At 43.8% G+C, this 64,968-nt stretch overlaps 3 protein-coding genes and 1 long non-coding RNA gene across 6 annotated transcripts in view; 1 reads left to right on the forward strand and 3 right to left on the reverse strand.

The window, feature by feature from the left end:
- The window catches only part of LOC135258199 (pentraxin-related protein PTX3-like), a 6,407-nt gene extending 4,872 nt beyond the window's left edge, over nucleotides 1-1,535 (reverse strand). Inside the window, exon 1 of the mRNA XM_064341500.1 lies at nucleotides 1,109-1,535. Within this exon, the coding sequence (XP_064197570.1) occupies nucleotides 1,109-1,244 (136 nt within the window). The 5' untranslated portion in view covers nucleotides 1,245-1,535. The remainder of the gene's footprint in view (nucleotides 1-1,108) is intronic.
- Nucleotides 1,536-26,527: 24,992 nt separating this feature from the next.
- On the forward strand, nucleotides 26,528-52,070 carry LOC135258200 (uncharacterized). Of its 2 annotated transcripts, XM_064341501.1 has the most exons (25): nucleotides 26,528-26,694; nucleotides 27,153-27,282; nucleotides 27,927-28,067; nucleotides 31,767-31,904; nucleotides 32,360-32,511; nucleotides 32,870-32,973; nucleotides 33,156-33,348; nucleotides 33,693-33,824; nucleotides 35,683-35,826; nucleotides 37,782-37,914; nucleotides 38,276-38,417; nucleotides 38,948-39,084; nucleotides 40,104-40,215; nucleotides 41,075-41,138; nucleotides 44,168-44,362; nucleotides 44,655-44,800; nucleotides 45,486-45,604; nucleotides 46,271-46,395; nucleotides 46,610-46,707; nucleotides 47,604-47,740; nucleotides 47,915-48,039; nucleotides 48,816-48,961; nucleotides 49,646-49,748; nucleotides 50,099-50,241; nucleotides 50,360-52,070. In XM_064341501.1, exons 1-25 carry the CDS (start codon nucleotides 26,686-26,688, stop codon nucleotides 50,475-50,477), a joined length of 3,186 nt encoding a protein of 1,061 aa, XP_064197571.1. In that variant the 5' UTR covers nucleotides 26,528-26,685; the 3' UTR covers nucleotides 50,478-52,070. The 2 variants fall into 2 exon arrangements, with proteins under 2 accessions (XP_064197571.1, XP_064197572.1); XM_064341502.1 differs by lacking the exons at nucleotides 26,528-26,694; nucleotides 27,153-27,282; nucleotides 27,927-28,067; ... (6 more) ...; nucleotides 37,782-37,914; nucleotides 38,276-38,417 and having other exon boundaries at nucleotides 38,589-39,084.
- LOC135258202 (uncharacterized) lies at nucleotides 51,424-59,274 on the reverse strand. The gene is made up of 2 exons (XR_010330902.1): nucleotides 59,114-59,274; nucleotides 51,424-53,214 (listed from the first exon to the last, which is right to left on the reverse strand). It is a non-coding gene; the product is annotated as an uncharacterized LOC135258202 (long non-coding RNA).
- A 4,857-nt stretch (nucleotides 59,275-64,131) lies between these two features.
- Nucleotides 64,132-64,968, reverse strand: part of LOC135258203 (protein mono-ADP-ribosyltransferase TIPARP-like) — an 11,316-nt gene continuing 10,479 nt past the window's right edge. For both annotated transcript variants that reach the window (XM_064341504.1, XM_064341503.1), the window contains exon 6: nucleotides 64,132-64,968. This exon is cut by the window's right edge and continues 303 nt beyond it. In XM_064341504.1, coding sequence (XP_064197574.1) covers nucleotides 64,824-64,968 — 145 coding nt within the window. In that variant the 3' untranslated portion in view covers nucleotides 64,132-64,823.

A 64,968-nucleotide genomic window follows, 5' to 3' on the forward strand; every position in this document is an offset into this window, starting at 1 on the left:
GTAATCGAACCTGTGACCTTTATGTTACGATACCAACTCCTTACCCATTATACTACGCTGCCGCCACCGACGAGGAAAATGCAGTAAAAAAGGGAAGGCAATGTGGGATGAGCAGAGGAGAAGAAGATTTTTAAAAAGTCTGTTTCTCCTCAAACAAAGAAAAGACCCTCCTGTCAGGAGTCTGGTTTTCCCCAGACGCAAAGCTTAAAAAAAAAGACCCGTTCTCAGACCTTTGGAGCAGCACCGAATTTTACCTCCGGGCGTTACTCTTCCCTCCGTGTGTCCCAGGACCCCCCTCCCCAACCCGCTTGGGGTTGTTAGTTTGGGTTTCTCCTGGCAGACCCCCCCTCCCCCTGTGCCTCCCCTGCCGTTCCCACTGTCCCACGCTGGGGTTATTTTTTTTGTGTGTGTTTTTTTTTTTTTTGGAGGAGGCTCCCGCACGCATTTCGCCTAATGGCGTGATGTAAGCGGGTCAACGTCCAGGCCCTCGCAGTTATGCACAGTTATAATTACTCAGCGTGCCATGCAGAATTACTGTGAATGCACCTCCAATTAAGCTCGCCCACGTTCCTCGTTAGATTTCCGATTGCTTGGTCGCCACGGGCAACCCCCAGCGACACCTAGCTCCTTTCTCCCATTACATTACATCACATTACATTACAGGCATTTGGCAGACGCTCTTATCCAGAGCGACGTACAACAAAGTGTATAACCAAGACCAGGAACAAGCATGTTGAAAACCCTAGAGGGAAGTACAGTTCCAAGTGCAGGGAACGACAGCATAGTTTAACTTGGACCCTGTAGGTTAATCTGATGAACACAGATGAACAGAAACAGCAACAAAGCAGTCTATGCAAATAAAACAAGCAATAGTTGAGTACGAACACGCGCAATAACTAAGTCAACTAAGATAAACAGCTTACCTAGCTACAACCCTAAGATTACAGAGTCAATTAGAGACTACGGGGAGGTAGGGAGGGATGGGGAGAGGTGCAGCCTAAAGAGGTGAGTCTCCCCTTTCTGGGTGATGAACGGGGAAGGGAGGGGGGTGGGTGAGGTTAGGTTTCGGAACAAAAAAATAAAAATAAAAACGGGCAAGAGCGCTCACCTTCCCGCTCCCCGTCCACCGGGATCTCGTTGAAGTAGGAGTCGTCGTAGGCCACCTCGTAGTCCTCCTCGTACCCGAGCCCAACCCGGCAGCACAGGAGGAGACAGCCGGCCAGGAGGACCCTCGGCAGGGCCATGCTGGGTGTGCGTGTGTGCGTGTGTGTGTGTGCGTGTGTGCGCGTCTGTGTGAGAGAGAAAGAGAGAGAGAGAGAGAAAGAGGGAGCGCAAGCTTGCCCTCCAGGCTACCTACGAGACCGCTGATTTTGGCTCTCTGCTGCCCCGCCCCCTCTCCTTTGCAGACGAGCGGTGTCGATCGTGCTCGGCGAGCTCCTGACAGGGCGAGCGCTGGCTGCGTACTGAGCGCGCTCAGTGGTCCGCGCGGTCTATATAAGCGCGGTGCTCCGAGCAGCCAGCGGTGAGAGACGCTCTGCTGGAGGTAAGGCGTGTTGTAATCAAATATTACAAGGGGGGCGGGGGGGGGGGGCTGCTCCTGGCCGGTCGGTGGTGGTGGGAGGGGACGTGGGGGCAGGGAGGCGTGGGGTGGGGAGGGGTGGGGGGGTTCAGAGAGGAGGAGAAAGAGAGAGAGAGAGAGAGTGGGGGAGGGGAGGGGAGGGGGGGGGGTCAGCCTGGGTTTCCTAACCTCCTCTCCCCACAACCAAGCCCCCACCCCCACCACTCCCCTGAGTATCCTGGTGTGTTCCCCCCCCCTTCTTTTTTTCTGACAGATAGAAAAACAGTAATGACTTCCTCATGAGACTGCCCCCCCTCCCCCCTCCCTGTTCTCCTTCACTCTCTGGCTGCTCTGCTCACAGAGTGAGGATGATGATGGCCTGGCTAGCTGCCACAGAGAGGAGGTATGGGGCGGTGGGGGGGGGAGGGGCGGGTGGGTAGGGGGTGTTAGGGGTAAAGAGTTGTCACACATGTCCCAGGACGACATTGTCTGAACCCGAAGGCCTTTTCAGAATGTCCCCTCCCCCCCTCCCCCTTTAGGGGTAAAAATAAACTCAGTGGGAACAGGTAAGGGGAGAAACAGAGCACCCTGCCGATCAGAGCTACAGACCTACGAGAGCTTTGTCTGTGGCTTCGGGTTCCCGCCCCCGAAAGCAAATCCCCATTCAGCATCGATTCCTCTGCAATTCAGTCAGCTCTGGAAATGAATCCTCACGGAATGTGGTGACAGTTTTGAAACGTGAGAACGAAATTTTGACTAATTTCCCGAATTGAAAGTTAAGTTGAAATGGAACCGACCTCGGACCCCAGGACAGCGTCACTGCTTCTGCTTTCGCTCTTTCTAGCCTGCATTACATTATGTTAACTTCCATTACATTACATTACATTACATTACGGTACTTTATGTTACATTACATTACATCGTGAGACATTACAACGTTACATTATGTTACATTGAATTACGTTACATTGTGTTACCTTATGTCATGTTACATTACATTGTTACATTATGTTACATTGAATTACGTTACATTGTGCTACCTTATGTCATGTCACATTACATTGTTACATCACATTTACGGTTACATTACATCGCGTGATGTTACAGGCCATTACATTACCATCAACGTCAGTCTCAGGAGCACAGGCGAGACATCACCAAGAAGGCGCAGACAAACCACTTATAACCAACAAGTGTTCACTAAACAAACCAACGATAAGTACTGTAAACAAGGGCGAGTGTGAATACACAGCAAACCTCTCTTTATGAATACGCAGCTATTCTCTCATTATGAATACACAGTTCCCTCGCATTATTGACGTGAAGGGAAATCGGAAAAGAAAGAATGAGGGCATGGCGGTGGTCAGGAGAGCCACGGGACGGTCTGAGGAGGAGGGGGGTTTCGGTCGAGGCGAGACAGGCGGGGGCGGGGGGGTGGGGGGTGGCGACGCGTGGAGACGACCGCACGGCAGGGTCAGGCCCGGCGGCTCGGCGGCACGGTGGGGGGTGGGACGGACGGAGGAGACGCGATACGCGTCTGTCTGGGACATCAAAGCAGTGGGGGGGGGGGGGGTGCAGACGCCGCGGACACGCCGGACTGCGAGGGGAACCCCCCCCCCCTTGGCCGGAGAGGGTCAGACGCATGCCTGTCACTCCTGCAGATGGGGGGCCAGCGGGGGTGGGGGACAAGAAAGGGCAGCGTCCAGCTGTGCTGGCCTTCCTCTGACGGGACTTGTCCCGACGAGAAGCGTTCCGAAAATTTGCCCCCGGCCCGTGACCCGCGCACGAGGGGTTCCCACGGCCGGAGGGTCTCCGGGTTTCCCCCCCGATCTCCTTTCAGTCCGCGGCCACACTGCACGGAGGCTGCGGGTTTGAATCCCGGCCGGGGCCATTCTGTGCACAGTTGCATGATGTCCGCGTGAGTTTTCTCCAGGTACTCCGGTTTCCTCCCACAGTTTAAAGCCGTGCGGGTTAAGCTAACTGGGGAGTGTAAATTGCCCAAAAGGTAAGGGCGTGAGAGTGAACGGTGTGTGTGTGTGTGTGTGTGCCCTGCGATGGACTGGCGACATGTCCAGGGTGTATTCCTGTCTCTCGCCCAATGCCTGCTGGGAAAGCCTTGAGCACCCCCGCGACTCTGACCAAGAATAAGCGGGTTAGATAATGGATGGATATGGATGGATGAATGGATATGGATGGATGGATGGATGGATGGATATGGATAGATGGATGGATGGATGGATGGATGGATGGCTGGATGGCTGGATGGATGGATGGATGGATGAATGGAACTCACCAGTGTCAGACACTGTGGCATTCCAGGATCTGAGATTTTGAGATCCCTGCTGAAATGGAGGAGGCATGAACAATTTTGCACGGAAAATGCTCAGGTCTGGTTGACGGGCATCTCTTCAGCCAAAAACACGTCAAATATGAAACGCATCAATGTCCCCGCCCCCCCCCCCCCCCCAAACTCCCTGCAGAACACGCGAGATCCTTTGGGGGGACATTTCCCACGCAAACGAGTCGTGCCGGACGGGAGCGGGGGCGATTTTCCAGTTTTCTTTTCTGGACCCGGGGAGTCGCGCCGCGAGATCTACGAGCGCCCTGGGGGGCTCGGCGGCCTGAGCGCCGTGCTCCGAAACCGGCGAGTTGCGGGTTTGAATCCCGACGGGGCACAGCTGCGTAAGCCCCCCGGTGGATTAAGATCGGGTCTATAACCGCGGCCCCCTTCGTGTGAAACTCCAGATGTCTGCGTTTGGGGGGTGGGGGGGGGACTGGGCATGTGCGAAATGCAAAAACTCCTGACGTTCTATGGTCCCCCAGTGCCCGCATCTGCTGAGCGAATGAATTATTAGGAGTCGCACAAATTCAAAGAAGTCATTCGTAACTGCGGCTCTTAAACTATGTCCCCCAGCGTACCCGTGGTGTGTGTGTGTGTGTGTGTGTGTGAGAGAGAGAAAGAGAGAGAGAGGAAAAAAGAACAAGAGAGGAAAAGAAAGATGTTGATACATTTTACGGTTTATAGTTTACATTTAAGTCTCGAAAAGTCGACATCAATCATTGTGTTGTGCCTGAAGATCTCGTCATTGTGGTTACAACGTAATAAAATCTGTTTCTCAGTCCAACTCTCTCAACTCTGTCTCCAAGACCCTAGCGAAAAGGATTGAGACTGAAAGATTTAGTGTCCTGGACCAGAAAAACCTATAATCACGGCACGAAAGTCACATGTCACTGTTATGAAGCATTCGATTCAATAGGCAGATTAACATCTAGTCATCTGGTTGTGGACAGTGGCCATTTTTGTCATGGCAGTGACACTTTGGTGTCAGTGTAATTGTGGCCGCACCATTTCAGAGTTATTTTACCATCAGATTCACATTTTCAGTTTTATTTCGGTACCAATGTGACGGCACCATTTCTGCACCCATGTTTCAGGGGGGCTCTTGTGGGGTCTGGCATTTCGGTGTCCGTGTCAAAGGAGGGTGGAGGAGCACTGCTCCGCAGAATACGCATCGCAGACCACGGACGCGCCATCGGGACGCCCTTACCTGAACATGCTAATGTAACAGTCGCTAACGGCAAGCGGAAGCGATGAAGTTCTAGAACTCTGAGAACTTTTTGGAATTTTTGGGGAGAGAAAAAAAAAACACGCTCCCAAAAAAATCTACTTTTCAAAAGGTTTCAGCGCAAGGGGGCGGAGCTCATCACACATTACATTACATTACATTACAGGCATTTGGCAGACGCTCTTATCCAGAGCGACGTACAACAAAGTGTATAACCATAACCAGGAACAAGTATGACGAAACCTAGAGAGAAGTACCGTCCAAGTACAGGAACAACCGCATAGTCAACCTGGACCTGGGGTAAACTGATTAACACTAACAACGAGAACGGCAACAACGCAATCTATGGAAAAATAAAAATAAATAAAAATACAAGTAGTCATTAAGACTGGCGCATCAACTATTAAACAACTGCCTAGTTACACTCCCCACACGGATGCAGGGAGGGCGCGGTCTCCGCGGAGACGTGCGTACGGCGCGCACTTTCAGTTCCTGTATCTGGGGAGCGTACGCAGCGCCGTTTCCCCCCAAAACCGCAGTAAAGCGTTTCTCTCTCTCTCTGTTTCCGACGGGCGGGGTCCGTCTCTCATTAAACACCCCCGCGGCCGCCTCAGACCTCTCGCCCACGTCTGGGGGGTCCGGCGTGACTATCCCGGTCAGAACAACCGAAGTTGCTCAGCTCGAGAGCAGAGTATATTGGACAGGTAACGGCACTGAAAGGATGTGTCTTCCTGTTTACTGCGTGCTCGGCGGTGCCCATGTGACACTACGAGGGCCAATGAGGTCGTTCGTCTTGTGCACCCAGCTCCGGTTCGGCTCGAGGATCGAATGACGGACTGCTCAAAGGGGCGGCTGGCGCTCGCGGCAGAGCGATATGAGCAGCAATAAATCCCAGCATTCCCTGCGGCCAGACGACTGTCTCCTGACCTGTGCATTCTTCTGAATAACTAATGAGTACTGCTTCAGACAAACACACACACACACACACACATAAACATACATGTACGCACGCATCCACGCACACACAGACACACGCAAGCACACACACAGACACACGCACACACAGACACACACATAGACACACAAACACATGCACACAAACACACACACACAAGCACACACACACACGCATGCACGCACGCACACACGCACGCGCACACACATGTGCACACACACATTCGCACACACACCCACACCAAAATTCCGGTTTTTTGTTGTTGTCATATATAGACTTGAAAGGAAAAAAAGTGTGTTTATACCAGATTTAGTACAGTAAATTTAGTACGGTAAATTTGTACTCAAAAACTATATGAGCCAATACAAATGCATGTCAAGTGGATTCGTACTCTACAAACCATATGTTGTAAGCCAACAGAGATGCACATGCGTGCCCGTGCGCATTCTTGTGTTATTGGGTACATCGCAAAAGCAGCGGAGGCACGGGTTGCGTCGCGCAAAGGTACGGCGCGCGGGAGAAACGCGCGAGCGAGCCAGCCGTGCAAGGTGAAACAAGCCCGCCATCTGTTAGCCGTTAGCCAACGCCAGGCATGAGGGGAGAAGCACAATGCAGTTAGCGCTCCACACAGGAGACCGTTGTGCAACAACGGGGGAAAGCCTGCTCGCTCTCAGCTGCGGTTTTGCATCAACACGTTCGGACCGATCCGGTCCGGTTCTCCTTCGCGCGGCGAGCGTGAAGAGCGAGACCGGTGGGAACGCGTCGCCGCAAAAACCTCGAGCAGCCGCAAGGGGTTTGTGGGCCGTCCCCCTGTCGTCTGGAATCAAGGGGGGTGGGGGCGGTGGCGGCAATTCGGACGTCTGGCCTCTGAGTTTCTGCCCGCTGTGCAACTCCAACACTGCGGCCCAAACTGTAAACGGATACGTCCCACAGGAAATTTTATTGCAAGTGTTAAATTGTTCAGTTTCTTTTTTTAGAGTGGTGGGGTGGGGTGGGGTGGGGGTGGGGGGGGATAGGAAGGGGTAGGGGCGGGGGCAGGGGGGAGCTATGGGTTAGGAAATAAAGTGGAGAGAGTCATGGCTTTTTTGGGTATATAACTGATGACAAGTGGAGTTCTTTTCTGGCTATGCAATTCCCTGCAGAAACCATATATTACTGACCCCTGTCACAAAAAGAGCTCAGTAGGCGTTCGGGCTGTGGGGTAAACATGCTTGTTTTGTCCCCCAAACCGCGTTCCATCTCAACGGGGCGGGACCTACACATCCGACTTCTGCGGTGTGGTGTGACACCATTAGGGCCCAGGGAATGTTCCTGTTTATTTTAAATAAAGTGAAATTCCCTTATTGGCAATTTGAGCTAAACAACTTGACGATTTAAAAGCAATTATTCAATTACAAATGGACAAACACATCTTCTACCAATACAGCAATGGACATACGTTGAACATGTATTAAAATAAGATACCGCAACAATTCAGAATAGGCAGACAAGTGTATTAATAATTTTAGCTTCCAATCTTTTTTTGAAGATGAACTGCTGTAAAACATATTTTGCATGCCATCATAGAAATTTGAAAACATTCTGATATTTGCCTCATATTGCCATATACAGCGTATTCAAGTTCCTCAAGGGTGTCAATTAACTCTTTTCTTTCTTTCCTACTAATCTAGGTACATGGCATAATGTACCTAGATTAGTAATCATAATGGAAATGTAGAATATAAAGACTCCGCAGAGCCAAACGTGCATTTGACACTGGAAATTGGCCATGTTTCCCCTTTAACACGCTTTTTTAATAAAAATAAATTTTTTTTTTTTTTTTAAAGAAACTTTTCAAAAACGCTTTGGACATGTTCTGTCTCTTCATCCATTGTGTCACCCCGGATCCAGGCACGGCACTTTTTTACCTTAAGTTCTGAATAATTGAATATGTCACACTTCCAGCGTACAACTCCACGGCCCATCCCCGCCGCTACAGAGGACTGAGTTTGCGGTTGACGTAGCTGGTCGCATAAAGCTAGTGTACATTTTCAGCTCACATAAGAAAATGCACATTGAAAGCTAATACAGGAATGATCGGATACAGAAATTATTTAATTAACGAGTGAATGAGTGATTGAGTGAATGAGTGAATGAATCCTTTCCCACCCTTATCCTTCCTCAGCTCCCAGCTGCACAGCGACTGAAATGTCATGTTGCACAGTGAGTGAAACTTCCTGTTGTACTGAGCCAGCTTCCACAACACGAACGCCATCCTCCGCCCGAAACAGGATCTGCGGGCCCTGATATCCACACAGGAAGTGGTGGTGGGGGGGGGGTACTGGGAGCGGACCCATGCAAGCACCTCAACCACCTCCCCCAACGTCTCTACCTTCCCCTCACCCCCACCCCGCCTGTCCAAAAAAATAAAAGGAAAATGAAGATTCCCATTTTGGTGTTTAGGAGCTATTAGCCACTGCAAGTCTGCAATTGCATAAACCACAGGGAGCTGCAAATATTAACTGAAACAAGATTCACCTGAGTTTTTACGAAAAAAAAAAACATAAATAATAATAATAATAATCTGACCGTGCGCTGAGCATGTATGATAAGCTTTTTAAATGTGGCCTCTATTGCCGTGGCTACTCTTTGAGTATAGCCATGCTCGCGCAGTGTAAACAGGCTTTTAAACGAACCGTGACACTGCCTGCCTGTTTTATGCCCGCCAGACCACCCAAACATTATTTGCACGTTGAGTTACAAGTTTTATTTTTAAAATAGCGGCATATAAATATATTTAATTACTAATATTACTAAAGTATTACCACTGTTACAGTGCTACTGTTAGTATTGTTTCCACCACTATGACTGTACCACCATTAGCGCTAGGCTACCATTGTTACTGTTTTACTATTGAGTACAACTACTTTTTTTTAGTAACTTCAGTACTTCAAATTACATAAGAGATGATATTTTGACGATGATGATAAGATTCAGAAAGAGGTTTTCAGTGAAGCACCTCGACTCAACGTATTTCTTAATACAAGATACACCAAAGATACAAAGATACAGCTACCGGATATCCGGCAAGGAGCTCCACAGAATGAACGTATATTAAACACAGCGAACTTCTCCGAGACACGATAACACCCAGTAGGTTCGAAAAAGCTTGGCCGTTGTCTCTGGTTATGTACATGACACTCACTTGTTATACGCCTGTTATTCCACTTTAAGTGTACGTTTTGCATTTGTCACATAGTTCTGTGGCGCTTTCCAAATACATTCTGCACAGTACATTCTGCTCCGAGTGTGGGGAGCCAATGTTAACTGTGAGATTGATGGTTTCTGTATAAATAAGTAGCATGCCCATATATTGTATCAACTGTGAAATACACACTTGAGAGGCATGTACTATCCGAATGCCAAAAAGTTATATTGCCGTCAGTTTTGACACATTTTCTCCTATTTTGCATTACATAGTTAAAACACAGTTTTCTTTATTTTATGAGGTGCGTTATATTGTAATAATAATTCCTTGCATTTGTATAGCGCTTTTCTCGAAACTAAAAGCGCTTTTTTTTTTACAGCGATGAAGGGGGAAATCGTCAGTCACCACCAATGTGTAGCACGCACCTGGGTGAGGCACAGGACCCATTTTGTGCCAGAACGCTCACCACGTAGTGTCAGCTGAGGTGGAGAGGGTCCGGAGAGAAAGATTTTTCCATTGTTACTTTGAATAGGAACAAAAGTGAGTTTTCAGAAATGACCCGTTCAGTTACACCATTATCTTCCTGAAAATGTACTGTATAATTGCAGTTCTCTTGTGGAAAAACCGAAGGAATAAGCCAAACCACGTGGCGGTGGAGCTCTAGCTGCAACGCGCCATGAAACGACTAGCGTTGCTAGACATAAAGCTATATTGGGGTACAGGCCCCCCATTACTCAAATCACACAATTTTTTTCTTGAATGCCTACGACATGCACACTGCCGTGCACGGACAGTAATGTGCGCGCCGCGGTGTACGGACCCGGACCCCAAGGTGCGCCCCTCAGCTTGTACTTTGGGTTAAACTGCGTTGCTCTGACATTGTGGATTAGGAAAAAATCCATTCTTTTACCGTTACTATCAATCTAAATTAATCCACTTCCAAATATAGGAGCTTGTTAAAACTCGAACGTGAGATTTTACTGGGGCACAGCAGATCAATACGGGGGCACGTGTCCCAGTAAAAGGGGTCTAACAACACCCATGTCTAAACCAGCGGAGAAATATCCAGTTCTATATTAAAGAAATATAGAGCACTCTTTTATTTTAAGACACGTTTTATTGTAAAACAGGTCATACCAAGGTACTTGTGACTTTTTTTTTTTTTTTTTTAAAGAGGTATTTGAGTGCCGAGTGACAGTGTTGGGATAATTTTCTTCAAAACGGAATATATCAAGACGCACCTGAATACAGCGGTTGGGATTTCATTGGCTGAAACACACGCAGGCTTGATGGAAAGGGGTGACAGGCCGGGGTTGTTGATCCCTAAGGAAAATAGGACAATACATATTTCACAACAAGATATATTATGAAAATATTTAAACGCTTTACAATATGGGCAAAGATACACATTATGCAACATAATTTCATCATTTTATAAAAATAAAAAAAAACATTTTTTTAATCCACATATATGATATATTGCATTGTATTCAATTCTCATTTAGGGAAATCTTGTGACCTTGTGACCTTGTTACATCAGGACTGACCTGAGACAGAGGTGATTCTAGTCTCAGTATCAATCTATGGTTTGAACAGCACTTAAGAGCAAAACTGAAACGTTTCCGTATGAAGTACTTTCGCAGAACGTCACAAAAACGTATCTGCTTGTCACAAAACAAACCTGAGCCTGCAACCTAGCTCAGCTACAGAGGTGTCCCTGGCCATGGAGTGTACAATAGTTGTGCTTTCTACTAGACTGACCATGCATAAATAATGACGATGTCCTAATTGTCTTCTGAGTCATCCTGAAATAATGACCCACAGGCACTGTTATTGGGTAAAGCGTGTCAATTCCATTTTCTGAAATTCTCTGCCCACGAACCCCCCCCCCTCCTCCACCCCCCACCCCCCCACTTCCCAAAACTCATTCCAGTCTGGAGATTGTGAAAAGAGAAAGGACACCCCCCCCCCCCCCCCCCCGCAGTTATAATCTGAACTGGGGGGTTGGCAGGGGGGTCAGGGGACTGTCTGAGTTTGTCAGCAGAGAGAAACCAGGGCACGGTCAGATGCCGCGGGCAACGTGCCCAAGGGCGGGGGGGGGGGGGGGGAGCGCCTGATGGGGGGGGGGGCTTCCTGGTTTCATCACGGGGCTTGGAGGACATGCTTTTTACGGGCCTGTTTGCTGACACTTCCTGTCCGGAGGACACGGTCTGCATGAGTTATTAATGTGCTGCACACACGCACAACCACACGCGCACACACACACACGCGTGCGCGCACGTTAACACACAAACATGCACATATGCACATGCAGAAACGCATGCACACAAACACACGCGCACACATGCAGGCACACACACGCGCACACATGTAGGCACACACACGCGCACACGCAGGCACACACACACGCACACAAACACACTCACACACACACACACACACGCGTGCCCTCACACACATGCGCCAACACATACACACACAAATGCACCCACACACACGTGCACACACATATACATACATGCATATTAATCTGACCAAAACGCACGTATTCAAACTGTGGAATGCAAAAAAAAAACAGAGGGGGGATAGGATGGGGGTGCTGCTGTACTTCCAACATAACTCATTCATTCCCAAACCCGTTCCATGTAAGTTTGTGGGAAGAAAAAAAATTGGAAACATCTGGAGATGGAAATATTTACACTGTCACGCTTAGCAGGGGGGCAGGGGGAAGGGGTGCAGGGGCGCAGGGGCGAAGGGGGAAGGGGGGAGGGGTGGGTTCCGCGCCGCTAAACGTGTTTTTGGAGCTTTTTTCGGGGTCCCATTAGAGACCCGGGCCGCAGAGACCCCGTCCTGGATGCCAGTCTTACACGCTGAGCTCGGGCCACCAGGCGAGCCCCGGACGCAGCAGCGCCAGGCATCCCGCTGGCACCCTGCCCCACCGCGGGCACCCTGCGCCCGGGGCACTCTCCGCTCAGGGTGGGTCCCACGACCCCTGCCTGCAGCAGGACCCAAAATCAACCCCCCATTCTGTGACTTTTCGGCTGCTCGGGGCTGTGTGATTACATCACATTACATTTACAGGCATTTAGCAGAGGCTCTTCTCCAGAGCGACTTAAACAACATTTTACACAGCATTCACATTGCATTTATACAGCTGGATATATACTGAAGCGATGCAGGTGAAGTACCGTGCTCAAGGGTACAATGACAGTGTCCAACCCAGGAATCGAACCTCTGACCTTTAGGTTACATGACCAGCTCCTTGCCCATTATACTACACTGCCGCCATGAGATGGTAACCCATAGCATGCTATCACCGCCTAGTTTGCCACTATCCCACATCTTTTACAGTCGCACATTGTGTTATTAAACTACTACGCGCTACACTGCCCAATATAATATTACCCCCCCCAGTGTCTTACGGCTTCAGTGCGTTTTATTCATGTCAGCAGGGGAGCCGTTGGAACAATAAAGACTGTTGTATCACTGTAAACTTCTTAACACTCATAGCGTGTCCAAGCACACACGTACAGTACATACACACATACACACACACACCTGCATGTTTCCAAACATGCACGTACACACTCACACACACACACACTCACACACACACACAGTGCCGTAGTGCCCACAGCTGCTCTCTCTCTCCCCGTTAATGAGATCCCACAGCCTGTGGTGGTGGTGGTGGTTGGGAGGGGGGGGAGGAGGTGTGTGTGCAGGAAAACCTCTCCCTCTACCTGAGGAATTACAGCCTGTCAGGAAAAGGCCAAATGACACACACAAAAACACCCGCTGACCCCCCATGACCACAACCTCCACCTTTCCTGTCAGAGCTCAGACGCCCCCAAAAACGCCACGTTCGGGGGGTGTGGAGTGGGCGGGGTGGGGGCGGCACTCGACCAGCATACAGCCTCACTCAACAGCCTGTACGGGCCAGTGATCCGGGGGGGGGGGGCGGTTATAACTTATCCTGTACAGGTTAAAACAGCAGTGCCGGGGCGCCGCCCCACACTGACCTCAGGTCAGGGTCACGTGCGATCTTGCGCTGGCCTGGGTTGGGTTGACCGTCAGGCGGGCTGACCTTTGATCAGCTGTCGGGGTCAGGAGCGGCCGCACGTGCCAGGCTTGTGCTGCAGGCCCACCCCTGACCTTTTGGGAGCACTGTACGAAATTGGAATTGGGCCCCTCCCCCTTTTCACTCTGTGGCTGTCTTGCTAGGGGCCCTAGCATTGGTGTGTGTGTGGCGGGGGAGGGGGGGGGGGGTGTAATGGGTTGGTAGTACTCATTTTTGGGGATGGGGCTGATGGTGTTAGATGGCAGCTTGTGATTGTAGACCGGAGTGGGGGGGGGGAATAAAGTAGTTGTCATTGACAAAAGCTTAGTTCTTATCTTTGGCAGACAGGGGCCAGGGGGGCCGGTGATGTACTACTTATCACTTGTCGTAGCCAATGCCTACGATAACCCTGAATGAGGGCGACTTCTTATTGGATGCCAGTATGAGTGGGACTGCATTTAGGGTGGGTATCGCAGCCGAGTTTGCTGGAGCAGGCGCCGGTCCGAACGACCCTCTAATGTAAAGAAGGGCAGCTGGAGTCGGAGCTGAATGACGACGTCTCATCCGTGGAGAGTCAGCCCAGCTGACTGCAGACATTTCTGGAATGTTGAGGTAAGATTCTGCATTCCGCATTCCGTATTCCGTAATCCATATTCCATTCCGTTCCATTCAATTCCCGTTGGGCTATGATGCAACAATATGAATAGATGAGTCCCCGTACAGTTTTCGGAATGTATTTCCTCTTCCAAGCAAGCTCTGTAAATCACACACAAACTTGCTCCAGTGATGTCATATGAAACACGCCGCTGTCCTCGCCTGATGGTTATCATTTAGTCACGAAAAAACATTTCCCATGTCCCTCCTCCACATCCCTTCCTTCGAACCGTAAGGGCACAGATAGCCATCTTTGGACAGTCCCTCTCGGTCCGGGGGGGGGGGGGGGGGTGTGCAAATATACTCGTTTCCAAATGCGCGCATGAGTCAGCGCCGTTCGGTTGCAGTTACTAACCGGTGTTTTCAATTTCCCGGCTCGTCGGCCCTCCCCCCCCCAAGGAATAAAATGATAGATGGAGCATAACAGTCCCCGTTTTGATTTTAACTCTGGTTTGTTTCAAAATATTTAGGGGCAACATCATCACAGATGGGGCGGAGAAAGGCTGGCCAATTCAACATGAATTGTGGTAAATTATTTCACGCTCATAATATACTAATGAGCTCTTTCCTGGCAACAGCATCTTAGTCATTGAATAAGCCTGTAGCGTGCTGATGAGTACGTCCGTAAACAAGTTTACCGTTAACGCAGTATCTGTGCACCAAATGCACATGGTAAAATGCAATGTTAATTCAACTCTGACAGAGTACATGCAAGTCCAGTAGGGAGCATGTGTACTTCACAAGGATTGATTTAACACTGAACATTAAACATCCACACCAGTGAGTATATGCCCATAAAAGGTATTACAGCACACGATATCTCTAAGCACATAGATATTGCGTGCTATAACATTATGTTCAGAACCAGGCTGCCGCAGTGCAGAAGAAAGTGATATTTATAAATAGACACAAATGAAAACTTGTTCTTCGTATTTACGTAATAAGGGGAATTGTGAAAGTCTCAGATTCGCTCATAAACGTTCCCCTGGTAAAAACTGTCTCTGCTGCAGCCAAGGAACAAATGAGCTGATTTATTCTCAGACCTCCTCGTTTAAAAAAACCGCTGCCTCGTTTGCCTCGTTCGTCCCCACGGCGGCATGCGTTCTGAATAGGAACCAGGGCCTCTCACACGTGCTCACTGCGTATGGATGCAGAGCTGTGTGTGTCTGGGGCGAGCTGAGGATCAGAGAGATGGAACGACCCTGTGGAGCATTCCCGCTGCACTACCTGCTTTCCCACTGCACTTCCCGCTTTCCCACTGGGCTTCTCTCTGCACTTCCTGCTTTCGCACTGTGCTTTCCCCTGGACTTCCCGCTGTGCTTCCCTCTGTGTTCCCACAATCCTGCTGTACTTCCCGCTGTGCTTCCCTCTGTGCTTCCCGTTTTCCCGCTGCACTTCCCACTTTCGCACTGCACTTCCTGCTTTCCTTCTGCACTTCCCGCTTTCCCACTGCGCTTCTCTCTGCACTTCCAGCTTTTGCACTCTGCTTCCCCCTGGACTTCCCACTGTGCTTCCCTCTGTGCTTCCCACTTTCCTGCAGCACTTCCCGCTGTGCTTCCCTCTGTGATTCCCGCTTTCCTGCTGTGCTTCTCACCCCAATTCCCGCTGCCCTTTCTGCTGTGCTTCCCACTGGTGCAGCAAAGCCTGCCTCTCCGTAAACCATCAAAAAGGTCTCTGTCTCTGTCTCTGCCTCAAACCAGATTAAAAACACATGTTTCTATTTTCAACTTGTTTTATCGCTGCAATAAGCTTTTTTCTGCCGATACAAAGAATCATTGTCAATCTACCTTTTAATGAACACTGTGTGTGTGAATATGGGAGGAGTGGTTAGATAGTCTGGTGTGCCAACTGGAAATTCAGCTGTCTGATTCACATTTGAGGTGATTTCATGGGTGGTTAAGCATAGAAACCAAATTTATTGCTTAGTAAGTTCCAGGAAATCTCATACAGTTGTTTTATTTTATTTGCAGACTTTGTGTAAATTAAGCATCTGTTGTCCAAAGCTGGGAGAGAGAGCATTTTCTCTGCCCACTTTCAGCCCTGTGGTCCCCAAGACCAGTAATGGTCAGGACTGCAGAATCATGGGAAATGTAGGCAGGGATACATGGAGCAGCAGGAGGAGAACCATTCCGGTCGGCTATCAGCGCTTTGCTGTGTTTCGGAGGGTTAGGGGTCCTGGGCGGGATTGAGAAGGGGCGTTCAATGCAGTCTTTTACAAAATAAACCTCAATTAGCCCATTAGTGAAAACAGAAAGAGGCAGAGAGTATAACCCAGCAGAGAGTATAACCCAGCTGATCGGCACAGGTGACCTAATGTGGCTGAGAACAAACACAGTGTCCCCCTTTTTTTTCCTGTCCTCAGTTAATGACGGATCAAGTAAACCGAAGAGGAAAACAGTTCGACAATCGGCCCTTTGTTTGTCTTTACCCTGGGTGGGGCGGGGGGTAGGGGGGGGCCACACGCACTGACTTCACTAGGGGAGTGGAGTGGTGGGGGTGGCAGCCCTACTGAAGGGTTTCTTCCACCCCCCCCTCCCCACCCCAGCCCCTCAATACGCTGTAGGGGGTACTGTGTTCCTTGGCCACATAACAGCCTTTTTTTCCTCATGTAACATTCCTCTCCCCCCCTCTCCCCTTTTCGGAAAACCACAGACCGTTTCCTTTTTTTTCCTGCTGAATATTATCCAGTTGTGATGCAACTGCGGATGGTGGGTGAGTGTGTGTGCGTTTATGTGTGTGTTTGCGAGTGTGTGTGTGTGTGTGTGTGTGTGTGTGCGTGCGTACGTGCGTGCGCAAGGCTGAGTGTAAGTTTTGAAGGGGAGGTGCTGGCTGACGTGTACGTACCCAAACTTGCTTATTGCGCCATGTTTACCGATACTGGGGAGCCAGATTTCCCAGTCTGCTGTTCTGAGCTCAGTGATGAAGCCCCAAGTTTTTTGGAGCCAGTCTGTGGTCGTCCCACTCAGTCCGTTTCCCAGAATCCAAAGCTCAGTTCCTCCTGTACTCACTCACTACGTCTGCCTGTGTGGCAGTGTTCGCCTGTTTTCTGATAAAGGCCGGCATTTACAGATCCAAAATCTAACCATATCTGTGACTAATAAGTCTGGAGCGTTACGTGTATACACACCCACACACACACACACATATACGCACATGCGTACGTGCACATGCACACACACACAAACACATACACAAGCACACACACTTGCACACGTACAAACACAAGCACACACACACACACACACGACTACTAAATGCACATGGATTAATGCAGATAGTAAATACTGAATGATTAAGGTGACTGCCGCCAACAAGTAAATTACTGAGTTCTTGATATGTGGCATAGAGCAGTTGCTGATTTGAGCCTGATTAGCTCAAAAGCAGAATATGAAAGTTTGCACAAGACAATAACAAACGAAATCTGTCAAAAAGTCAGTTTAGACCGAATAAGGAAAAACAACAATCACTCAATCACTGGCAAGAAAATGGAAATCAAATTAGCCTCTGAGAGAGCATCACCCCAAAAGATGACATTTATCGTGTAAAAAAAAAAAAAAAAACTATATTGTAAAGGGTTCTACGTGGAAGCTAGACATCAAACAAGATCTCAATAGAATAGTATGTAAAACTGGCCATTTTAAAGAAAAACAAATAACGTTCTACTGTAATGTTAGTCCTAATAAAAATGTCTGTTTGACAACGTGTAAAACATCGAGATCCATGGGCACTGCATGACATTACAGGCAATTCGCTGACGCTCTTATCCAGAGCGACATACACAACCTTTTTTTTTTTTTTACATTGTATCATGAAGCAATGCAGGTTAAGGGTACAACGGCAGTATCCTACCCAGGAATCGAACCTGTGACCTTTCGGTTACAAGCCCAGTTCCTTACCCACTGTGCTACACTGCAGAATGCCTGGGGGAGATCTGTCAGCAGGACCACTGCTTGCCTGATTTTAAGAGCTGAAAATGTGCATGGCTTACATAAACCATGGTTGTTACAAGCCAAGCTATTTTGAAATGGAAAGAACGTGTTTTTTATTATTTTTTTTGTTGTTTTTAAAAAAATTATTACTCTCATATTTTGACTCAAGAGTTTTCTGCTATTTACAATCAGAAGGCATTACATTGACGTAACAATTTCCATTGTACCTCCTTTGTCAGATCGGAAAGAAAAAGGTTTCCCACAATTAAATTCTGACGGTTCTGAAATAATTTAATAATTTTTCAAGACAATTATTCCCATAGATCCTCCACGCTCACCATTTTGGATGTGAAAAATGTTTTTTTTCCACAGGTCTCTAAAATACCAATGGGGGAATAATTTATCTGAGAGTCTAAACTGACACATATTACAACACCCCTACCCCTACCCCAAGTACGTCAGTTTAACAGGATTCCCTTGTTTTCCCACAGAAAAAAATTACTGAATTACTGTAAAGAGGCCTTCTCCCAGAAGCCCTGAAAAGGGGACGTGTCACTTTTTCTTTATGTGCCAAAACGCATTACAAACAGAGACTGAAAGAAACTTAAATCAAATGAACAAAATCTGATTTATTTCCATTTTGGGTGTTTATGTTGTCGATGGGGTAGATGTGAAACAGCCTTCCACATTTTTTGGTCAGCAATCAAGTTGTTTTTTGTTTTTTTGAGGGTGTGTCTCTTTATTAGCTGCTAGCATGCCCCTTACATGCCCAGGTTCTTCTTTTGGGAGTTTAACTCTGCCAGGGAATGCAGTGGAGGATCTGCAATTTGGGAAAAGAAGGGGTGACAACATGGAGTCATTATCACTTGAGATCTATGTGAGGGGCTTTGTGACTGACGGCTGTGTTGAGTGCGAGACTCTGGAGGAGGAACTGCGTTGGGTATGTTGCTGTGGTTTGGCTGTGTTGGATATGTGACTGTGGGTTGGCTGCGTTGGGTATGTTGCTGTGGGTTGGCTGTGTTGGATATGTGACTGGGTTGGCTTTGTTGGGTGTTACTGTGGGTTGGCTGTGTTGGGTATGTGACTGCATTGGCTGCGTTGGGTATGTGACTGTAGGCTGGCTGTGTTGGGTATGTGACTGTGGGCTAGCTGTGTTGGGTATGTGACTCTGGGTTGGCTGTGTCAGGTATGTGATCGCGCGTTGGCTGTGTTGGGTATGCAACTGAGGGATGACTATATGTTCAGTGGTATACATGACAACTTACTGTTCAGGAGTGAGTGGGAAACACAAGACCAAGACACATGTGACCCACTACAAAATGGCTGATGCCAAAAGTAGTGCACTATACAGGGAGAAGGGGGTGATTTGGGACTCGAGCCCGAGATGTTCTCCAGTGGAGACGCCAAGACGTTCTCCAGTGAAACCCCTCCCCCCTCCCGCCACTCCCAAGCACCCAGCAAGGCTCCTCCCATTTAGAGCCGTCAGCCGATTGGTGGAGCCACAAGGAGGGCTGGTATCCGGCTGGAAGCGATTAGTCCACCGTGCCGGCGCCAGTCGCCTTACACATCTGCTCCCAAGTAACGGTTTGTTTCAAATGCCAATCACAGCCGAAAGCAAATGGCAGGGAGCCATTCCTCGCCCACCTCCTGCCTCTCCGCTGCTGCATGTTGTAGTGTGTGTAAGTGTGTGTGTGTGTGTGTGTGTTTGTAAGCACAACCCTCCAACACTACAACAGAGCTCTCACAGTTTGAAAATCCCAGTGCAAGATTATTATAACCTGGGAGATTAGCTCAAGTTCAAAATGTAGAAAGTAAGGGGGGAGCCCCGGTGCATGGCCAATCCACCCCAACTCGCAAACACCCCCTAAACACCCCAACTCGCAAACACCCCCTAAACACCCCAACTCGCAAACACCCCCTAAACACCCCAACTCGCAAACACCCCCTAAACACCCCTCCCCCCAAACACACACACACACAGCTGAAATTTCTGCCAAATTCCTTTAACATGTCCACCTGTCTATACTCAAGCAATCATGTGATTGAGTGGGACACTTATCTTATGAGAGCCTGAGAACAAATACATTTATATTCCTGTAGGCCGAAACAAGAAAGATATATGATTGTGCATGTGTGATGTGATGTCACAAGAGGTTTGGAACTTTACCTTTAGGTCTTGTGCAGCATGGGTTGAGAAACAATCCATAAACCAGACTGGCTTACCAAGAAAAGGTTTCTTTAGTTAACAAACTTAAGTTTAACAAACAAACTTAAACATAAAAAAAGAAAAACTAAACAAGGCTTTGTTTCCCTCCGTTCTCTATTTATCATTCTCTGTTTCCAAGAATTGTTTCAGAGAGCTCCTGCAAAAATAGTTTCCTTCCTCTATCAACTCATCATCAGCCCAATTCATTTCACCTGGGCAGCAAGGTTGCCCTGATGGTCATGGGCTTTGTAGTTCAAAACTGGGCCACCATAATGGTATGTAGTCCCTGAAGGAGCCCATCAATGGGTCTGCCTCTGATTACATCACATTATGTGTGTGTGTGCATGTGCATATGTGTATGGGCAGGATATGAATGTGTGTAAAATATAAAATCCATAATATTTCAAATTTCTCATTACTTGGAAAAAATACATTAGAACATGGGTCTATGTATGGTTCCATTTGTATGTGTATATCATATATACATATATTTTTTCACGTACACTATACGATCAAATATCTGGACACCCCTTGGTCTGGGGCTGTTTTTCATGGTTTTGTCTTGGACCCTTATTTCCAGTGAAGCCAAATGTTAGTCCTACAGCCTAAAATCACATTCTAGATGATTCACTGCTTCCCCAACATTTTGGGGAAGGCCTTTTCCTGTTTCGGCATGGCAATGCTCCTGGGAACACAGAAAGGTCCTTTACCCTTCAGTAATGTATGTCTTTAGTCATTTAGAAAATTATCTCCGAAAAATGTTTCTTTAACAGAGATATTACATCCCACTAGAGCACATCATCATATTAATATGAATAATGCATATTCTAACCAGGAAATGTGCTGTATGCATTAAATTGATTTGCACATACTCAGCTCTTCTCTCATTGTGATTGGGTGTTGTTAAAAAACCCAGGAATTCACCTCAGCTAGAAATCAGCAGGAGAAACAGCATGCTCTTCACGTTACAAAACACATCAAAGACCATGCCTTCTCAGAAATCGGGCGATCCAGAAGTCCGTCTCCTAGCCTCCGCCCCCATCCCCACCTCCCAAACCCCAAACCCATCCCCCCCCCCTCCCATTTGAGAACTGTCACCCCATTCAGTCATTCTTGTATTATTCCTTTCCTTTTTTGCTGGATTTATGACGGAAACAGTCGTCTTTTTGAAAATGATTTTGCCCAGAGGAACGCATCAAAGCCCAGGGAAATAGAATTGGTCCAAAAGTGGGCCCGTGGGGGACGAAGCAGAAACACAATCGCAGAAACAAAATAAATCAAGGAGTTTCATAAATTGGGAGTCAAACCCAATTCCCAAAAGCGGAGGGTGGGGGGGTGGGGGGGGGGGGGGGGGAAGGGAGTGGACGAAATGTGATGAAAAGAGAAAGGGCTGGGAACGGCGAGTCAAATTTGGCGCGAGGACGCGGCGCAGTTGAACGTGAGCCACTGTCGTCCAGGAGAAGTTCCTTAACCAAAACCACACCAAAGGGGCGTTGAGGTCAGCCGTCCTGCGGCAACCTCTGACTGGCACGCCAAAGAAAGCCAGAGAAAGTCAAGGTCACACGAAGTAATTCATCCAAGTCTGAGGCATGAATGAGGAGGCGGTAGGGAGTGAGGTTTCCCAGTGCTGTTTCAAAACCGCTTTCTCATTTTTCAGAGGTGAAACTATATCTGTGTGGTAGCTGGTTTAAGCGCAACCAAGTGTGTTTATTGTTAAACAATCTCCGTTTTTTTTTTTTTGGTTTTTTTGAAGTAAAGCACATATATCGCGGCTCTGTGTGGGTGTCACATTCCTCTGGTTTTCGGCTGGGGGGGGGGGTGGAGGAAACACGAAGCTGCCCCCACGTAAAACAAAAAGTGTCCTCCCCCTGCTAAAGCTGCCCCCCCCAACAAGTCAATGTGCCCTATGAATGACCCCTAACATCACGTTTTTAATGACACAAAGGCAGGCAGGCTGGAGCACTTTGTTGTCAGAGATGCCATTTTTTAAATGTCCATGTTCCACAGCTTGGTGGAATGCTGCATTGTATATCATGTACCCCATAATCAGGCACAGATTGTGTGTGTGTGCGTGTGTTTTTTCGAACACCTTCAGGGCCTACTGGCTAAGAGCCTGAGATTGTGAGTATGTGTTTGTGTGCACATGTGTGTTTGTGTGTGTATGTATGTGTGTGCGTGTGTGTACAGTATACACACAAAAACAGAGAGAGATGTGTGTTGCTTTTAATACCCACTCTTATCAAAACCCATAAATACTGCAGGAAATTAATAGCATGTTGCAATCTCTACAATACTCTACAATAAATGCGTAAAATTACAAAGACTATTTCAAAGTATAAATGAAATTATAATTAAAAAATGATCCATTGCATTAAAATTGGACAGTGGGTTTCGCCCTGCATCAGTGGAAACATTCCAACAGTTAAAATGTTTCCACTGACACACAAGGCAGAATTCTCTGTCCCGTTGACTGACAGGGGTCAATGTGTAGCAGTGCTTCTTTAATCTTCAGGTTTAAACCCCTTGACCACAGAACTTCATCACAATTGGACCACCTAATCCATTTTTAACTGATCCCAATAGCTGTTCCAGTTGTACTGTAGTTCTGTGGTCTAGGGATTTAAAACGTGAGGTTTAAACTCTAGCTAAGCACACTGCAGTTGACTCCAGTGGAACATCCTTTATAAGGATTACTTTTAGTAAAAACACCAGATATTTGGTGAAGGTACTGGACTTTAAATTGCATTTCAAACACACACACACGCACACACACACAAGCACACGTATGCACAGACACACACACTCTCTCGCACACACACACACATGCACACACACACACGCACACACACACAAGCACACGTATGCACAGACACACACACTCTCTCGCACACACACGCACACACACACACACACACTCTCTTACACACACACACGCACACACACACACACTCATAGGCCAGTATCTGTATAACCCAAAGGGCACTCTGCTTCCTGTTGGCTGGCTGACACAGGAATTATCTGCTCTCCTCGTGGAGGTGCTGCTATTTAGGGAACACAGAGCCACTGTTAGTGGGCGGGGCGGGGTGGGGGGCGGGGGTGACCCCCATAGATCTGGACCGTCTCTTCCCCTGTGACCAGCTGAGGGGGAGGGCAGAGGGTGGGTTGTGGCTGAGTGATGACTCAGCGGGATTCTGTCCTCCTGTTATATTTTTCATATTTTCCCTGATAGACGTAGAATGCACATGTTGTATTTCTTTTTCGGATGTGTGCACTTCCCAGATATTTTGTTTGTTTTGATGACATAATAAACAATGCACCACTTTGTTCCGGGTGAATATTGGCCTGTGTATTACAAATTTAACCAAAAGAGTCAACCGCAATGTTTTCTGTTTAAAAGAACATAGGGGTGACATAGCTCAGGAGGTAAGACCGATTGTCTGGCAGTCGGAGGGTTGCCGGTTCAAACCCCGCCCTGGACATGTCAAAGTGTCTTTGAGCAAGACACCTAACCCCTAACTGCTCTGGCGAATGAGAGGCATCAATTGTAAAGCGCTTTGGATAAAAGTGCTATATAAATGCAGTCCATTTACCAAATCTTTATTTTTATTGTTAAGGTACATGTGGCAAGTGAGTGCCACCCCTCCTGCCTTCCAACAGACTCACGTGAGACAACCGTTTGTTTTTTTAGCACTTCCGTGCTCTTTTATTGAAGCCCACGGCTTTTCGCTCGGAAACACGTAACACAGGGTTTCCATTTACTTCTTTTAACACTGTGCACTTCTGTCATCTCTCCGGCGTCCGCTCCCGAAGACTCCCGGTCTCCCCAGGCTCACTGTTGAAAACAATCAGAGGCAATCAGCGCAATCAAACAATTGATAATTATCGGCGCTGATTACCTCCACCTGACAGCTGTGACGAAGGACCCGAGAGCCGCTCCTCTCACACTCTCTCTGCAGCTGACGCCCAAACCACGCCCACCCCACCACAGTACAATATCAAAAAATACCATGAACATTAACAAATGTATCCATACACACCATACACACTTGTCACATTTGTCACAGTATGTGAGTGTCTGTGTGTGAGTTGCAATGTAACTTTTGCATTTGGAGCAAGTTGTGCCGGTTTTGCATTCTTTCCTGGACGGGCAGGTGTGGCAGCCCTTCCGCATTGGTTTCAGACCTGTAGGACAAGATTCCTGAAAAAGGTACAGATTCCTCCACTTGCATGACCTTTGTGATTAATGCAGAGGCTGGCGTTTTGGGAAGGTGCAGTCTGTTTTTTTTTTGGTTGGGGGGGGGGGGGGGCTATATTTTGTGGAGCTGGGAGAGGACACGCTTTCCCAAATGCTCAAGGAATATCCTCCTCCTGTGAAGTTTCCCACTGTTCCCATCCTGGGCCCACCTCATACCGAATGCGCAAATGCATTCTGCGCAGACACATCAATGAAACTGTAAGAGATGACCAAAGGCCTGAGGGTTATTACCCCCTAATTATAGCTGTATATTCCTGTAGGTTTATCAACCCCACCCCCTTCCTTTTATGTTGCTTTTTTGTTTTGCACGCCACCCATGTCTTGATGCCGCACTCCCCTGCTGGGCATGAACTGAAAGGACAGCCGAAAAACCGCCCTCCTCATGTATCAAGCAGGCGGCGCAAAAGGAATTCTGGAAGGTACCAGTCAAAATTTTCGAATTCATATTTTTTTTAAATTATAATTATTATCCTTTTGCACGTGAGAAGCCGTTGTATACCGTTTCGTGCTCGGCCTGGGTTCCTCTGAATTTCCGTCTCCTCTCCGCAGTTCTTGCCACGCAGGAGGATGCACAGAAGCGCCCCCACGCCAGGCTGCGCAGGCAGACGCCATATCAGCGGCCAAAGCACCAAGCGCAGAAGGCTCCGCGGTCTCTTCAAACTGCTGCCCCATGCCACATGTGAATCCCTCTCATTGTCTGAATAAAACAAAAAATATGAAAGGAAAGCAGCCAGCCTGCCCTCTTTTTGATTATTATAAAAGAAGAAATATAACTGATCGGCTTTCCTGCTAACATGGTGCCATTGTGAAAAACAGCAATGCATAGCATCTGATTAGTAAGAAGGGAATATTAAGATGAACTGCCTTTTCCAACTAAAAAGAACTTATTCCATTTATCCTGAGATATCAGAAATTAGGAACTGAAATGTATTTAGTATCAGGAACTGACTTGACTGGAAGGGCTGAGTGTGTAAATACTGATGACCCGTCAAATAAATACTTTTGTTTTCCGTGTATGTAAAATCAAAGTCATTTCCTTGTACAGGTTTCAATCACATGACTTACTGGAAATAGTTTGTCGACTCTGTTCTATTGCGCAATGTCATTACTATTTCTTTCACTTCATTAATAATGTTTCAGTGCAATATGTTAATGTTCATTTGCTTTCAAATTGATTAATCTGGATTATGACTCTATCACTGTTTTCCCCACATAGACTTAATAATTAACATTGCTGTGGTCGAACATGGAAACATTTGGCTTTGTTTTGCAAATAAGTAAAAATAAGTAAATAAATTTACTGCATGCAAATAAGTTGTGTGACAAAGAGGAATCACCTTTTGTTAACTGTATGTTGACCTTAAAAAAACATTGGTATTAGTCATCACTGAACTGCCTCTACTGAAACCAAACTGCTTTATTCTGTTCCACCATTCAAAAACAAATTAGGTATAAACAATTCCCACCCAAATGTTATGCATTCATTTTATTATTTCTTATTGGTGGTTACAGGTTTTTGCATTTGATATGTTTAAATTTTGGGTTGCAGACTGAGCATGAAATATGGACTGCTGGATTCGGAAAATTAAACATATTTTACTTAATCCTCACTTCCCCGACACCATATAACAATGAAAGATATTTTGGAAGTGGCGTTCTGACTCCTTAGGATCTTTTCTTCATCATGGTGAGAATTTTTCAGTCATTAACTGTTGAGGTCTACCTTGGCCTACCAGGCCTTCTGCAATTTCTGAGCTCACCAGTGCTGTCATTCCTCATGATGTTCCAAACTGCTGCTTTGGTAAGCCTAAGGTTTGGCTGATGTCTTTGTTTTTTTTGACTTCTCAGTCTCATAATAGCTTCCTTGACATTCACTGGCACAACCCCAGGGCAACTGGGGCACTTTGTCCAGGGCCCGGGCCTGAGGGGGGGCCCAGGATATGGGGTGTAACTATTTTTAATTTGTTGCAAAATAAATTGTTTTCTGGGCCTTAGAATTCCACCCTGCATCTGTTTCTTCGGGCTTGTTAAATAAATGTAGCCTGCATGCATTTATAATTTGTACTTTGGTTCTTCACTAGCATAGTTGCACTGGAGCTTTTGGGATGTTGCACCTATACTCACTGGTTTGTAAATGTTGGCCAGGTCTATTGCTCATATTAATCAGGTGAATGCACATGCAGGTTTAACCAAATAATGGGTTACATCAATGGACACACCCAGACCGTTTGCGGAAAGTTTCAGCTCCACCTTTTCCAGGAACAGTGAAACTTAAAGTATTAGTTCCACACAACAGCACTGACCTTGGTGCAGCCGCGATGTCTAAGGTAATGTCTCCACAAAATAAACTAAAGTAAGCTGATTATTCATAAACAGGTGTATTTTACTCAGATATCGTTAATAATGATACATTGTATTGATGCTAATTAGACGTTTATTCATGGTTTTTTATTGTGCATATTGAATCAGGAATAACTCAAATGAAACTTAAAACGGAAATAATTGCAAGCTCTGCATTTCACAACAATTACAGCTGGGTTTCTTTGATTTCATTTTTAAGTACATCACTCGCTATTTAAATATATGGTCTTAAAATATATGGTCTATATATTAAAGTTGTGACTGAAACACTGCTGGCAAAATACATTTAGATACACGAAAAATGCAGTGTTAATTGTTTTGTAATTGCGCAATTCATTGTTTATAAGTTTATGATTGCTCAGAGAAATTTTCAATACTTAATTATAACTCAGTTGCCATTTTTATGTCTTTTGTGTCTTTATAGTTGGAAAAGATATTCTCCCTACTTCAGAGGTTCCGATTGGAATCTTACTACAATGCATTTCTTGAAATTGGGGTAAAAGATGAGAGAGACTTCATTGATAGTATTGATGATGACATCTTAGCAACTTTAGGTGAGTAGCCCTTTATGTCTTGCACTGAAAGTGACAGTCCCAAACATTTTAAAATGTTAGTAAACTACAGTACAATATTAAACAATTTTTTTCTTTGATTGTGTTTCATGAAACAGATTTTTTTAAAGATTATTTTTATAATTTGTGTTTTATAATGTAATTCAAAAATGCTCATTTAAAAAATGGTTTTGAGTACTGTGCTATTCTTTGTCTGGCCAGTTTGGTTTCAGCAGAACCTGTATAGTCATTTTGAATACCTTTGTTTTGTGAATGTCATCATATGTGACTTGGATTTAAGATAACTCCTCTTTGTTGTTGTCATGCAAATTATTTGCATGCAGTACAGCCAGTTTCTTCACAAACAAAGATAAATCAGGACTGTGGTCTCTAGTATTCTCTGAGAGTTTTTCTGGCAAACTTATCACATATTAATAAAACCTTGTTTGTATGAGTGTATTTTATTGTAATAAATAAAATAGAATCTTTTTATTTGTACATTATGATATATTATATTTGCATTCTTGCATCCTCAGTGGAATATCTGCATGAATACAAGATAGGCTCTAGTGTTTATTTCAGAGAAATTATCAAGTGTTTTTTTCCGTGTTGTTTTCTTGATCTAAGTGTCCCCTCCCCCCTCCCAGGTTTATCTCAATTAGAGAAGAAAAGATTTGCAAACATGCAGACACACATTCAAAAGCTTGGAAGCATGATAGAAAAGTCGACGGAGGCATTCAAGGTGACATACAGCTTCCCCAAATGCTCTGAGCCCAAAGAGATCAATGGTAAGAGAACTTCCTGAGTATTATACCTTGAAATTACCGATTCTGGCATGGATTTTCTCCTAAATGCTATACAATCAGTAATCGAGGCGAAATTAAAGCAATTGTCAAAAATAAAATAGACTACCGAAATCAAATTGACAATCCCTCATGTCACCAATTGAGTTATAGTTAAGAGCTGTTTTTAGTTGTCCCATTATAAAACAGTGGTCCCGGGGGTATCTTCCATGGTGTTTCCATCTAAGATGCAGATGAGCTCCATAGTCTGGAATAGACTCCAGCTGTGACCAGGAGCATCATGGGACACACACTGAAAAAATCTAACGCTGAAACGTTTGTCTCCGTCTTCTATTAAAACTTGACACATGCGTGTTTAAGGCATCTTTTTTCTTTGATTCCAATTTGGTCCGCATGGTTTTACGTCACAGTGCATGCCCCTGCATGCATGGGCACACCCACGCCTGAACAAGTATGAGGCTGTGATTCACCATCATGTTTCTGGCCGTGAAGTTAATTAGGTAAAACATGAAATACCTTGTCTTTATACTGTTTTTGTTTGAATACAAATCAAAGTAAATTTACAAATTACTGCTTTCTCTTTTTATTTGCATTTCATTTACCGTCCCAACTTTTTGGGAATTGGGGTTGTATAATGACTTCTGTAACACTCAAATTCCACCAAATGCTTGTATTGTTAAGAAAAGTTAGTTAGCTAGATACAGTTACAACTGTTCTGCTGTCAGATAACTGGCTAGTTGTAGCTAGCCAGTTTGACAGCTCAGCTTGTTAAACACAATAGTCACTTAATTAGCTAGGTAACTACAACTTGCATAAATCTTAGAAAGCACATTAGAAATGTCCTTGTTGCAATCAGTCACTTGTTTTTATGCCCCTGGCCTCCGTAGGAGGCAGGAGGGGCATTACGTCAAGGCCCCGTCCGTCCGTCCATCTGTCCGTCGTCCGTCAACAATTTGGTTTCCACTCATTTAACAGAAAACACCTTTGTTGATCAGGCTGATTTTTTGGTGGTGAATTGGACTTGACCACATGAAGGTTGGTTTCGATCATTGACGCCACCGCTCATTAAATATGGCCCACCACGGCTGCCATCTTGAATGAGTGGTGGCGTCACCGATAGAAACCAGCCTTCCTGTGGTCAAGTCCACTGTGGTACATTATGTGGTTCACAACGTACGGTTGCGGGCATATGCCACGCTCTGCGGTGGCCTTGTCTTCTTAAAATTCTGTAGCTAGCCAGCTCCTAGCTGCAATGTCACAGCTTGTCAGATAACTTGAAAGCTCTATAGGAGCTTACCCCCGTCATTGGGTTCACGTGATCCTTCCTGTTTAAGTACATAGTGCGCACACTCTGGTGCCAAAAGCTCCATAGACAAACATAGCAGCCTCCATGAATTGGCTTCATGCGACAATGAGCAGCTCTCATAGGAATCAATGGAACCAGTAAGCAGAAACCATCTCCAGTTCTTGTATATCTCGATGGCGACAGCACATATTCCTCATAACATTACCCAAGGGAGGGAGCATCTGAGTCGGCATGACAACCATGTTTCCCAAGTGAAATTCCTCCTGGTTGATTTATGCCAAGGGTCTGCCAGCTCTAACAGCTACTGTACATTACATTTCCAAAAGTATGTGGACACCCCTACTAATTAGTGGTTTCAGCTATTTCAGCCACACCCATTGGTAACAGTTGCATAAAATCAAGCATACAGCCATGCAATCTCCATTGACTGTATGCTTGGTAGTAGAATGGGTCGTACAGAAGAGCTCAGTGACTATCCAACAAGTCAGTTCATCAAATTTCTTTATGCTGTTATTGTGAAGTGGAAAAGTATGGGAGCAACAATAGCTTTCCCGAAAGTGGTAGGCCACACAAGCTCATGGAATGGGACTGCTGAGTGCAGAAGCATACACCATGTAAAAATCATGTTCTCAGTTGCAACACTCAGTACAGCGTTCCAAACTACCCCTGGAAGCAACGTCAGCACGAGAACTGTTAGTCAAGAGGTTCATGAAATGGGTTTCCATGGCCAAGCAGCCATACACAAGCCTAAGATCACCATGCGCAATTCCAAGAATCAACTGCATTGGTGGAAAGCACACTGCCAGTGGACTAGTGGAAACACACACTGGAGTGATGAATCATGCTTCACTATCTAGCATTTTGGGAAGGCACTTTCCTGTTTCAGCATGACAGTGCCCCCGTGCACAAAGCAAAATCCATAAAGAAATGGTTTTCTGGGGAGTTTGGTGGGGAAGAATTTGAATGGCCTGCACAGATCCCTGACCTCTACCCCATCAAACACCTTTTGGATTAATTGGAATTCCGACTGCGAGCCAGGGTGGCAAAGTGGTGCAGTGGGTAGCACTGTCGCCTCACAGCAAGAAGTTCCTTGGTTAGATGCTTTCTGCGTGGAGCATGTTCTCCCCGTGTCCGTGTGGGTTTCCTCCAGGTATTCCAGTTTCCTCCCACAGTCCAAAGACAAGTATGTAGGTTAATTGAAGAGTCTAAATTGCCCCTAGGTGTGAGTATGTGAGTGAATCGTGTGTGTGCCCTGCGATGGACTGGCAAACTATCCCATGGTTTTGGAATGAGATGTTCGACAAGTACATATCCGTGTGATGTTCAGGTGTCCACATACTTTTGTATATTGTCCTAAGTGATGCATTTTCATGAACTTGCATGCTTGTGTGAATGCTATTGCCTGGACTGAGGATGCTGAGCAGCAGTTTTACAGTTACAGCCGGTCATCTAAATCAAACGAAGACAGAAGGGCGTAACTGTATAATGTATGTAGTACACAGAATTTGCCTCACAGTGGGACCACACTCTTTAACACTGGTCCAGCTCATGCATTCTTCAAACACCATAAATTTAAATCTTCTTCTTCAGTTAGGGTATAAATGTGTAGCACAGTGTGGCATGTTGTAGTTGATGTTTTAGCGAAAAAAAAAGTTTCCAACCATTCATTACATTACAGGCATTTAGCAGACGCTCTTACACAACAGCTCATATTATGCAACTTACACAACTTTTACATTGCATTTATACAACGGAAGCAATGCAGGTTAAGTACCTAGCTCAAGCATACAACTGCAGTCAGGGGCATCGTAGTGGGGGGAAAAGTGGGACTGACTACCCAGGGCTTGAATGGGGGGAGGACCCTCGAAAAGCCTGGAATGATGCGTGAGAGACATGGATCAAGAGAGGAAGGGGGCCCACAGAGACTGCTTATGTATAGGGCCCAGAATAATGTGCTACACCCCTGACTGCAGTGTCCTACCCGGGAACCTGTGACCTTCTGGTTACAAAACCAGTACCATACCAATTATACTACACTACAACCTATATTCCTTCTGATTAATTTGGTGAATGAAATGATGATGGTATGCCAGTGTTCTTCAGTTGGCATTGCTTAGTTTGTGCTGATAGGAGGCTTTTTTTACAGCTTTACTACAACAAATGACACAACGAATGAAAGGAAATTAAATGAAATGAATGAAAGGAAAGAGCCCAATTTTCTGAGTGTGCCAAAAAAAATTTTCAGACGCTGAGAGTGAACAGTCAAGGGGAACCCAGTCATAAGGATCCCAAGTATTTTGGCTATTAAATGTACCTCTGTCTTTTTTTTTTCTCTTACCCGTTATATTTTAATTATTCTTTTATTTATCAACACACAGACATGGATCCATCTCAGAACACGCTGGATGATCTGATGCTCCGGATTGGTTTTCAGGAACAAATAGGCAATGACAAAGCCGTGTGTATTTACACAGTAGACGGAATGCCTTTAACAGACGATCCTTTCTTCAACACATGTGAGTACGTGAGTACCTGATTGAAAGTCATTTCTGCAGCAATAATTTTTATGACTAAAATCTCAAAATGAAAAATTAAGAAACTATCCAAATTAACTGCATAAACAACAAAAACAACAATAACAGTAATAATAATAATAATAATAATAATAATAATAAGGCAATCCTATACACCAGTCAAAAGGGTTTATAACCTGACAAAGATATAGCGTCATTGATGAGTGAACAACAAATCAGCCTTTCTTTGTTATGCTATAAAATAAACCACACCCAATCAGAGTTTCATCCAAAACCTCAATCCTTACTGTCAGGTGTGAGGCATAAATAAAATGTATTGAAATACAAATGCAAATAAATTTACTGAATCAAATATAGCATCACAGGGTATCATAACCAGAAGATGAGATCATGTGCTACTCACTGGCTGACAAATATTTCGTTCCCTCTTTTTCCAGGGAGTTTAAAGGACAGGCACATTGAAAATGGAAGTGAGCTGTACGTCATATTTACACCCAAGCATAACATTTTGGCCGCACCAGCAGTCATTTCACAGGAGACCAGTGAGATTCCCGGGGATGACACAGTCCGGTGCCACATCATGATCAAGGTGTGTATCTAAATCCAGTTAAATGCATTTGAATTTGTTGCATGTATTAGTTCATTATCCTTATCAAAAGTTTTCCAGAAACCCATAAACAGGCAAAACCAACTCCAGCTGCAGAGATAATAGGCAAACTTAATTTCATTTGATTAATTAGTGGTTACCGAAGTCTTGGGAGCTTGGGACATTTCAAGTGAGAGTGCATGATCCATGGGAGAGAACCCCAAATTTCTATAATGTACACATTAAGGTTAAAAGTCATCATGCTTAACTTCAAACTCCCTATGTAAGATTTGAACCCACAGCCATTCCGATGCCAATTAAGTTTTAACCACCACCAACTAACCACTATATCACACTACAGGGAGACTATGAAATTCAGTTGGACTTGGAAAAAGACACACTGTGGGACCTGAGAAGGAAGCTGTCCAAAGAAAGCGGAATACCTGTACATGTCCTGCATGCTAGGTTGCTGCAATTTATTTCACCATTTCTGTCATGTGTTTTATAATTTTTTTGCTATTCTGCATTAATAAACTGGTGTCTCTTTTAATTTTACCCCATAAACAAGCCTCCTGATATCATGTAATCATGTAAACTAAAAATGAATGTTTGAATTCTAAGTGTAACATGTCATTATTTTCCTGCAGAGATATAGGAGGAGGACCTGGACAATCCTTGAAAGATCTTGAGATCAGCAGCCAGTCTGTGGTTCATTTCCAAATGTCTTCATTTGAAAACATATACACCTATGATTCAGTATTATTTCTGGCTGACATTTCCCCTTCAGTTCCACAAACACAGAAGGGAATGAGTGTCTTCTTCTCAACATTACATGTCATTGTAAGCTATGATCACCCCTTTTCTTACACCCCTAATGTAATCCACGACATGACAGTATGCAATCTGTAAGCCATTTTTTATTGTGGAAATGTCATTTGTTATATGTTTTCATTTAACAAAACAGTGACTATTTATCAGTTTTGGGAGCAACTCGATTTACTTCCGTCAATTCATGAAATGAGTTTTGAATACTGTTCTATGATGAAAATCCAGTCAATTAACTGAATTTCATTGCCATAATTCTGCCAAACATTATTATTATTATTATTATTATAATTATTGTTATTATTGTTATTATTATTATTATTGTAGATGATTAATTCACTTCTTTTATTATTCTACAGTATGAAAACCGTTCAAGTCACACATTTCAGAAAGTAGCAGCATACATTCGGAAGCTCACTGGATGCAATGCATTAGCCCAGGCTTTATATCAACTACTATGCAAAAGTCAATTTGGGACCAGGAACCAGAAGGTGATACATCTGCTTCACATTGAACAGAAACACACACACACACACACACATACAGCATATGAAAGAAACATTTTACTAATATTCTGCATGCACATAGATGTAGACCATTACACGCCACTCATATGAGCGACTATATGTCAAGTTCTATACTATATGACTTTCATAGATAGCTAAACTGCTAGTACTTATTCTGTAATGCCAATATAATTCTCTAGTTTGTGTAGCCAGGTAGAATCCAAAGGAGAGTGCCAGCTATCATGCAATTCAGCAGCCAGTGCAAGTCTAATAAACTAGTCAGGCATATAATATTGTGTGAGGCATTTCTAAAGATTTCACATATCTTTGAAGATGTAAAACTCTACAGCGTCCTGAAAAAGTATTTGCCCCCTTCCTGATATCCTCTATTAGTGCATATTTTTTTTATACTGAATGGTTTCAGATCTTTGGACAAAATGTAATATTAGAAAGGGTACCAGAGCAAACACAAAACCCTTTTAATTTTATTTGATTTATTCAATGAAAAAGCTATCAAACACCCATATCACCCATGTGAAAAATTAACTGGTTACACCTCTTCCAGCAGCAATAATTGCAACAAAATGCTTCCCATAATTTGATATCAGTCTTTCACATTGGTGTGGGGTCATTTTAGCTCACTCTTCTTTGCAGAACTGCTTGAATTCAGTAAATTGGTACATATTTCAGCATGCTGCCACAGCACCTCTATTGGGTTCAAGTCAGAACTAGGCCACTAGGACTAGGCCACTCCAAATCATTGTCTTGCTGCATAACCCAATTATGCTTCTGCTTCAGCTCAGCCTTCAATAATGGCAAGTCATCAAGGTTCTGAGGCAGCAAAGCATACCCACACCATCACACTACTGCTACTGTGTTTGACTGTTGGTATGATGTTCTTACTGTGAAATGCCGTATTTGCTTTCCACCAGACATAATGGCAGCCATGTTATCCAAAAAGTTTGACTTCTGACTTATTTGTCCATAGAACATTATTCCAAAAGGTTTGGGGATTATCCAAGTGCTATTTTGAAAATATGAGCCGAGCACTGTTGTTTTCCCTTGGTTGGTAGTTGTTTCCACCTGTTTCTGACCTGCTATTCTCCCATGAATCCCATTTTTGCCCTGTCTCTTTCTTATTGTGGTGTCATGAACACTGACCTTAGTTCAGGCTAGAGGCCTTCAGTTCTATTTACGTTCTTATGGGATCTTTTGTGACTTCCTGGATGGGCTTTTGCTGCACCCTTGAACTTTTGACAGGCTGGCCACTCCTTGGAAGATTCACCACTGTTACAAATGTTCTCCATTTGGAGATAATGACTTTCACTGTGGTTCAATCCCAGCCTTAGAAATGGCTTTGTAACCCTTTCCAGACTGATATATTTAAACAACTTTTTTCCTCATCTCTTCAGGAATTTCCTTTGATTGTGGCATAGTGTGTTTGTAGAAAGTGTTTGGAGTGGTTTGTGGTGACTACTTCACTCTGATGGTATAGTTCAGTATGAGTGGGGTTTAGATTCAACTGGGCTGAGTTCAATCAGCTGAATCTAATTATCAATTACATTTGGTTAATTTGTTGATTGAGTAACTAAGGGGGACAATTAATTCTTCACATGGGTGATATGGGTGTTTGATAACTTGTTTCATAATAATAGTAATAATAATAACAATTGCTGGGTGTTGACTCTGACTCCTGCGGTTTACTTCTCCAAAGATCCGAAACCATTCAGTATGGCAAATATGCAATAATAGAGGAAATCAGGAAGGGGAAAAATATTTTTTCATGGCACTGTATGTCTGTTGTGTCCTTCACATGTTAATATGTCCTATTTATTTATTTTAGATTGCAATTGTTGAAGGACTATATTTACTCTTCAGAGAACTGCTGCCCAGCAGAGCCAAAAAAACAAGTCCTCAGATCATCGAAGACTCAGAGGTTTTTGAGTACTCAAATGTTTGCTGGGCCTACCTGATGTCTCAGTCTAAGGTATATTATAACCTCAACAAAAATACCATCCACATAAAAAAGCCAAGTTACTCTAGGTATACACTCTCATGTACATGGATAAAACTAGAAAAGAAACACAATTCCTAAAAAGATGTTTGTGTACCAAGTGATTGATATCAAAGTAATTCCAAGTTACAAATATACAACTAAATTTTTGCCAACGTGTTTCGCAGAAACTAAGCAATTCATAAGGACAAAGGCACATTGTTTTTCTTGTACTCCACAATTTTAGATTTGTAATCATACAATTCACATGTGGCTAAAGTGCAGATTTTTATTGAAGGGTATTTTTATACATTTTGGTTACACTTTTTAGAAATTACAGCAGTTTTTACACATAGTCCCCCAATTGTTTGATTACAAATCTAAAAGTGTGCAAATCGAAAAAAAACTATGGGCCAGAAGTACTAAGCTTTTTGTTAGCTGTTTCAGGTGCAGATGTGACACAATCTGCCTCAGAAACATGCGTGTTATGTAACAAACAGGCACACATGGCTAGGAGAGCTGAATACGTGTCATCTACATGAATCACTGCAAGGTGCATATCTCTCCTCATTGCATATGCATTTGAGAGAGGATAGCGGAAATAACAGATGGAGATATTATAAATGTGGCCGATTGTGTATTCCATTGAATTTACAAAAGTCTGCACAATTAACAAGGGTTGATTTTTGTGTGAAATTTCTCTGCCTCTGGCAGGCACAAATCAAAGCACACGGTATAGGCCTAGAACTATTAGATCAACTTTTATGAAAATATACAACTCAGAATTAGATTAAAATTAAGAAATGTATTAAGTTATGAATATTCAACATCTACACTAAAGACAAAGGTTCAACTACAAATGTTACAACAGATACAAATACCAAACCGCAGCTTGTTTCTCCCAAGATAACCAGGAAAACCAAGATCAAAGTTCAAAAACCAAAAGAGCCAAATATTCCAAAATACCAGAGATGAAATCGTAAAAATGCCAGATTAATTGTAAGACCAAGACCAAACACCAAGAAACAATAAACCCTGATGCAAGGCTCAGATTCTCCAAATGCCAACAGCAGAAGTTAACCCCGATTTCCATCGCAACAGATGTAAACTGGCTGATGTTAAGCTGTCATCATCACCTTAACAGTAAAATGGTTTTTGAGGCGTAGCTGGTCTTAGGCCAGCTTGATAAACCTGTCAAGGAAGGACAGAGAAATCACTGATGAGGGAGATTATAATTTAATATTTATATACCATAAATATACCATGATGTCATGGGATTTTATGTAATATTGTGATATTGAACTGTACATTACATTTTAATTTCAATTAAGTTTAATTTGTATACTGCTTTTTATAAAGGCACTATCACAAAGACACTTGATAGGAAAATAATAAAGCGATACAAAAAAAAAAAGCATATTGTATATAATATTGTAATGCAGTGGTCATCAACCATGATCCTGGAGATTCACTATCCCATAGATTTTCACTCTAACCATAATAAAGCACAACTCATTCAACAGCTAGAGATTTGGTTGCGCTGCCAATTAGGAGAGTCTGGTGTGCCAAATTAGAGTTGAAATGAATTACTACAGGATGGTAGATCTCTAGGAACAGGGCTGGTTACCACTGTTCTAATGTGTATCAGTTTTCTTTCTCTGTAAGTTAATGTTTCTGCATGTTACACTTTCTTAGTGTTTTAAGTTTTAAAATGTGTTTCTTAATTGTCTCTGTTTAAATAATTGATGAGGAAGTGAATTCTTTCTTCTAAGATTGAAGTGTATGAACGGACAAAGCACAATGATGCTGATTTTATTTAGGATTACTTTCTTAAATTCTAGCATTTTTAAAATATTGTTATATTGGCTGGTTTGTATTGCTAAAAAAAAGTTTATATTGTGAGCAATTTGTACTTAATATTGATAAATCTATTTATTTGATCCTTTCAGGATGAGGAAAATGAGGTCTGTGCAACAATACCTTTGTACTGTGAAGGATCGGGAAAAACCCTCTGGGAGCCTGTTCGCATTCCTGGGATACGCTCAGTTTTTGAGAGAGCATACGTTCTGGACAAAATAAGGAGTGAGGAAATGTCACTACTTACTTTTTTGAGGGATGGCAGGAGGGGGAAGAGACTTTGCATCTGAACTACACTTGATAGAAAGGAAGCACTAATGTGAGCCCTCCTTAAATTAGTTTTTTTGCGGGGGGGGGGGGAGGGGGGGTTAAACACTGCACAATACATAGCTTCACTAAAATAGCTGTGGGGACAGGATTGCAGGATTACTAAAAGCAGACAAATATTTGATAATGCATCCTGAGGTGTGAAAATGATTTCTATGAGTTCTGACCTCTTCAGTGTGTTCAAATACATTCCCAGGTTAGTCTTGGTTTGTTTTGTCTTTAACGTTGTCTTTTAACGTTGCTTGTGTATTTACGCAAGGTGGGGAAAAAATCCCAGGTTGCAGTGAAGGAAACCTCAAGGAAACATCGATCCAGAGAGCAACCGATATTGAGTGTATTTTATTTAGTGTTCCTCGGAACAGCAGGTTCACTTTGTGGATTTCCTCTGGTTCTGGTTGCAAGTAAGCTTTCACTTTGAGTGGACATCCCATAGCATAGATATTTGATGTAAATAATATTGTAATAATGGTTAATTTTTATAAAGCATTTGCACATTCATTGTTGCTGAAGGCAATGTAACAAAATGCAATGTATTAATATACTGAAATAAACTACAGATAATGTTCACCTTTTTGACAAAAACATATGGCAATTGATTGTTATTTAAGAAAAAAAGATGAAGATATTACTTTAGAACATGTTATAATACAGTAAATGCAAGTGTTAGTTTTACAAATGCAATATCAATTTTTTATTTTATTTGTTAACATCAGATAAATTAGAAAAATCAGGCAAGAAAAGACTGAACCCAAACCACCAAAAATCCAGAAAGGAAAATAACTTTTAAAAATGTGGCAAAACCTCCCCAATAAATTGTATGTGTTTCTCATTGAGATCTTTTGTTAGTTTGGTATTTCAACAGTTTTGAGGAGTAGACCCAGGTCCACTAATTAACACTTTATGTAGAATTAACCTGACTTCTACTATGTAGTTTTCAGGTTAATCCAGAGAAGACATTTGATGAGATGACCGAGGGCATGTCTACGTACTCTTACCTGCTACCAGTTCCACCTTTACAATTAATGAGTCTAGGACTCGAGATACATAATCTTGTGTACATCAGCGAAGGTATGATGCTATTCTGTGAATAGTTGGTTTACTTAATTAGGATTTTGTTGATTCCATGTCTACAGTCTAGCAGTTAATGTCACATTGCATCATTCATAAGTGCTCATAATCTTAGGCTGGGAAAAAATGGGATTCATGGGAGAGTAGGAAGCCACTGCTAGCCTAGAGAGGCATCAATGCTCATCTCATATTTGCACCTGGATGATCCCCAAATCTTTTTGGGGTAATGTGTAAGGACAGATTAGTCAAAAGTGGAACATTTTGAATACTACAGGTCCCAATATGTCTGGTGTAAAGCAAGTACAGCATTTCATAGTAAGAACATCATACCAGCAGCCAAACCTGGTGGTAGTGTGATGGTGTGGGGATGCCTCGGAACCTGGCCGACTTGCCATTATTGAAGCAACTGTGAATTCTGCTGTGAACCAGAAAATTCTGAAGGGGAATATCTGGTCATCTGTCCATGATCTGAAACTGAAGTGTAATTGGGTTATGCAGCAAGATAATGATGCAAAACACAAAAGCATGTCCACATCTAAATGGCTGGATTCAAAGCCCCGACTTGAACCTAACAGAGATGCTGGGGCAGGACCTGAAACAAGCAGTTCCTGCTCGAAAACCTAAAATTCCTCAACATGATGTTAAAGACAGATATCAAATTATAGGACGCGTTTGGTTGCAGTTATTGCCGCTAAAGGTGGTAGAACCAGTTATTAAGTTTAATAGGGCGGTTGCATTTTTACATGGATGATATGGGTGTTTGGTAACTTTTTTCATTAAATAAATAAAATAATCATTTTTAAAAATGTGTTTTCTATTTACTCAGGTTTCATGTCTAATATTACATCTGTCTGAAGCTTTGAAGCCATTCAGTATGACAAATATGCAGTAATAGAGGATATCAGAATATCAGAAATCAGAAAGGAAGCAAATACTTTTTCATGGTACTGTAGTTATATCATTTTCATCTGTCATCATTCATGAAAGTTGTACTAACAGTCTTTTTTCCCCAATCTCAGATAACCTCTGCTGTTGTGAAGGAAGACATAAAGCAAGGGTTTTTGAGGGACGTTTTTGGGATTTTCTTACTGGAAAAATAAAACAGTTAAATTTGCGTCAGCTGGCAATTCAGTAAGTATTTTCACTTTTCAGATACTCATCTATTTCTGTGAAAACATTAGGCTCCTAAAAGCACTGCACATTTTGAGATGATGTAAAATTCTACATGCAGATACACAAATGAGAAAAACATTTCAGTTAGCTCCAAAGCAGTGCACAGCTTGTACAGAGAAACTCTATTAATTTTATTATTTTATTTCATTTTTTTCATAATTAGAAATGCAAGTATCAGTTTGTAAATGCCAGTACTTCCCTTCAGCACAATAGTCTTGGATTATATACATACATAATAAGAGTTCCAATTGAAAATAATATTATTTTTATTATTAATTTTTAATGACCATTATCAGGTAATATACACGTGTACAACCTGAAGGCATACTGTTGCAGTGCAAGTTGCTTTGGAGTAACAAGAAGTTCTTTTCTTGGCTTAGACCAGGAACCCCCAAATGCCTTATATTTGCCATTGTAAAGCCTGCAGGTCATTACAAGCTCATCTAAAATATCCTCCATCACACACAAATTGTGTTCACATGACCAATTGTGTTGGTCAATTAAGAACATACACTAAAACTGATATGTTCCATTACCTCATAATGTTCAATATCATTTTAAAAAGATGATCATTGAATAAATTAAAAAATAAATAAAAACACACAGCGTGATGTATAATGTATTGGTTTTAGGTTACACTTTTACAGTTATAGTTTTTAGGCTTTGCAGAGAACATACATACTAACTGCAATGATTATACTGAATACGGATAAATCATGTAATTGATGTAAATAATTTAATGTAAATAATTTTATTTTATCCAAGATATATTTTTTCACGTTCACTGAACTGATCAATACATTGTTTTTTGTTTTAGACTTGGAGATTTCAGAATGAACCAGACCTTCCTAATCAACAGGGTCCCAAAAGAAGCAATACTGGTAACAGAAAATGAAGATTTATTTAAGATCACTAAACAAAATATATCAACAAACATTAAGTCTATTACAGACTGTTTTGTGTTTAATTGAATTATTAAATATAAATATAATTAGAATTAATTTAGTGGTACATTGCTTCATTATGATCAGACCTGGATCAAATATGTTTTTGCTTTAGATTCAAATACTTTTCTGTGCTCTATCGATATTGCCTGGTGTAATTGAGCCAGCCAATTGTTGTAAGGTAAAATTTTGGCTGTTCTAGCCAAATTCCAGGATTGGTGTTGTAAAGATCCAAAGGCCATAAACACAGCTGAAAAGACAATTGCCTCGCAATCTGGAGATTTCCCTGGGACAGTCTCAGAACCTTTTTACCCCACCAACACTTATGGTCTGCAGGAGCAAGGACAGTGAGTGGGTTTACATGATGTTTGAAAAAGTCGATTTATTGTATTAGTCCGGCTAAAATTGGACTTTTAAAAATCATGTAAATACCTTAGTCCGACTGAAATCGTAGAAAGTCGAATTTTTCAAAGTCGGACTGACATACCTAGATAATGCGGTTCCGGGTCGATTTACTACGGCATGTATACGCTTCAGTCGGACTACAATTGACCTAGGCGTTTTGCACATGTTCCGTAATTTACGTAGCAACTATACGCTCACGATGGCCAAGCAGAATCGATAACGTTTCAGAAAATATATAACTTTAAAAGATTTAATTCAATCTTCTACTGGGACTTCTGCCGTTTATTGAGGGTGTGACAGAAAATTTTGGTGCTGCTGACTATAATCGAATGTTTTTCACATATACCATTCGATTGAGCAAGTACCATTCAAAGTACATTTTTATGGGTTAGTGCTGTCAGATTGTGCTAGCTACTTCACATTAACTTGTACGGCAATCAATAAAGGCTAACAGCACCATACCACTTAATTATTGCCACTTCTATCACCGCTGTAATGAACTTTTTTTAAAAAGGCGACAAACAACCTTTTCTGCGAGAAATGCATTGTCGAGCTCACGCGGATACACTGCTGGCGACATTCTAAAGCTCCGTTTTGCCATCCCTTGTATCATGGTGAAAAAACACATTTCTGGATGGACGAGGAGACCAACTTCATGCTATCGCAACTAAAGGAGTTAAATATCCTTAAATACATGGATGGAAGAAAAACGCGGAATGGCGAACAATTTTTAAAAGTTGCGGCAAAATTGGAGGAAGCAGGATTTAGAAGAAGCCTTCGTCAGACACACCTCGATCAATAATTTGAATCCAAATTCTGATCCACTGAATCCAAATTCTGAGCTATGTCACTGATGGACATATCCCAGGCATCTTTCGGTGAAACAGCTGTTGAACCGGGTGCAGGTCCTGGGCAGCTCCTCAGGATGTTATGGCTTCTTGTTCTGCCCTGAGCGGGGGGATGCTCATTCCACTAAGACCCCTTTTTTACTCAATCTATTAGACTGGGTCTGAGTTTCCTCTTCAGAGGACTCATCAGACGAGTCTTGTATGTCATCAAAGGAGTCTTCTTCATTTAGGAGAGATGGATTCCAAGACACACCCATAACTCCAGCTTGACCCTGTGGCACAAAGTCTAGGTCATCATCAGAGATTTCAGACTCAGAATCAGGACCGAGAATTGCCTCCTCATCTTCCTCATCCTGTTCTTCATGCAGAGTCTCTATGACCATTTTAGCAGTAAATCTGGTAAATCTGGAATGACTGGGACCAGCCATACTACCACTCTTGATAAAGAAAATCAAAAGCACAAGAATGTTTTCAAATGCACATCAATATACTGTTATATTTCGAGTTTTATTTTGTTGACCTAGCTAACGTTAGCTAGCTAGAATAGATTATGTCAACAGCTAGTTAGCTAATAGTATTGGACATATTTATCTTTCTCACTAGTAATGGATGTCAAGGTCAAGGTAACCTTAACCTAATGTTTAAATATTATGCACAGTTATCTTTCATAAGATATCAAATATTTTCTTAAAATAGGTAAAACAATTGTAAAATAAGACTTGCATGTATCAGATGTGCAAAAGCAGCCGTCTTGAATTGTGAAATGTGTGGCAGGTGAATAGTTGTCCGCAGTAAATATGTTCCTAATTGCAAACATTTACAAATATCAAAAGTTTATATCAAATTCCATAGTGAATACATGTGGGTCATTTTTGACCCATGTGTGTAAATTTGATGAAGAAATACAAAAACTATGTTTGCTCATAAAGTAAGAAAGGCAAAATAAAAATAATGATTTGTGGTAATCAAAAACAAGACATTTAATGAATACTTGGAATATTAAATGATGAAATAAATTGATTTCAAAAGATATAGCAAAGAAACACTCAGTCATGCATGAAATAACATAGGAAATGAATACGGGTCATTTTTGACCCATGTTGTGCATTAGAAGGGGTTTGCATAGCTTGTGCATCAAAGGGTTAATGGCAGAGAAAAATTAGATGAATGCCTGGCAGCAGTAGATAGTCTTGCTCTCCGGAGTACAAGTCTTGCCAGCCACTATTTTTAGCACACACCAGTCAACACAAACCCGTATTTGCACACACATCCACATTACATGTTAATAGAGTCAGGTACACTTGGAGATTTTCCTCCTTGCAAACATCTCTAAATAAACTTGTTTTCCTCCCTGTGACCATGGCTAATCCTTACAGTTTGGTGATCCCAACATGATCGGCAGGACACTAAATTTAATGTACGCTCTATGCTGCCAATATGACCAGAAAGCGGGGTTTGCACTTTTTGAGATTATTTCATTGGTTCCAGTACACCAGACAAGATCAGTAAAGAAAACAACTTTACGATCAGTGTTTGAATCCAAAATAAATACGTATTTGACCCAGGTCTGATTAAGATACATTACATATTATCAGGTAATACATTACATATTTCATAGACTCACTGCATCGATTAATAAGGATTAATAACAGAGAAAATCTTCTCGGGTATGATAATGTCCTGCATTATCTTGTCCTGCATTATCTATTTTAGGTGCTGGTGGATGCAAGCCACTCTATGACTGCGCAGTGTTACCCATCATGGAACAGGATGGAGGCCGTCAAAGAGCTGTTCCATAGCTTTTCAGACCGGACCATGGCATACGATTTTCCTCACGCCATTGGACTTGTTATGGTCGCAACGGATGTAAAATTCCACAAATTCACAGAGTCACTGGAAACCTTCAGGGTAATGTGTTTAATGCGAGTTGTAATGTATAAGGATTTAATGATTTAAAATATGCAAAACTATATACACACAGTAAGTTATCATGTAAATGTTCTTCCCTTTACATTACAAAAATGTTAGCAACTAATCTGCTTAAAACTTGTGAAAATTTACTGTATATTTATTAAATATTATGTAAATTTCACAGCCCTATTCCTTGTGTCCACAGTGACTATCCAACAGCCAGACCCCCAGGCATTGCCTCAGATCCAATATACCCAGTCTGGGTTTATTTTGTCTTTGTGTGTTTCAGACTTACGTTCGTGGGCTTGAACCAAAAGGCCAAACTGCACTCTATGATGCCTTAAATCTTGGACTTTCTGAGCTCCAGAATGTCAAGAAGTGTTTTCCAAAGTGCAGACTCCGCATGCTGTGTCTCACTGATGGACATGACCAAGGGTAAATCCCCATTTAAATGGTGTAAAGTCCAGGAAATTAAAAAGGAAATACCATACGTACAATACCAAATCACTTCCTGTAAATACTGCATAACAAACTGTTACAAATATCTAATATTGTGTAATCCCAAGGATTTTCATTGGTCTGTTTATGGTAGTCTATATTGTTCAATTAAATTAAATTTTATTTGTATAGCGCTTTTTACAGAGAACTGTCCCAAAGACACTTCACAGAGTAGCAAGGCAAGATTCAGAGAAAAAAGAGCAAACACATCAAAAACAGGCCTGAACCCCCCAAATAGCAAGTACATGAGGTATAAACTCCCAGTGGGGAGAAAACCCTCAAACGGTGGTGAGAATAAACTGCCCAATTTGAAGAAATCTCAAGAGGAACCCAGCTATAGAGGGAGAGCCCATCCTTCACTTGCCAGCCTGGTGTAAAGTAGCAGTAGAGTGTAAAGTAGCAGTAGAATGGAATGTAGCAGAAATGCTAAGGGGTCTACTGTATCATGGCAAACAAAATGGGTTAAGCAGGTTACAGCTAAGGTGAAAGCTAACAGGAATAATAGAAGACCAAATGATATAGGTATTGTGTACAATTTAGGCACAGATTTGTTGTAAGGGGATGCTCTTCAGATATACTGAAGATTCAATTCAGTGTTTTTTTTTTCTTTTGAAAATGTTAGTTCTAAGAGTGATCCGGTGGAAGTTGCTGTCAGACTGATTAATGCCAACATAGTTGTGGATTCTGTTCTCCTTGGAAGAAAGGAAAACACTGTTCTGCATGGAATCAGCAATGTGACAGGTCAGCAACATTCTCATGAATTTATCAGCTATGGCTATTTGTCAATAAGTAATTGTACCTTACTGAACCTGTGTTCAGCAGTTGTCTACGATCATGAAAATGCACTTTTTTTTGTATGTTGCTTTGGATAAAAGCGTCTGCCAAATGAATGTAATGTAATGTAATGTAATGTAATGTAATGTAATGTCAGTGGTCGGTGATGAAGGGTTGCAGTATTGCAATTTATAATATTTTAATTCCATCTTGATGCAGGTTCATACAGTAGATTGTTGAAAATACCACACAATTGTAGCATTACCCTAGTAGTTTTTAGTCTGCCTGAAATTTTGAAATGGCTTGAACTGTATCATGGAGAAACATAAATATGTAAAAACAAAGTATAGGCTCTTCTCTGTACTGCTTAATGGGATATATGGTACGTGAAGAGATGTATTGTATATAACCTCAGAGAACACACATTTTTGGTAGACATTAAAAACAAATTCAGAATACACCCGCATTATTAGTCATTTTGGTTTTTGAGAGAGGAAAAATATATTGGGTTCTATTTGCACATAGATGACATTGAAATTATTCTGATAATGTCAGATATGAACCATGTAAAGCTATTTTAAAAAAAAACACTTAACAGCATGTTAATAAGAGATAAGAGAATATGTTTCACAGGAGGTTGCTGTTTCAAACCAAAGACAAGCAAAGACGCATTAAGGCTCTTTGAAATGGAAACAGTGCTGTCTCTGGAGAGAAGGAAACTGAAGAAAAAATCTGAAGCATCCTCTGTGCAGACGCTGGTGAGTGCAGCCATAGTGGTATTTTGATTTTAGGACTTCATACTGCCTTCTAAAGTAGATTTTCATGAAACTGCGTTTTTTATTTATTTTTATTTTTATTTTTTACCTTTACTGGTTCAGCTCTGATTAGTGAGCTTACCCCATGGATATACATTTTTAAGAACACTAATGAAAAGTCAAAAATCTTTTTTTGTTTGTTTGTTTCTCTTACCAGGCTGATTTAACGAAAATCTTTCAATCATGTGGCTTTGATGACCAGCCAGAAGTTCTACATCCTGAAGAATTAAGCCATAAAGTAACCTTGCCACAGAAGTAAGTGGCATATTTGGTGTGCAGGGATCATTCCTCTGAAATTTACCCTATTATGAGGTTATTTTTGTCAGGGTTCTGTTGTCTTCTGTTGTCTTCCCCCTTGTTGTTCTCTGTTGGGCCGCCAGATGGCGGTACCTCTGTTTTGTGTTCAGTTGATTGTTTTATTGTTTCTCGTTATCCAATTATTAGTTGCGTTTTGTCTCGTGTTCCCCTCCCTCTCTGTGGCTTGATTGCTCATTGTGCCCTCCTGTGTCTCGTCTGCGTCGCTCCTATTTAAGTCTCCCTCTCCCTCACTCAGGCGCTGGATCCTTTTGTTTCTGTACCCTTTGTTCCTGTTCCTGCCGGTTACCTGTGTGTTTTTGCTGCCTGCCTGCCTGCCCTGTTCCCCACGTTTTTTGGAAGTTTTGTATTTTTGTTTTCCCGTGTTTTGTTAGGTTTTCTTTGTGTTTTTCTTAGTCGCCCTGCGAGGCGTTCAGCTCCCTGTGTTCCCTGTTCAGTCATTAAAGTCTTTTGGTTTTCCCCAATTTTGACTTTGGGCATTTTACTCTGCACTTGGGTCCATTCCCGCCCCCTCGCCTGACAATTTTAAACCACAAAAAATAGAAACAACCTCTTGGCATGAGTATGCAGCCCAGGTCATAATATTTTCATAAGATCCACACAAACAATGTGTTCTGATTCATGCCAGAAGTAAACTTAAACTTAGTAACTTAAGAACTTTTCTATAGGTTGTTCATTAAAAATAGGAATGTCAGCTCTCCACAGTTTATGGAGGTGACATTGTCCTGTCAAATGAACAGCCTGAAGGATGTTAAAATTTAAATTTGTTGAGACCATTTTCAGGGGAAACCATTTAACAAATTTTGTTTATGTTTGTGACCCATATTCCTACAAAGTGCTTTGAAAAAGAAAATTCAGGAATCCAAGACAGGGCGATTTATGGAGAAGGACAGACGAATCCTGGAGGAACTGAAACATCTACATGTCGATCCACATCCGTACTGCACAGTGCTTCCCTCAGAGACCGACTTCGGTAAGTAAGACAGGGAAGGTAACTCCTAATATTTGACCAAAAACATTATTATGCAAGGTACAGGAGAGGAACATGCCACTGAACTGGTGACTCGTGAAATAACAAGCACGAAACCATCCAGACCCACGGCAACCACAGCCAAACATATACTTCATTAATACTGCTTCCTTTCAGGATTCTGGAAGATTCTAATGAAAGGGCCTCCTGACACACCATATGCAGAAGGAGCCTTCGAGCTCTACTGCCAATTTGGAGAAGATTACCCCCTGAAACCGCCCCTAGTGCGCTTCCTCACCCCTGTATCCTTCCCCAGGGACTGACTCAAGCCTGGAGGTGTCATATTGGGCTTTTTTAAAGGCAAAAAACAAGGTTTTAAAATAAATGTTTTGATTCTGAAATAAGCAACTAAACAGGATCAGTGCCTTCCCATTATTAGGAGAAGATTAAGGCATCTTTATGTGGTGTCTCATAGCTAAAGGACTAGTAAAGTGATCCATGGTTCAGAATTGAATGTGAAGCAATGTCGTGTATGACTGTCAATGGGAATTTCACAGCTTGCATTGCCTTTGCATGGGGTTCGGTCAGGCCTGCGTTATTGTGAAACAGCGACATCTTCTGGTCAGTGGGTGCCTTGCATCTATCTTTAGCAGCTATACTGCGTTCTGCTGCAGGTGCTTTTTATCTCAGGTGACTGGCCGCAAGGCGAGAAGCTGCGCTGGCTGCTTGCGTTTTTGGAAGATTCGTGCTAGTATGCACCCCTCCCAAAGTGAGGATGATTAATTCCAAACTAGGATTAAGGGAAAAAAATGTGTGATGGTGGGGATTAAAATGTTTTTAAAATGTGTCGGCTGTAGAACTAATTTCCCAATGGTCAGTGTCATTTGCAATATCTTGTTTTTTTGTTTTATGTTTTGTTTTTTGGGATGTACTTTTTAAAGACACATTTTAGCTATCCATTAAAATTTCTGCCACCCATAAAATATCCAGGAAAATAATGTTTTTGTAAGGGAGACATGTTTCCTTTCTTGTACTTAAACGTCTCCAAGTACATGTAATTTCCTTAAGGTAAAAACAGATTTACCACTGCAATGTCAACAGCGTGGGACGCATCTGTCACAATATATTTGATCGGGACTACTCTGCCCACGTAACAATGAAAGAGATACTGGAAGCGGTGTTCGGACTCCTGATTTTACCGGAAGCTGAGGATCCCTTAGACAGGTAATGAAATGAAGTTCAGCATGCACTTGGTCTTTGAGTGGTGAAGCAAATACATAACCTTCAAGTGAAGAGTGAAGAAAATCCAGTGCTCACAAAATGTTTTAAATTCTTTGCTAATATTTTTCAATTGTAGCCTACCCCTGCTACGCAGACGCATACATTTCGGCCAATGCCGTCTCTGAAGTATAAATATTATAGCTAACCATGAATATTAAACCAAGACGAAAAATGACATTTCAGATTTCTGAAATGATTAGCTAAAATGGTATTGAATCTATTGAAGTTGAACTCTTACGGTACATTTACATTTTAAGCATTTAGCGGAGACTCTTATCCAGAGCGACGTGCACAGCTTACGTTCTTTACGCTCAGTAAATTTACACAGAAGGACATGGCTAGCTACACCAGCAGCAGCCCTCCAGGGAATCAAATCTAAAGCCTTGGCATTGCAGGGGGTCATGTCTAGATAGGACACCATTTCAAGAAATCTCCTGTATCCTATCTGATTCGCAACAATAAAATGATTAAATCCGGCCTTATTTGTTAACCAAACTAATCGTTTTCCGCTTGGACAGAAAGGTTGCCAAAAAAACGAAGAGAAAACTAGCAAGACCTGTTTCCTAATCATTACGCTACACTCCTGGCCTTAACCTCTGTAACTGTATTACGTATAATATCTCACAGCATACTCGCTGAACAGTTCCAGTCCAGCAGGGAACAGTATGAGGAGGACGCCCAGAAAAGCACTAAACAAGCTGCAGCCACACCCATTGAGGACATGGAGAAGGTTGGTGTCAAACAGACCAGTAACACTAATAGTAACTAGGCCGGTTAAAAAGTGAATGTTATTAAGAGGCATAGATAAAGAGATAGTTATGTACACTATATGACCAAAAGTATCTGGACACCCCTTGGTCTGGAGCGGTTTTTCATTATTTGGGTTAGATCCCCTAGGATCCAGTGAAGGCAGATCTTAATTCTGCAGCATACAATCACATTGTAGATGAATCTGTGCTACTCCAACAGTTTGGGGAACAGTTTCAGATTTGTGCATTTGTTTAAAAAATAACCCAAGCCTAACCTCTTCAAAATGACTCTCATAATAAAACACATTATTTTGATTATTCATTTCAACAGGAATTGGTAGCTGAAGATTTGAGCCAAGCCCAAATTCCCTCGCATTTAATCTGCAAACTCTCGAAAAAGATGTTTATTGATCCAGTGATGACGCCTTACGGAGATATCTATGAGCGTCAGGCCATCGAAGATACACTGACGAAGTAAGTCATCTATGAGGTACCCTTAAAAATGTCTTTAATGATTGTTCTCAAGCCTTAATTCTATGTTATACGTTTTTAAAAGCTGTGTCGTGGTTTTACCTTTCGCCCCCATTTACAGGCAGAAAACGGATCCATTCAACAACAAACCTCTGGAAGTAAAAGACCTGAAGCCAAACAAAGACATGAGAAGCATGGTACGGAAGTACCGAGAGAGCCAAATTCAGGAAAGCGCGTAAATGAGAACTCTCCCTTTTCAGTGCACCTCGGCTAATCTGGAGCATTGTCGTGGTAATTCGATTTTTGCAGTGTGAGGGCACAGGGTAAAATGTGAAATATTCAGAAGTGATAAAAATCCTGCAGTTGTGATTTGATGGGAGACATCCTCCCCAGTCTGTTTGCACCTTAAATCCAGTGTCCTTAGTATGGTGAATGTTCAATATTTTTTATTTTTCTTTCATTTTTGAAACCTTTGGGGGTTTTTGAATTGATATGAATTATTCAAGGAAATTTAAATGTCTTGTTCTCGTTTATTTTTTTATTAGCTATCCTCACTGGCTATTTTAACCAAATACAATGGAAAATAAATAGAAACATTGTAAGCATTATAAGGGAAAAGAGAAAAGAATGATTAGGGAATTTCCCTAAATAATCAATTCGGAAAAAGAAAGAGTTCAGTTCATTAGATTGCTTAATGTGTAGAGTACTATATATCTAAGCTCGTATACGGATATTTTATGTTGTCTGTTACTTTTGTAGTTTTGGGGTTGAGTAAGAGTTAAATGAGCAAATGCAGGGATCCCAGCAGACTTGCGAAGAGTCGTGAGTGGGATGCAAGTGTTTAGCAGGAGCTCAATCAGAAGTGTACTTCACAAATATGTTGTGTTCAGAATTTTATTTGTATTCAGTTAATCATCAGAGCAGCGATCGTTCATTGCTGATGACCTTGCCTTAAATTTTTCACGGTGTTCTTTTCAGTGCACCTCTGTTAATCTGGAGCATTACCATGGTAATTTCATTTTTGTGACGCAAGGGAAGGTAAAAGCCTGAAATATTAAAAAGTGATACAAATTTTGCCATTCTGGATAGATGTGAGATTCAATATTTTTCTTTTTCTTTGATTTTTTTTAAACCTTCCGGGGTTTTTAAATTGATATTAATTATTGAAGAATTAATTTTAATGTCTTATTTTTCTTTTCTCTTTATTTTATCAGCTGCACTCACCGGCAAATGTAGCGTATTTGTGTACCAAATATAATGGACGATAAACAGCAGCATAATGAGCATGTGGGCATATTAGTGGGGAAAAAACGCTTCAGCTCATGAGATTAAAGGAAATGAATTAAGCATTTACAGTATCTATGCTTGTGTATGGATATTTTCTGTTATTTGTTATTGTGGTGGTGGGTAAGAGTTAAACAAGCAAATGTAGGTATCCTAGGAGACACGTGTACAGTCATGAGCAGGGGTGTACCACGAAATTCTGGGCCCTGTGCATATGCAGTCTCTGTGGGCCCCCTTAAAATTTTAGACCAAAGCAAACAGCCATGCCTTGAGGCCCTGGATAGTCAGCTCCACTACGCCTCTCAGTGGGACACCCGTGGTCATGAGTGTTTAGCAGATGAGCTCAATCAGAAGTGTACTTCACATTCCTAAAATGTTGTGTCCAAGATTTTATTTGCACTCAGTTAATCATCAGAGCAGCGATCGTTCATTGCTGACGACCTTGCCTTAATTTTTTCACGGTGTTCTTTCCCAGCTTCTAGAAGATATGTGTAACCATTTGTATGCGTTCTTGTATAAAAGGACAAATATATCAAACCTCAAAGCCACTGAATGTTGGGTTGACTTATTTTAATGTCCACTGGAACTCTCACTCACTCAGCTTAGTATGTTTCCATGGGAACAGCAGGACAGCCCAAGACTCGGTATGTTTGTGTGTGTGTGCATAATTATGAAATGTATGGTTTCATAATTAGTGTGACATACATTTAAATATCACTAGTGTGACATAAAAAAAGACTTAATTTACTAAGAATTCTCATCTACAGGTAAGAATAGGTGCACAGGCCTACCTGTACAGTAAAAACAATCCAGTATCTCTTGTACTTTTAAATGAATTAAATAATATCACCAGAGGGCGCTAGAGTACATACTTTGCTGTTCCTGGCCAACATTTCAGTGTCCTCTTCAGGCCTACTTTTGAAAATTTTTATTTTTTATGTTTACAATAGAAAAATAACATTTCATTCATAATTCATATGCAGATTTGTAGCTGTATGTGTTCTCCCTGACCTCCATTGCAGTAATAATTTAAATTATTTATTTTTGCTTGCCAAATTAGCTATTTTTAATAGCTACTTAGAGCTACTGACGGAAATATTTCTTGACTTTTCTGAATTCCAGTAAATTAAAATGTCATATAAACCCCATAATGCTTTTCGCCAACTCTACTATTCCAGTCTGGATTGAACAACTGCACTGCGAATATGCCTGACGGGTCATTGTCCATATCAGCTGAAGTGATTAATAAGTAGGCTATTCAACTAATCTGGGCAATGACTGCACCACACTACCTCGTGATAAACACTGAAACACTATAAATGGAGACTGACTCTGGCAAACTGGAAACTAAAAAAATAATCTGAGGGATAAAGACGTTCTTAAAATGTTTGCGACTGCAGATCAAGCGGAGCCGACATTCTACAATTCGGGTTACGAATAAACTGAGTTGTATTTCACGCCAAAACCGTCTTTTCGGTTAGATGATGTCACCGATCCGCCTCCGTCAGAATCGTGTCGTTAGAATCGGGCCGCCGGAGATTCTGGTGTCACCGTGCGTAGGTCTACAGGTCTACATACAGCGCCGAAGGCGGCGGGCATTCGGAAAGAAAGAGCCTGTCGGAAGTTCTGCTCCCGTGCTCCTGAGTCTCCGTGGTAACGCGGCTCCTCTCGTGATCCCAACGGATCGCCTCCCTGGAGACCAAACGAACGGAAAACATTCAAACACGACTTTCGCCTGTTTCTAGGACAACAGCGTTTTCCCTCTCCTGCTGTAGATACCGCCCGTCGACATATCTGGCTTTCACATGACGAATAGTATTTTTCTGAGTAGTGCAAAAGCAGCATGCTATTTATGATTTCAAATCCACACCCTCCAGGACTTAAGGTCCTCTAAATTCTGTGCTGTACAACTGCCTGTTATAGTGTGTGTGTGTGTTGTTGCCATGGATCTTACACAGTTCAGATTGTGGTCTGTTGACTCTAGACTACAGATCAGAATACAGACCAGGCTAGGCACAGTCAACAATTTTCTCAAATAAGTGTTGCTTCATCTGGTGTTAACAGGAAGAGAACTAATTATCATGCCTCTGCCAAGAAAACAGATAAAACCCCAAAGGTAAACTCCCCCAGGAGAACCCCTTCAACTCCCTCTACCCCCCCCCCACCCCCCACCTCACAAGCACTGGCCAAGAGGCCAGGAGTCATGGCAACAGACAGCAAAACCCACACCATACAAGCAGGTGCACAAGCTCTTTCACACACAAGTGTGAACTTTGGTGTGTATTCGTGTCTTTGCGCGCGTGTGTTTGTGTGTGTACGCGTGTGTGTGTGTGTGTGTGAGTTTGTGTTTGTACATGTGTATCTGCATGGTAGTGTTTGCATCCATGCGTGCTTGTGTGTATATATGTAAATAAAATTTGTGTACTTGCATGTCTGAATATGTCTGAATATGCGTGCATGCATGTGTGTGTGCATGTGTGTGTGCACATGTGAAATTTTCCTGGGGAGCAGCAGGCCACAGTCATGTCATAAGTCACAGTCACAAGAGTTTCCCAGAATCCTCAGCGGCATGCTTGCATCTAGATCTGAAGATTCTTTCTGGAGAATGTCCAGGTGAACAGGACCTGGTGGGAACCGGAGATCGGGTGCATCCCCTTCCCAGGCCATTCCACCACAATCCCAGAGGCCTCCTCCTGCGTCCCTTACCCCAGACTGTGCCCTAACACAGGCTTTCTATCTGAGAAGACTCACAGTGTACCTCTGCCCTAAAGAGGGGGTACAAATGACAACCACAAAAAATTCTGAAGCACACTGCCTTGTGAAACCACGCATGTCAATTTCTGCTTCTCCCTTACCGAACCTCTTACTCTCCCTCTCTGTCCGCTGTGCACGTCTGTCTGGAGCACTGCAGTCAAACGGCTAAGGAACAGCCAGCTAGGTCCTTCTGTCCTATTGGTCAGTCCCTGAGAGGGAGGGGCAGACCCGGGACTGGGAGGCCCCTCCCTCTCGTGACCGCCCTGCCGCACGCATGCAGGGTTCAGACAGCGCATCGCACGTCTGGCCCGATGGCTGGGGGGATTACGCCCCGCCTCTCTCCAATCTGGCAACATCACAAGAGAGAGGGAGGGAGAGAGGGAGAGAGAGAGGGAGAGAGAGAGAGAGGGAGGGTGAGAGGGACGGAGGGAGGGAGGGAGGGTGAGAGGGACGGAGGGAGGGAGGGAGGGAGGGTGAGAGGGACAGAGAGAGAGAGGGAGGGAGAGAGCGAGGGAATGACAGTGGGATGGAAAGACAGGGAGGGAGGAAGAGAGAGAGAGAGAGGGAAGGAGGGAAAGAAGAGGGAGATGGAGAGGCAGGGAGTGAAAAAAGGAGAGAGAGAGCAACAGAGTGGTGGGCAGGGTGTTGGGAAAGAATGAAAGAGAGTGAAGATTTAAGTCGTTTGTCAGGAGCATTCTCCGAGTGAACCTGAGGAGAAGGGTGGATGTCTTGTTTTTGGAGACTGTATGTGCCATCTTACCCCCTGTACTACCCCTTTCTGCCCCCCCTCCCCTTCTGGTTTTTTTAACGCGCTGCTGCGCGCTGTCCCACCCATGGACAGGGGACGGAGGCTCAGAGTGAGCATTTTGGCGGGCTAAATAAGTGCCTTTCTGGTCACTGTGAACATTTCAGGGAAAAAATAACGATGATAGATAAATATAAAACACACTCAAAACAGCGGATACTTCACTGGGGGGGGGGAAAACCCCAAAATGTCTCCCCCCCCAACCCCAACCCCGCCCTTTCAGATGGAAAACGGCCTGTCTATTAAATAAAACAAGCCTTGACTTGTTTTATTTAGGGTTACTGCAGCGTCCTCTAGCCAAGAGAGTGTTTCTGCAGCACCCACAAGTTTAACTCACCCAGTATGCAAGGCCACAGCAGAGTGCTACACATGCTTGGACAGGAAACCAGATATCAAAGTGAGAGGCACTCTCCCACTGTCTCTGACACACACACACACACACACACTCACAATCACATACACGCACAGACACACACACACTCTCACAATCACATACACGCAGACACACACATACTCACATACACATACATACACACACATACTCACACTCACACACACACACACACACACACTCACTCACACTCACATACACACACACAGACACACACATCCTCACACTCACACACACACTCGCTCACAGGCACACACACTCACACACACACACAGGCACACGCACACACACACACACACACAGGCGCACACACACACACACACACACACAGGCGCACACACACACACACACGCTGCGGTTAGCATTCTTCCTTTGTGCATTGACTGTTCTCTCCGCATTGCCTTTGCGCCAAACCCCATCACTTAGGAAAGCTTTTAAGTTGTTTGACAAGACTGATCTCAGCATTAAAATATAACAGCAACAGCGCTAGAAAGTCCTGAAGTTGCTCTGGGAAAACTTCTGTTATTACAGTATTTCGCAATCAAATACTTACAGTAACTGGAGCGTGGTTTTTTTTTCTCTTTTTTTAAAGACAGTAACAATAGCAAATGATTGCTGCAGTTCACTGCAAGGTCACAGCCAGCAGCTGTAGCTGAACTTGTCAGGCAGTCATGTGACCAGGACTCAGCCAGTCACCAAACTACACACCTTATTTGCATATCCATTGATGCCAGGAACAGATAACTGCAGAGTACAGTTAAAGTAGGTCGCCTCCCACCCCCTACCTCTACCACCTCACTGTGCTCACTCTCTCTCACATACACACACACACAAATATACAACAGACAAACGCATGCACACACACACACATATGCAAGGGTTAACATCCCTGCTATTCTGGTGAAAAGTGCCACAGGACTTTCGATGATCGCAGTGAGTGAGGGGCATCATTTTAATTAACGTCGGATCTGAAGGACAACACTTCCCCGTTCTGTTGCGTGGGGGTTCTGCCTGGGCCAGAGGAAAGACTGCCCCCTGCTGGTAGATCTATGCCACTTCCTGCTGCAGCTTTTTTTTTCTGCCAGGCGTTCGCCCAGCCGAAGCATTACTCAAGCCCACACCTGCTTAGCTTCAGACGTTTGATGTGAGAAGCATCAGGGTCTCATGGTTGCAGAAAAATGAAGCTGTGGATTATCCATTACCACTGAGCAAGGTGGGGAGGGACTTTTGTACATTGAACTTGCAACACTTTTATTAGCATCCAATTAATATTTTGCAACACAGGTGGTGGAGGACAGGTGATTGCTCCTCTCTTTTGTCTAAAAAGTCTGGCTGACAGAGACTTGAAAACGTTTTCCTCATGTGTCACAGCACCGGGTCCTCAGAAGGCTTCCCATTTTTAACATTCTTCCCCCCGAGGCTCGAGACAGAGAAGCCACGACAGACGAGGAGGTATTTAAAGACGGCAAAAAAAATAAAAATAGCTCAGCAGCCCTGCCACACCCACACACAAGGCCTGATGTCTCGATCCCGCAACCTCCTTCTGAGAGGCCTTCCCTAGTACACGCACGGTATTGCTTTACATGAAAGCTGCACCACCGTAACTATAGCACGCGCAAGCCTAAAGTAACCTCGTTTTCCCCGGTGAAAGCCCCACACTTTGCAAGTGCTGAGGTCTTCCCACTGTCAGAACAGAGTCGAAGTCGGAGTCGGAGCCGGAACAATAGCCACAAAACAGGCCGTTCCGACGTGGCACCTCCCGCAGCGATGCAACTCAAGCGTGAGAACAGCGTGTACGTTTTCACCGCGCTCTCTCTTGGGCACTCGTATTTGCAACCGGCACAAGTACAGACAGACACCAACCAGCATACACAGAGGCACGTGGGTCCTGCCCTGACACAGCGAAAGTGTCCTTTCGACTGCACTGATTTTATTTATTTTATTTTTTAACTTACCACACGTGCCCTTTCAATTTTGAGCGAACTGTACGACACCCCCTCAGAAAGTCTGCGCAAGGCCCTGATTATTAATCAATCCTGATCACCTTCATATATCAGCCAAACGCAAGGGCACACCACAGTCGGCACCAGTAATGCATCCTTCAGGCCAGGTCGTTACTATTATATATAAATATGGGCAATGACGTATGATGGTGATGAAGCCAATGATTGATGACGGTGATGAGGATGATGGTTGTTGTTGCAGTTGCTGCTGATTTAAAGTACACTGGCCGTTCCACATTCTGTGAGCGTGTGTGCTCTGATACCGTGACCCGTGTTTAGCCCCAGTCACAGGGCGCCCCCATGGTTTTGAGCGCGAGCTGGCTGCTGCAGGGGGGAGGCTCGCAGATGCCGCGTCGCTGTCAGGCACGCTATGCCGCGCGTGCAAGTGCGTAAACAGAGATTCCCCAGGAGGGAGGAGGAGGGGAGGCGTATTGGGTATTGGTCTCGCGAAAGGGGGGGGGGGGACCACGCGTAAAAAGCGGATGCACGAATCATTCGTGCAGAAGCAAAGCCGCGTACGGCCAGGACATCAGATGGAATTGTGCTGTTGACTGGGATACCGTGCTTCCCCGCAATGTAGTGGCAGTTAGGTTTTTATATTTATACGAATGAATACGCATATACTAAACTCACTTACACATTTATAATATTTAGTATTGCATTACAGAAGATTTGTCTTTATGATGTTTTTTTAAAAAATGAATACAACAGTATTCAGTATTCATACTTATAAAATACATTATGTTTCATCCGCGTAAACGAATAAAAAAATTAATATTAATTTTTGCTAATATATAATAAATTGTAATCGAATAAAATTGCCATCCTTAATCCTAAAATGTGTGTACATTTACATTTCATGATGTTGACCACGCGCCTGAAGGATATCTTATACCCTGAGAGTAAATCGTCCTCGCTGGTTCAAAACACGCGAATGTTGCCGTGCCTTTCGTGTGTCTGAGCACCTCCTGGCAAGTGAATCAATCAGACATGACGGCCAGGCTCTCGTCTGACCCCTTCCCAAGTGTGGCAGTTGCGTGACTGACCTGCTCTCGCCTCATCGTGTGTTGCGTGAGAAGTTATTAATGTGTACTCCCTCTCAGAAGAACATCTGACGCGGTCTCGGGCACAACTACCTAGTTAAAACACTGCGTGTCACGCAGCAACCAGAGAGACCGCGAGGCAGCCAGACCAGCATAACGGCGCGTTCTGTTTCAAATCCAGCTTGGGACAAACGGGTCCGAACCGTGTATAATAAAACATGATGCGTTAAAAAACAAAAACAAAAAAAATAAGAATTTAATTATCCATTTACTAAAAAGTATGTCGTACAGTGAAAATCTGGATGTTTAAATTGGTATAATTATGTTTCACAAGAAAAGGGGATACAACAAAGGCTAGATCTCACATAAATGTTATGGTAGGACAACAAAAAAGAGCACTAGGTGATTCAGTGACAAGTGTGTCTGTCATGGGACTCGGAGCTTTGAGAGCGTGCCAGTATGGAAAGCCTGTGGAGACGTCACGTCAGGAAGCCTACAACAGTCACACAGAATGCGCTTCAGACTGCCTCGTGCTGGAACTCACAAGTCTGACACATCACGAAGGCAGCCACACAGAAAGTATTAGCCGACTCACCCGAAGCGCGGGACAAAGACACGGTCGATATCGTGTCTCTCCCCCTCTCTCACCCCTGGGCGTCGGTGGGACACAGGCTTTCAGGAAATGCGTGGTGCAATAACAAGAGCTAACTCGCTAAGCCGTTTCCGGTTGAACTCTTGACACCGCAAGCGTTACACATTTTTGTACACATTATGAAAATGCGCGCACATTTTACATAATATAATTTTATGTGTGTGAAAGCAAAATCTTACTGAGAAAAAAATGTGATGTCACACATACCACATTGTATTTTTCTGAACAAAGCACCTTGCATTTAAATTGAACCTTGGTCCGATTTTTTTTTATTTTATTAAATACAATAAAAACGCATAGATTTACTATGAGGCACAGAGGCAGTGATCGTGACCATGGATTTGCAGACTGCACACTTGGAAAATGTAATGTTTTGTGCGGTTCCTAATCGAGGAGACGCATTCAAGCCTGAGTTATTCATAGAATCGCATTCTGTCCCAGATTCTGCGGTGAGAAGTAACTGATTCACAACTGTGCCGTGCCCCTCGAACAGGATGCTAGTATAGCATGGGGCTATTGCTCATGACGCACATCTATTTTAAAGGGCTGGTGGATGTGCAAGATGCCATTTTTAAAGGTTCGGGTTTAGCTTGGCTGTTGGGGAGTGTGCTTCCGCACTCTCTTGCAATGTCAGTTCAATTCAACTTTATTTGTATCGCGCTTTTTATAGAGAACTGTCACTAAGACGCTTTACAGAGCAGCAAGGCAAGGGACAGAAAGAGCAAACAAAGCAAGAGTTGAACACCCAAATAGCAAGTACATAAGGTAAAAAAAAAAAAAGAATTTAAGAAAGAATACATTTTAAAAACAGTACTCCTCACTGGGGAGAGTGCTCAGGGTGGGGGGGTCGGACTTCACACTGACAGCTCACAAACCTGCACCTCCCTCAAAACCACACCCCTCAAAACCTCTCTCAAAATTAAACCTCTCACAACCTACATCTGCCTCTATAACCTACATCTCTCCCAGAATGACATCTTTCAACCTCAGATTCTGTCAAACCTTCCCTTCTCTCAGCCTACACCGCTCTCAAAAATAGATATCTCTCAAACAACCTACACTTCTCTCACACCAAAGCACAGTGAACATCTCTAGCCTTTCAGACACAAGCCCACCAATTTAAATATATATATATATATATATATATATATATATAATAAAAGACAGATAGAAATGAACAAACCTTACGAGCCAACAAAGATGTTTGTCCTGGTTCTTTTTTTTTTTTGTGATCTGGTACAGGGAAGGAATGAGTCAACACACAAGGCCGCTTATTTTGACAGGTAGCGTTCTGTGCTGCGAGTTAAGACCAAGACATTCTCAAGTGACACTGTCTCTGGCCACACCACAAGTGAGCCAGAGACAAGGTGTACTCACCTGGAGATAATCTAAAAGACTGAGATGACACTATTATGCATCACACCAGCGAGCACTGCCCCCAAACCCCCCCACCCCTCTAATGTAAGGAGTTTACTGTACAGTTTGTGCCGTACGCGGTGTGCCTTCTCACTACAAAGGAACAACACACACATAGAAGGAGGGCTGAAATGAATTCGCATCCCATGTTCAAATGAACCACAACTCGGTCAGAGTTCAAGGGAAATAAAAAAGAGGGGATGAATCAGGGGGGGAGGGGAGCCGTTGGCACAGAGCCAGGCGATTTTCTCAGAGATCAGTTTCCAAGGGAACAAAACAATAACAACAACAAACGGTAGCCACAGGCCTTAACTGCTGCACATGATCAGCTGGCGATGCACCAGAGCAGAGATCTTATATACACATACACACACACTCTCACACGTACTCACACACACACACACACACACACACTCTCACATGTACTCACACTCACACACACATACTCAAACACACATACACACACACACACACACACACACTCACACAGACATACACTCACAATCAGACACTCACTCACACACGCATTCACACATACTCACACACACGCACACACACACACATACACACACACACGCACAAGTTCCTTACCTTATCCCTTCAATGAAGCAAACGTAAAGACTCTAGCTGGACTTCCCTATAAAAAAAACGGTCAAATATGAAACAGACACAAGCCTTGGAATGCCGTGGAAATCATACGTGGATATTACAAAACAGATGGGCTGAGAATCAACATAAAATGCACCCCACCCAAAAGAAAACATATGGGTAATGTGCACTTTCTCTGTCCTACACACCGCACAGCGTATTATTGGAGAGAGCGAGCACAAAAGAAAATGGCTGACAATTAACCGATAACTGCGAATTTTCAGGGAGACACAAGGAGTTTATGCAGTTAAAACCCCAGGACTCCTCGCTGAGAGCCCTAACTGTAATGTAGTAATAATATTATGCGTGAAATCAAAACCTAACCATGAGAAAAATGAGGTCACAGACGCCAAATTGTATTAAGAGTAAAGCACCCTGCATTTAAATTGAATATTGGCCCAATTTTCATTGACCTTGAAAGGAAGAAAACAAATATGCAGGGAGTTACTGTGAGGTCGTTTACAAGCACACCAATGCTCCGATCTCCGATCGTACCCCGATTATGCAATACTCTGCTTATTGAAATGGGCTTCGAAATTGTCTTTATCTGATTAGCTTCTATCGGCATAAGGTCATAATCTGCATATTGAAAACCCGATTAAGACACCTGGATTTTTGCCCAATCTTTAGCTTTTGTGTGTGTGTGTGTGTGTGTATGTGTGTGAGTAGACGTCTTTTTGAAACGGTGCATGTCAGGCGCATGTCGAAAATGAAAACAAGTTGCCATTGAGCATACACCGATCAGGCATTAACTGCGTTACTTATATCAATGTGTAAACAACACATACTGGCATAAGCTGATTAGTCCCCCCCCCACCCCCCCACCCCGCCCACTCAAAGTGCATCTGAAGAGAGGACTTTGCACTCAACGACATTGCGCCTTAAAATGGCACTCCTGGGAAATGTATCAGTCATATATTTTTGAAAGAGACCCCATATTTGCAATATGCTGCAGTGTACTCCATCTCCGAAAGCAGAGGGGGGCGGGGGGGGGATGAGCGAGGCCTATCGTTTTGGGGCTGTTCCCAAGCAACGTGGCTCCATTGGAAAGATACGGCGATGCTAACGCGTCACATGGCCCGCGCGGCGCCATTCCACGAGGAGTTCCGTGGCCTTTGATCTCACCTGCGCCGGGGAACACCACGTTCCCCTCTCCCCACGTGGGGGGGGAGAGAGAGAGACGCGCGGAAACAGAAAAGCCCCCCCCCGCCCCCGGCTGCTGCTGCCGCCGCGTCAAATTAATCCCACCTGCGCAAACCAGGAATGCATCTGGACTGCACCGGCTGCAGCTCCCGTTTCTGAAAAACTCAGTTCTGGGGGGGGGGAGAGGGGGAAAGGGGGGGTGCAGGGTTTCTTTTTTTTTTTTACTCACTACTTAATTTTGTACACCCAATTATCTCACATTACAGGCATTTAGCAGACGCTTTTATCCAGAGCAACTCGTACAACTTTTTTAACATAGCATTTGCATTACATCCATCCATACAGCTGGATATGTACTGAAGTGATGCAGGTGGAGGAGTGGCCTACAGTATCTTCACCTCGCACCCAAGGTCAGCTAAGCCGCCACGACAACCTCATCCGCCCCAATTACCATGACAACCTCATTGTCCTGCTCCGGATTACCGTGGAAACCACACAACCTTCTGGATCAGAAAGGGAAAATACAAGGGGGGGGGGGGGGGCAGTGTTGTTGGGAATTTTTAAGTTTTTGTGCACTAACAAACAAATTCTTAGGGGGGGGGAGGGGGGGGCAGGGAAGTGGGGTGGGCAGGGTCACCAAAGGTGCACAGCCCCATCCCTGCCCAGGCGTAGTTGCCTCTGTTCTTAAAGGCTTATGGGAGAAATTTTAAAATGATAGGAACCAAGCTGGAATGTTGAGCGGTTGCAGCTGGCTGGACAAAATGGAAAACAGGGGCGAGGGTTCGAACACCACAAAGACGGGGCCCCCTGGGCCCCCACACTTCACAGGTTCCTTGTTCTCATATTGAGCCGTGTGGGACGTCCCGCTGCCAGAACGCAGTCTTGTGCCATTGGTGCATATGCAGCGTTGCACGTCACATGCGCACACCGCCATTATCAAACATGCGTTTCCCAGGCGGTATCCACTCTGTGGGATCAGCTGAAGGGACAGCAGCTGGGACATGGGGGGGGGGGGGGCATAAGAACCCTTAAGGTGCATGACAGCGTGTGCAGGTGCCCCCCCCCCAGCAGACCGGCGGGCCTGCCGTCCCTCCCCAGGACTGATAGCAGCACCTTTAACGTGCATGACAGTGTGTGCAGGTGGATGCGTGTATTTGGGGCGGGGTCAGGGGGCGGGGGGGGGCAGTCCCTCCCCAGGACTGAAGCCGCTTCTCTGCAGTCATTACCGCCGCCCCCCGGAGCGGGTCCAGGCTACTCGCCAGATCATTCCACACGACCAGCCGGGCGAGTAATGGGACTACTGCTCCCTGCTGAGAGAGGGGGAGGGGGGGGAGAGAGGGAGGAGGAGGGGGAGAGAGAGAGAGGGAGAGGAGGGGGAGAGAGAGGAGGAGGGGGGAGAGAGAGAGAGAGGGGGAAGAGAGGGAGGGAGGAGGAGGGGGGAGAGAGAGAGAGAGGAGGGGAGAGAGAGAGAGAGAGAGGGGGGAGAGAGAGAGAGGGAGAGAGTGAGAGAGAGAGGAGGGGAGAGAGAGAGGGAGAGTGAGAGAGGGAAGAGAAAGAGATGAGAAAAAACGAGAGAGAGAGAGAGAGAGAGACAAAGATGAAAGGGGCCAGAGACATGCATGGATAGATGGACGGATGGCAACCTGAACCTGAATCATGCACACAAAGGTAAAGCAGAAGCTTTCTGAAGTTACCTTCCAGTAAAGTTCTGTGCACTCAGTCACAGGCAAGGAGAGTCCGTGTACATAAATAAGTTATTATTAAAACATCCTGTTTTTTATTGTAAATTACAGTGACAAACATAAATAAACATTTTAAAGACAAAAAGGCACAGGGTAAAAACATAAATGAAAACAAACAAACTTCAAACAAAATGGCCGTTCCAAAGGGTGGGAGGAGACTGGGCTGAGGTGGGAAACAAAAAACACGGCGCTGACCTCCCCTCTGACACGCTTCTGAAAGAGCTCCGCCCCCTTGTGACGGACAGCTCCGCCCACCGCCACACATCCACCCGATAGAATCCATTTGCCCCTCTTGCCTCTCTTTGGGAACAGCAGTCCCAACAAACATCGTTCCCCAGGCACGCCCTTCGCCTGCCGCCGCCACTGCAGTTCCGTCGGTCCGTCAGAGAGCTGCAGCAGGGGAACCGCTCCGCCCCCCCTACAAAAGCTCCGCCCCCCCCGTAACCCGACGACTCTTATCAACACGGGACGGACAGCTACATCTCTGAGGCGACAGGAAATCCACCCGTGTGGGACGGTCCAATACTCCTCCACTGGAAGAGAACTCCCAGGAGTTCAGCCCAGGAGATGCGAGAGGACGTAGAGGTAGCTTCACAGTTCCTCCTGTAGTATCCCAGTGCCAGGCAGGAAGACCGAACGGTTAAGGTCTGGCCTGGGGAGGGGCCACCGTCCCCACGACAACCCAGCTCCTCCCACAGCGAGGCTCAGACGGAGACCGTGCTGGAAACCTCCTCGTACTCGATGACGAAGTACGGGTAGCTCTGGTCGTCGTTGAAGATGACGAACACCTGGGGGTCGACCCAGTTGTCCACGCAGGAGTCGAAGAGGTCGCTGGAGGGGTCGGTGGGG

This window comes from Anguilla rostrata, chromosome 6 (assembly GCF_018555375.3).
Source record: "Anguilla rostrata isolate EN2019 chromosome 6, ASM1855537v3, whole genome shotgun sequence".
Taxonomy (NCBI): Eukaryota; Metazoa; Chordata; class Actinopteri; order Anguilliformes; family Anguillidae; genus Anguilla; species Anguilla rostrata.

What these genes read in the sequence shown, in the direction of transcription:
- LOC135258200 (XM_064341501.1), top strand. An exon ending in TCCCAAAAGAAGCAATACTG is followed by an intron (nt 41,139 to 44,167) that starts GTAACAGAAAAT and finishes TATCTATTTTAG; the next exon opens with GTGCTGGTGGATGCAAGCCA. An exon ending in TGGAATCAGCAATGTGACAG is followed by an intron (nt 45,605 to 46,270) that starts GTCAGCAACATT and finishes TATGTTTCACAG; the next exon opens with GAGGTTGCTGTTTCAAACCA.